General features: G+C 37.4%; 1 protein-coding gene across 2 annotated transcripts; it reads right to left on the reverse strand.

Annotated features, from left to right (window-relative positions):
- Positions 1-6,508: 6,508 nt before the first annotated feature.
- EMB (embigin) lies at positions 6,509-53,345 on the reverse strand. Of its 2 annotated transcripts, none has more exons than XM_068532677.1 (9): positions 53,275-53,345; positions 41,934-42,023; positions 29,131-29,317; positions 28,811-28,899; positions 14,078-14,205; positions 11,243-11,522; positions 10,417-10,450; positions 8,045-8,099; positions 6,509-7,458 (listed from the first exon to the last, which is right to left on the reverse strand). In XM_068532677.1, exons 1-9 carry the CDS (start codon positions 53,312-53,314, stop codon positions 7,441-7,443), a joined length of 921 nt encoding a protein of 306 aa, XP_068388778.1. In that variant the 5' UTR covers positions 53,315-53,345; the 3' UTR covers positions 6,509-7,440. The 2 variants fall into 2 exon arrangements, with proteins under 2 accessions (XP_068388778.1, XP_068388775.1); XM_068532674.1 differs by having other exon boundaries at positions 52,991-53,297.
- Positions 53,346-72,089: the final 18,744 nt, after the last annotated feature.

Genomic DNA, 72,089 nt, shown 5'->3' on the forward strand with positions numbered 1-72,089 from the left:
ACCTTGACTGACTGGCAGGATCATTAAAATGCTCTGTTTGGAATATTGATTCTCTTTTGTGGCAGTAGACATTTGTATAGAATACAAATTTTGAAATATTTTGTAACTTTTTGCTAAACCAATTGAAAATGACACTGCAATGCTGGGGAAAAAAAATCACCCAGGACAACAAGCAAATATGTTCTATACATTAATTTCATTTTAAATGTCCATTTTTGTCAAGGCCACAGTTGTCTTTTAAATTTTCTAAACATATCTTGGGATGTTTTGAAAATTCCTTTCTAACTTCCTATTTGATGTGTCAAAATACAGAATCCCAGCTGTAGGCAGTTTTTTTTGTTGGACCTGAGAAGCATGAATTGTTTTCAAAACTTGAATTTCCTGTGTGTATAATCAAAAATAAAAAATAAAAAAGTCAGTGTTTTCTATTATCTAGTGCCTTTAAATTCACATTTAAGTGATTATTAAAAATTAAAAATTTAAAATACATTTTATAATACTTAAATTTTTAATTCAGAGTACATTTTATTGAACTTAGATACATATTAGGCATATCCTTTGAGTTAATGCAACAAAAACATTTTTAAACATTCTAGTACAAACATTTTCTGTGCTGTTTACATAATACAGAAAGGCATTAATGAGAATTTAGACACACATGCTAAAAAAAAATTACAACTACTAGGAAATATGTCATAATAAATCCATGGTCCTTGACTTAAAAAAAAAAAAAAAAAGTAAAGTTTATGGTCAAATTTCTATCTTAAGAGACACAAAAGCAGTTCATGTCATCATATTTTGTGATATTTTTAAACAATTACATAGCATTATAGTTAATTATATATGCAATAAGTCTAATATTTTCATGTTTATCAAATAAACTTTAGAAAAATAAGAATTTGTGCTAATTATTTTCTGAAGTAAATTACAAATTAAATAGCAAAATCAATTTTTATAAGCAAAAGTTCTTAATAGATAACACACCAAAATAATATATAGACTTTAACCAATACCCTAAACAAGTTTCACTAGCATTCTCCCATTTGGGACATGAGAAATAATGAAATATAAATGTTACAGGTTAATCATGTGATTAAAAGTAATTTTGACAATGTTAGTCATGAGTGGTGTTCACTGATTTCATAAGTAAATTTTATTATAAGGGCATAATCAGGCATTCCTGACTTATTGAGAATTACATAGGTATTATCATTATGACACATTAATCATGAAGGTAATTAAGCAAGTCCAAAGAATTGTCTAGTTCATTTCACAGGCTATCAAAAACAGGACTTTCTTTCCCAGCTTCTCTTACACCTTGTGAATCACATTTTCAAATGCTGATACACTTTAATCATACTACTTTTGAAAAGTAATAAATCTTTAAGCTTACTAAATTGTCTCATTATAGGCACATCTCTATAGTGAGACTCACCTGGCATTTGCTAAAGATAGGTCATTCCTTGGAGGTAAATTTCAAAGTGTTTATTACTCAGAATTGCAGATATTACTGCTGTGCCTAGGCTAGATCATCCATAAAGTACTTAGCTCCTACCTACAGGCTAAAAATGTGACTTAACAGTCTGTTTTCTGTTTGTCCTGGTAAAATTACAAATAGCACTTTATTTCATTCTCAGTGTTTGGATGATAAATTTTATGGTCACACTAGTTATTGAGAAAACAATGAAGACTCTCAAAACAAACAGAAGTAAATTGATTCCCCAGGACCACTGCAGGGACACAAGTATGCCACAGAATAGGTTCTATAAGCCTTAAGAATAAAATTATGGAACTTATGATTTAACTGACCATCGAAAGGAGTGAAATTTTTTTTTAAAAAAGACAGTTAATAGATAATAGCCTCATTTTTCTAAGAAGCACCTAAGTAGCAGGCCAAAGCTATTCAACGTAGTTAAACCTAGACTCTTGAGGAGGACTCCTTGGATTTCAATCCCAGATCCAAATACCTAATCTCTCAAGCTTTAGTTTCCTCATCTATAAAAAAGTAGTTAATAGTTTCTATAGCATAAGATGATGTGTAAATTAAGTGAGATAACACATTTCAAAGTATTTAGCACAGTACCTGTCACATGCTAAGCACTCAACAAATGTGTTTATTACTATTTAATAATATGATATACCCTCAATAAAGAACTCAGCTGATAAACTGAGCATGTAACTGACCTTTCAGGTATACTGCAAATACATTCCTAAATATCACGTGAAAGAAATGCATATAGATAGTTCCAGTTTTCTTTTTATCTATGCTAGAGAAGATAAGTTCACAGTTAATTAATCAAAGTAGATATTACATAAATATGTATAATTTAAGATTCCAAAATAATTGAGTCGTTCATCTATTTTTCAGTCATTCAATAAATATAAATTCAGAGAAAGCTATAATAGGTCAGTGTGCCTTTTAATTAATACCGGAACACACACTTGAACTTGCTGCCACCTAAACATGCTAACATGAAGCAAGTCCCTAATTCACTGCATAACTTGTTCAGTTAGAGAAGATTCATTTTCTATAAAGAAGTAGATATTCAGTAAATAATTTGCATAAATCTATTTAAATGCCTCAAAGATGAAAACCCAGGGAATAAGTGAGCAGAACTGACATTTTTTCTTTTGATGAATTTAATTAATTACAAACTTTCAGTGACCAAAACTAACCAACGAAAGCTTTCTAAAAAATATATTTAATACAAATTTTGAATTGGATTCTGAGATATTATGAGGTACTCTTGAGGTATTGGCAGGGAGGAGGAAAGAGAAAGTTAGGGAAGTGGACACTAATATCTACAGTACCATGCAAAGAACTACAATTACTAAAATTCTTTATGTATATAAAGTCAATACACTATCTTATTAAAGGATAAAAATAAGGTTAACATTTGCACTGCCTATGAAAAATAAAGGACAATAGGAACATTGTTTTTAAAGTTTTTTTGATGTGGACCACTTTTAAAGTCTTTATTGAATTTGTTACAATATTGCTTCTGTTTTATGTTTTGGTTTTTTGGCTGGGAGGCATATGGGATCTTAGCTTCCTGACCAGGGATCAAACCCGCACCCCCTGCATTGGAAGGCGAAGTCTTAACCACTGGACCGCCAGGGAAGTCCCAATAGGAATTTAGATAAGTTGAAAGCAACATACCCTGTATAATAGTTTAGGAATCAGAACTCCCTTTGCTCATTAGATTATTACACATTATTAAAATCTGACAGGACTTTTTATTCTATTACTACTGTTTTTCAAAGAAGTAGAAGCAAACAGTGAAGTTTTAAAGGCTTGTTTATCTCTGTTAAAATATTTTGTTTCAATTCTTTTTTTTTTTTTAACATCTTTATTGGAGTGTAATTGCTTTACAATGGTGTGTTAGTTTCTGCTTTATAACAAAGTGATTCAGTTATACATATACATATGTTCCCATATCTCTTCCCTCTTGCATCTCCCTCCGTCCCACCCTCCCTATCCCACCCCTCTAGGTGGTCACAAAGCACAGAGCTGATCTCCCTGTGCTATGCGGTTGCTTCCCACTAGCTATCTATTTTACGTTTGGTAGTGTATATATGTCCATGCCACTCTCTCACTTTGTCACATCTTACCCTTCCCCCTCCCCGTATCCTCAGGTCCATTCTCTAGTAGGTCTGTGTCTTTATTCCCATCTTGCCACTAGGTTCTTCATGACCTTTTTTTTTTTCCCCCTTAGATTCCATATATGTGTGTTAGCATATGGTATTTGTTTTTCTCTTTCTGACTTACTTCAGTCTGTATGACAGACTCTAGGTCCATCCACCTCACTACAAATAACTCAATTTCGTTTCTTTTTATGGCTGAGTAATATTCCATTGTATATATGTGCCACATCATCTTTATCCATTCATCCGATGATGGACACTTAGGTTTCTTCCATGTCCTGGCTATTGTAAATAGAGCTGCAATGAACATTTTGGTACATGACTCTTTTTGAATTATGGTTTTCTCAGGGTATATGCCCAGTAGTGGGATTGCTGGGTCGTATGGTAGTTCTATTTTTAGTTTTTTAAGGAACCTCCATACTGTTCTCCATAGTGGCTGTATCAATTTACATTCCCACCAACAGTGCAAGAGGGTTCCCTTCTCTCCACACCCTCTCCAGCATTTATTGTTTCTAGATTTTTTGATGATGGCCATTCTGACCAGTGTGAGATGATATCTCATTGTAGTTTTGATTTGCATTTCTCTAATGATTAGTGATGCTGAGCATTCTTTCATGTGTTTGTTGGCAGGTCTTCTGCCCATTTTTGGATTGGGTTGTATGTTTTTTTTGTTATTGAGATGCATGAGCTGCTTGTAAATCTTGGAGATTAATCTGTTTCAATTCTGATGTCACAATTTAGATTGTTCTTCTAAAAATAAGTGTAAATTTATGAAATTTGAAGTTTACCTGTACAGTTATCCATGCACCACACACTTCATGGCATCTCCAATGTACCCTCTCTGTGGGAGGTACGGGATACAGAAATAAAAGCAGAATCCAGGAAGGAGGCATATAAGTGCATATTTATAATACAGGGTAGTAAGCACAAAGAAACGTGGAGTTATTTGAGCTCATAAGATGGCACATACTCAGCTGGGTGTGAGGGATCTGCCAGGAAGTAACATCAGATTAAAGTCTTGAAAGCTAAACTTGAGTTCATCAAAAGGGAGGAGCACAGGCGGCAGCATTCTGGACAGACTCTATGTCAAGGCTAAATCAAGACAGTGGGAAAGGATTTGCAATTTGGAAAACTGCAATATTAAGATATGGCAAAGGTGAGCCTGTAGAGCTTTGTCATGGAAGCTGCCACATTAAGCTACATAGTGAGATTTGTGTTTCAGAAATATGGCCCAGCAGCAATGCAAAAAATGATTAACCGAAGATGAGACTGAGGTAGGAAAATCAAGACCTTAGCTGTTGCAGCTGGCGAGCATGGGGTAGGGGAAGCAGTGGGAGGATTAATGAGCTATTAAAAAGGCCAAAGGAATAGAGATTCATGACTAATAAACATTAGTTAATAGAGAAGAAAACAGCACAGTGAGCTCTAGGTTTTGGCCTGGGTAACTAGAGGCTGAGAAAAAAGGGAAAGACTGCAAAGAGAAGATTTACATTAAAGCATAAACTGAATATGAGAATATCTGGGAATTTTAAGACATCATTAAATCTATTTATTATGCTGCAAAACTCTGTTAGCTAGAAAGATTGATAGAATTTCCCAAGGTGTCTAATATATAAACGTGGAGTAGTTTTCCTACTTCAGCTTTTCTGCTTGCTTAGTATTTTCAGTTGGTCATTTCAATTTACAGTTGGTCATTTTTAGTTAATCCATTCATCTCCGTGAGGTTAGTTAATGGAAGCATTCCATTTTCAACCTAACAGTGGTAGAATAATTTTCTGGAAGTTCTCCGGAGAGACTCTGAAAAGGCAAAATTCAACTTTAATTTTCTGAGTACCTTTTCTGCTTAAAGTTACTGAATTGAATTGTCTTTGCTAGGAAAAATAGCAAGCATTAACACTTAAAAATTCAATTTACTACATAAATATTTCAGATTATTTTACATTGGGGAAGCAATTTTTCTTGCTTGAGAACCATTTTGTGGTGGCAAAAGAGAAGAATGCATACTGCATATGAGCTACAAATTGGGGATTTGTATATGTCCAGTCACAAATACATTGTTTTGAATTGGACTTAGTCAAATAGCAGGTCTGAATAATTTTTCACTGAATTCAAACTGTTTAGATTAATTAAGTGAACTGCTTGGTTGTCTGCCATCATATAGATACCACCCAAGATCATTTTATCAAATTAATAATTAATTAAACCAAAACAAATGCCTGGCTTATTGCTCTAAAACAATGAGGTGAAACCTGCCATTACTTAAATGATGTAGTCTGTTCAGCAAAACTTGTGTCAATAGTTAACATGCTTTACACAAAACACTGCTGCAACAAAATGAGTAGCTTCCAAGTGACACTTTATGTGTATTATTTATACTAGTAATATTTTTAACATTAGTTAAAATGCCATATAAAGTATAATTTTTCACTACCTGAATTTTATTATAATTTTCTCAGCCAGAACATCATGTAAATGTCTAAAAAGTATTTTTTTCAAACAATTGAACTCCTCTTTTCAAGCTTTAATCCCCTAGTCACCAAGATCATGGGTTCTTTGCCCCCATCCCAAACCCTTCCCTCTTTGCCTGTGATTGTTCTGAACGCTGCTGCGCTGTGAGCAGGGGGACAGTGGACTCATCAGCACCAAGGACCCCCAGCAGGTTTCACATCACTGTCTTCAACCTCACCTAGTGTCCTGCCATATGATGTTAATGGTACATTCAAAACCATTAACAACTTTCCATGTCTGTTCAGATTTCATTGGACTTATAGTGATTTTTATAAAATAGTCCAGTTATATATGCAATAGAAACAAAGTATTCTATTTTTAAAGAAAAGTCTAAGTTACTGGCAGCAACGTAGAACTACTTTAGTACTTCTTGATTTCAGACAAAGGCATTAGTATTATAAACCACTAATAATGCATTTTTAGATATTTAGCCAGCCATGGATACCAGGAAACCATGAAGCACGGAAGCATGCCAGTAGCAGTGCTACATCCCGTCTGTGTGAACCTGTACCCTACAACGTCAACACCAGCTGTCACTTAAGAAATCCAAAACCCACAGCTTTAAAAAAATGTTCTCCAGAAAGACTAAAAATCACTTTAGCCTGGTGTGGGAAAACAGTGGCGATGAGTGGAATGAGATTGGGAAATCTGCTTTTGTGGTGATGGAGATTTGGGGCAAGTGTATAGTTTTATTTTCTTGCCTTAAACCAATATTTTTGTAGGAAAAGTATGTTTTTCTTATGGAGATTGTAGAGTAACCATCATTAACAAAGGTAGAAAGTACTAATTTCCCCTTGAGGACACTTTTTTTCAATATGACTGAAGGATGAACTTTACATGAAAATTATTACAAATACTTCTACACCTAGTAAACATGATTGGGGAAAAAACCTTTTCAAGACAAATGGCAAAGGGTTTGTCTTTAATGAATTCTTTGGTTATAAACAGGTCTTGAGTGACATTCGCTCTGTGTACTATTTGGTTTTGCTGGTGTCTGTTCTGTGTGTCCCTTGAGGACTAGAATGAAATTAATTGTCCTGGGTTACAGCTCATAGAACATACTTAATACAATTTACCTTGCTTTAATGTAAAATAATAATAGAATGAAAATATATCTTTAGATCTGAAATAGCATATATTATTTACAAAGCTACTGCTGAGCATCTTGCATAAACTTTTCATCCTTTTAAAAATAAAAATTCACGTGTTCTTAACAGGAAGCAGAAACAAAGCTGAGATCCAAACTCTTTGACATCTTCCTGTGACTCTTGACATGATGTTTCTCATTCACTGGCCCACAGATTCCTGAGTTACATAAAGCATAATGAAACATAATTAGCATAACCTGGTTATTCTATAATAACTTATTATCACTTTAGCAAAGCAAAAATGTCTGGGAAGAGGTGATCCAAACTACTGCCAAAACCAACAGTTCCTATTCTAAATACTCAAGGAAAAAAATGTTTATGAAATATGAAAATTTTGATTCTAATCAGTGAAGAAAATAAGCTAATATTGATTCATTCATAGCACCAAGTATATGGGAATATGTGAGAATAAAATAAGAGAATCCAGAAAAACTGAGAGAGAAAAAAAATAAGACCACATAAAAAGTTGTAAAAGAAACTAGCCTGTGGTGACAAAAGAAAAAATATATATCTGCAGTGTAATAGATTCACTTTTAGATTGGTTGTTACATGTTCTCTGGTGGAAAAAAGATGATTATTTTTGTGTAACTATGTATATTCTCCTATAATATTGTTTAAAAAAGCATATCCAAGCACATAGTGAATGACTAGGTCTTTTTAAAACTAAAAAATGTAGATGGATTAATAGCCTATACATATTGAATTTTAGCTTTTATTTGGAATATCATTTGGAAGCAACTTACATTTTTTCTGTGCCTGGGGGCATTATTTTCTATACCATTGCTATCATCTGATTTCCTGTAGAGAAAACAAGAAAGAAAATTGCTAGATGTTTACATTGCATAAAACTAAGTCAGTACACCATCTATATCATGGCCATCAGGTTAAAATTTAAAAGGTCAGTACAGACAGAATTTATTCTTCCTAAAAATGTTTTACTCATAGTGTTGATTTTATTTGTATGCCATTGCTTGGAGCGGAACTGTTGCCACAGATGACAGTGACAAAGGCCTGTTTCTTTCATGCAGAGGGAGAATTGCTTCTCCCCAGGCATGAGTGGAGGCTTGGGTATATAGCCTAACTTATATGTTGCTTTGACACGTGCAAGATAATAGCCAATCAGGAGCTCAGCCAGTATGTGCGATACAGGTGCTATAATTCAACATGTTTATTACATTGAATTAGAGGTTAAACATGTTTCTTTATCTACCCAGTGTGTATCAGAGTAAGACCACAATGTGGGCTCCAGATTCTTAAGGAAGACTAAACTAGGTTACAGGGGTGTATAATAAATACCCTTCTAGATGTTATTGGCAGGCTTGAGCTCATTAAACTAGTACCACCAGATAATAAATTCAACCACCTAATCAGCTTTCTCAAAATTTGGGGGATGGGGCAGGTAGGTTAAATACTGTGTGAAACTGTGTGGGTTAAATATCTGGGTGGATCAGATAAATGCTGTTTGAAATGACTAGCTTGTTTTGATGTTATATGCTTATTTAGTACTGTACTATTTTTAAAAGTCATTTTCACCAAGAAATTCTATGAATCACTGGTATCTAAACACATATATAAGCATCAAATATAAAATGTATTGATAAACAATATTCTCTGTAAAGAAAAATTTGTCTCCTAAACTAAAAATTCTAAAAACAGCATTGGTGAAAAGTTGCTCTAAATGAGTACAAGTGCCCTTGATACTTGATTTAAATCTAAAGATACTGAAATAACCTAAAGATGAGAAATGTGACTGCAAGGGACTGGATAGAAACACTGGGGAGGCTGAGCTGGGAGAACAAAAGAATCCAGGCAAGGGAGTAATTGTTTCAAATATCTGCATGACGGTCATGTTTTTTATATGACTCTGAGTATAAGAAAGGTAATCAATACATGGGAACCAGAAAGATAAAATGTTCAAATCAATACAAACAAGATGTCCAAGTTCTCCGGAAAGAGGTTCAAATTGCTTCCAACCATGAGAGTCTCTGATTCTAAGACAACACTTTTTTCCTATCTGGGGTTATGGAACTCCTGATATCATTATTTTATGCTCTTAATTTAGAAGTTCATATCCTGTTGATTTAAGTTACCTGCCATGTGTGAACTGAGTAAAAAATAACTATTTGAATAATGTCTACGAATATCTGCATGACAGCTGTCCGCCCCACTCCTGCTTTTTAACCGTGGCTATAGCACTCACACCTCAGAGCCCCTGTTGACTGAAAAAGATAAACTTCAGGTGTCATTTTGGGTTGGTAATAGCTGCTCAGCCCTCCCATTTCCTAGGTTTCTTTCGGCTCCTTTAATCTGGTCTCATTTTCTTGGTCCCCAGTCCTTGGCTGTGTTACTTGGACTTTAAGCACCTCTCTCACTGGGCTCCACTGTCAGTTCTCTGGCTTGGTGGATCCAGTAACTCCCACGTTCACCAAACCAAATGATATCCCTGGTAATTTTCTTCCTAGTTCTCCTCATGCTCAGCTCAACTCTAAACAAAGGAGACTGTAACAGAAATATGGCACAATTTGTGTTCCTTCAAAAATAATGAAATGACACACAATTCTAGCCCAGTGATTTTCAACACTGAATTCTGAGAATCAGAATCAGTGATAGGCACTTTAAAGAAATACAGATGCCCAGGCACCAATTCCAGAGGTTCTGATCCGAGATATCCAGTTAGGTCTGAGTAACTGTAATTTTAAGGAGCATCCTAAGTGATCAAAAATATAGCCATGGTTGAGAATCATTGCTTTACACAAATAATACCTCCTCATGGTTCTTGAGTGCCTCCTGTGCATCAAAGCCTATGCTAAGGATTTTTACACATAGAAAGTCATTTAATCCACAAACCTTATGTGGTAAGTAATATCATTAAACCCATTTTGTTGAAGAGAAAACTGAAGCACAGAGAGGTGAAAGTAAGTGGTGGAGGGGGATTCTGTTGCATGCAGGTAAATGCCAAATGCCATTTTTCACCACAACATGGACATGTGCAGAAAATCACACACACGTTATATACGCTTGTACTTTTTTCCTCTAACTGCAAACATCTTATTTAATTTCATATTTATCTGTATTTTACGCAAGTGAAAATTAATCTATAAAAAATAATACTTACAGCTGTTCAATTTGTTCAAATTCCTTCCCATCATCTGTGTAACAAAAGAAGAATTTAACTGTTAAGATTGGTTTATTATTCTTACAAAGCATATATGCTCAATTCTATTTTCCCCTGAATTCAACATCCCCTGACTGCCTGTGCTGTTTTCCCGCTGTGGAATGAGAGAGATGGGCCCCATCAGACAGCTGCCCCTCCATCATGTCCACTCCTTCCCTGCTCTCCCGACTTGCGAAATCGCCTGCAGTTTTGATCAGGCATAGTCTGGTGCCTGGGATCATCAAAAACAGAACTGACTGATTTGTAATTATTTAAGTTATGAAAAATTTAGTACAAAATCAGGAAAAAATACAGAATGTAAGATAAATTTTCTTAGAGGACCATTGGTTTCTCAGTCTGTTATCCATCAGGCACAGGCTATGAAAACAGAAAGCTGGCAGGCAATGTCTTTTATGAGAATTTCAGAATGTTTGATAAAACGTTTTTAAAAATGAGTTATCTAAATGAAAGAATAATTGTTTGTCTTTGAGATCTTTTATATTAAGCTAATGCAGAATTTTCTAATATTCCAGTACCAATGCACATATCACTTAATTGGTGTGCTGGTCCCAGTAACACTAAATAAAAGGGAAAAAAGGTATATTTTAACATTAAAATTTTTTAGGAAGTTGACACAGGAAGACCATCAGTATAAGCTCATAGCTCACTGTCACCGCTGTTATTAACATAAATACCACTACAAAAAACAAAAGTTAGATTTTTCTCTGAAGCCACCATAATGGATTAAGTCATAACATGAGAATTATCTAAAAAAAAGAAATCCTACCTGAGTGCTTCTTTTTCTTTTGGGTGTACATTTCACAAAGCAGAATAATAGCCACTAAAAGAACCACCTCAGCAGCTATTCCAAGAAATGCTTTGAGGGGCACCCAATAACTCAGCACGACAATTTCAATGTGTTCTTCACTCTCGCCTAATTGGAATATTGCATGGCACCAGTAAGATCCCTGATCTTCCTCTGAAAGTTGCATTATCTTGAGCCTTGTTTCATTAGCATTTTTTCCATTGATCACATACTTATTGTTCATTGGAACACCAACAGGAACCTAATAGAAGGAGACATTAAAATCCATTCCTATCATATTGCATAAAAGATACATGTCCTGAGTGATCTAGTTTCGAGTGAAAGCTACAAGATAGTACCAAGAAAACTGCTTACCAGAAAAAGGGCATATTAGGGACTTCCCTGGTGGCACAGTGGTTAAGAATTCGCCTGCCAATGCAGGGGACAGGGGTTCAAGCCCTGGGCCAGGGCAACTAAGCCTGTATGCCACAACTACTGAGCCTGTGTTCTAGGGCCCGCTAGCCACACCTACTGAGCCCGCGCGCCTAGAGCCCGTGCTCCACAACAAGAGGAGCCACCGCAATGCGAAGCCCGCGCACCGCAACGAAGAGTAGACCCCGCTTGCCGCAACTAGAGAAACCACACGCGCAGCAACAAAGATCCAATGCAGCCAAAAATAAATAAATAAATTTTTTAAAGAAGGGGGCACGTTAAAGTATGTGAGAAGTTATACATACAGAGCTCAAGTCTTACCATAGTTTGATCTTTCAAAGGTAGCAAACAAAGGAAAAGTACACTTTGCTTTAACTACTTAGCACTGAATGTTTGAAACTACAGTGTGCAAGTCATCGTGGGTAAATATTCTATGAGAATTAGAAATACAGAAAAATTCCAGCCATCCGGGTTTCATGCTATAATCCCTGACTAGTTCAAAATACTTCCTCCTTCACAAGTGCAGGCATACATTCATTAAATCAACTATTAAATTAATGAAGCTATTATATCTGATCATTCCTGTAAAGGAAGTTCACTGGCTCATGACATTGGGAGTTCCTCAAACTGGAACTGAAGACGAAATCTTCAGGCCTTTGAAGCTGATGTAGAAGAAATGGTAGAAATCCCTGTAAGCCTAGTATACATGGTGGTCTGCGCACCTTCTGTCTTCTCATAGCTGAATTTCTCTCACTTTCTGACACGTTGGCTTCTGAGATTCACTGGCTTTTCCTCAGCCTTTTAAGATCCATACTAAGCTATCTGGTGGCTGATTTATTTAATCCATTTAAATTGAATTTTATTCTCAGGCCATTTGATGCCTTTGTTGCTCTATCACTCAACTGCACTGCTCAGTAAATGCTAATTTGCCTACAAATATTCTTGGAGGTTATCTGATGAAGAACTGTCTGTGAGTTTATTATTTGCCAAAGAAATTATAGCAACCTGGCTCACTGTGCACAGCATTGCCTGTGATGCTTGTTACAAATGTACTCTCTCTAACTCAGAGCTGATAAATCAAAGTACTGCATGTTTAATAGGTGCCCCAGGTGAGTCTGATGCAGATGGTTCGCCTACTTTTTGAAAAAACACTTGACCTAAAGTTTTGACTTTGCACCCTCTTCCCTGCACTTTTCTTATATCCTAATATAACCCATGCTTAGGGCCAAATTGAGAGAAACTTAGCATAGCAAATGGAGAGAAGCACAGACTACATTCTAAAAGTTTAATATAATTAGACAAGCTTTTTTTTGTCTAGTATCACATATGCATAAATAAATTAGGCTATGTAATTCAAAAACTATGTCTGTTACTTGTTTTTACAAATTTACATGCTCTTTAAAAATATTTCCATACACAAAATGATTGCCTTTCCTAATCATCAATAACAAGATAAGTACAAATATTAATAGTTTAAGTGATTTGGAGCTATCTCTTTGAAAACTCAAACCAATCACAGAATCAGTAACTCACCCTTTTAAGTCCTTCCCTCTGTCATCGTCAACAGTCTACGATAGCATCAATATTGTCTAAGAAGGAATTTAATATTTCACTAAGATCTACACTGTCTCATACCGTTCCTTCTAGAATTGCCTTTACAAGACTTCATTCAATGCTCATTAGCACCAGGGCAATAAAAGGGTGTCCCCTAAAGGACAATGTCCTAAATTTCCCTGCTATTAGAGGCTATTTGGGAGGAAGAAAACCAGAAATGATTTCTTAAGTACTCATGTTTTTCTTAATATCAGCTCTTTGAAAAGCCATTAATTCTTTAACAGGAATTTAAAGTATTTGGCTTCCCTTAGGTCTCTGGAAGTCCAAAAGAGGTCAGTGACACTAAAAGAACCTAAAACCTGAGTTTAAGTTACCAAATTTTCATTCTTTTCTCAGATGCTGCCAGTGTATTGCATTCTATCACAAATGTTTCCAGAGACAGAAGCAGGAAAAGAAAACTCCCTTTCTTTTTTCTAGTTACTCTCATGAAATGATAAGAAAAAAAAGAATCTTTTTTGTTGGGGTTATATCTAAACTTGTCAACTAAAAATGAATTGTAACTTCCTTTCATAGAATTTTAATAAATTGCTAAATCTAAAAAACAAAGTACCACCTAATGAAACATTAAGAGTATCTTCAGATGTATAATGTAATATGCTAAAAACACCAAATGACAGCTCCATTCATCACTGTTCTTTCTTCATGAACACATATTAAGGAACAAGATAACAGAAGTATAAATATTCCTAAGAACTGTGAGTGTATTATAATCTTATTATTAAATAAAAGTTTTTATTTTGTTTTCTTCAAGTCAAAGAAATATGGTCTTACCTGTACACTCCCATTACTACTGTACCAGGTCCAATTTAAAGGAAAACAGTCTTGACATTTACACATCAAGACAACTGAATCCCCTACATAAGTGATCAACGGTTTCTTTTTTTCATGAAGTTCAGGGACTAAGAAAAATGGAGAGAAATGTATGTTACTGAAAGAGTTTGAATAGGGGGAATGTATTCAAGTTGAATATAATTTCTCTTTTCATTTTTTCACTAATATATGATTTTAATTTCTGTAGTTTTAGTTCTATATAAAATGAACTAATTTACAGTATAGTTAACTATAGTTAGGACGTATAGTTGTAGTAGGTAGATGGTGCAATATAATTGTCAGTAATATAGAAACAGAAGGAAGGTCTTCTATTATTGAGCCAATAACAATTACAAGTATTGTAATAGACTGTTACATGCTTTGGATAAGAAAGAAACTTCATGTTTTCAAGACTATTCTTTCTTCCCACCTACTAAGTTACGTTAGAGCAAATATTTTTTCAAAGTTTACCCTTAAATGGCACTCTAGTGAGGAGACAAAATTTTCAGGATTTAAAATTTTTATTTGACACAGATTTATGAAAAGAGTTGGAGAAGATGGGAAGATGAGAAAGGAGCAAAGGAAATTTAAGAGAAAGAGAACAGAATAGGAAAGAAAATGAGATAAAAAACACTTTCATGTGGTTTTGTAGGAAAAAAACAAAAACTAATATTCATCGTGATAAATTTCTTAAAGTTTGAAGCAGATGCCATTAGTAAAAATAAAAATGAGCACTGAATTTAGAAAAATTAAGTTTTAAGGCTATGAATAACTTGGTAAAGAAAATTAAAGCATAAGAACATAAGCAAAGCAATAAAAAGCCAACTAGCAGCTTCCATGATGAAATCAGTTCCTTCTGATTGACCTCAAAGGATGTATTATAAAATGTACACTTTTATGGGAGACAGACTTATCAACAAAGATGACTTTTGTTGATTTTTTTTTTTCCTTTACTAATTTTAGCAGGTTTTGTGTTTTGTTTTTCCTTTTTGTTTTTTTGGTTTGCCAGCAGAGAGACAATGTCTAAATTTTTAATACTGTGTTGACAAATTTTATAGGTACTGTTTGCTATTCACTTGTTATCCTATTTTTAGATTTTATTTTGGGGAGGGTCAGGGTGGAAAATGGAAAGATCAATTTTAATTGCTAAAATTAGGTTTCCAGATTAAATACATTTTCTAAACACTCTTGGCTTTCTACTACCAGAAGAATATTGGGCATTTGCTGGATGTATGAATTGTAAAGATGAGGAAGGGGGAAATAATTGGTAATAACTGGAAAAGAAATTCTGACTTCTATAATCACTTGTATAGGGGTAAAAATAGGGTTGGATTTCTTCACAGATTCTGTCTTTAGGTGATTAATGTTAGTGATGAGTGTCGGAAGTCTTCAGTTTTCCTTATGGTTTAATGTGGCCCTAAATACAATTGCACATATCACCCCCTCCTTCATCAGCAATGCTGACCAGCAGAGTGTTGAATGAGGCACTGCTAATAATAAAGAGATGCAAATAAGGAAGGTATATCACCACTGAAAGTATAAATCATAAGACAGAGCAATCTATAAGTCAACGGTTCTCATACTTTTCATAACCAAGGAAATATGTTTTGATAAAATTGAATGATCTACAATTTTACATTACCCAAAGATGTGAACTGCCCATCAGAATTTATAATCATCCCACTAATAGTTTATGAGCACCTAGTAAGGTACCACTAGGGTACTCCTGAGGTAGGAGAGAAGTGAACACATGTGACTGGCATGACTGAAGTCATCCCAGCCAGAAGAAATTGGTGAGCTGACCTTGCCAGAGGATATTCTGAACACTCCTTTTGAATGGCTACTAGTGTCCCACACTCCTTATTGGTCACCATTAGGCTGAGGGACACTAAGGGAAATGTGGTTAATATGTGTCCATTTCAAAGGTCAATGAGCATTTGAAGTAGTTAGCACAATGAGACAATGATGTGACAAACATATAAGATTTGGGTCCAGGAAATATTTGAATTAGAATTATAGCTTCAGTGTTACTAGTGTTGAGGACATAGGTTGGTCATACCCTTCTACAATGTTACTGTAAAGAATTAAGTACAGGAACACAATATATAAAGGGCTTGGTGTAGAGTAAACACCACAAAATTCAAACTTTTGTTGTCATCATGTACTGGTGTTGCTTTTCTTAATTGAGTTTTCGTACAATTTGTAATGCCCACGGCCTTCCTACATTAGCCAGCTTAATGGCATGGATTATTGTCATGTGCAAGAATGATTTCTAGGCCAGCTGGCCATGTGGAGCAGAGAAGAAATAAGACACAGAATAAAAGGAGAACTGGCAATTCACCTAAATTCATCTCAGAACCATAGGAATGTATAAAAACACCCCCAAATGTGGAAAAGGGTCCAAACTGAGCCATTTACAGAACACCCAGCCCATCTGAGAAAGGCAATTAAAAGAGATTAAAATGATGAAAAATAAAAGATGAATTCACAGGAGACAAGGCCCAGAAGAATGAAGAAACAGTAGCTTTGAGATGCTGGAGATGGCACCAATCCATCCTTTAATAACATATATTAAAAAACTTTTCAGTGAAGCTGTAAAACAAATTCTGCTGCTTGAAACACTTATGCAAGTCCTTGGCTAAATCAGATGAATAAGAGTTTGTGGAGAGGAACCAATATGGCAGAGTAGAAGGACATGCTCTCACTCCCTCTTGCGAGAACACCAGAATCACAACTAGCTGCTCGACAGTCATCGACAGGAAGACACTGGAACTCACCAAAAAAGATACCCCACATCCAAAGACAAAGGAGAAGCCACAATGAGACGGTAGGAGGGGCGCAATCACAGTAAAATCAAATCCCATAACTGGCGGGTGGGTGACTCACAGACTGGAGAACACTTATACCACAGACGTCCACCCACTGGAGTGAAGGTTCTGAGCCCCACATCAGGCAACCCAACCTGGGGGTCCAGCAACGGGAGGAGGAATTCCTAGAGAATCAGACTTCGAAGCCTAGTGGGAACTGATTGCATGACTTCGACAGGACTGGGGGAAACAGAGACTCCACTCTTGGAGGGCACACACAAAGTAGTGTGCGCATTGGGACCCAGGGGAAGGAGCAGTGACCCCAGGGGAGACTGAACCAGACCTACCTGCTAGTGTTGGAGGGTCTCCTGGGGGGGTGGTGGGCTGTGGCCCACCGTGGGGACAAGGACACTGGCAGCATAAGTTCTGGGAAGTACTTCTTGGCATGAGCCCTCCCAGAGTCTGTCATTAGCCCCACCAAAGAGCCCAGGTAGGCTCCAGTGTTGGGTTGCCTCAGGCCAAGCAACCAACAGGGAGGGAACCCAGCCCCCACCCATCAACAGTCAAGTGGATTAAAGTTTTACTGAGCTCTGCCCACCAGAGCAACAGTCAGCTCTACCCACCACCAGTCCCACCCATCAAGCCACTTAGATAGGCTCATCCACCAGAGGGCAGACAGCAGAAGCAAGAAGAACTACAATCCTGCAGCCTGTGGAACAAAAACCATATTCACAGAAAGATAGACAAGATGAAAAGGCAGAGAGCTATGTACCAGATGAAGGAACAAGATAAAACCCCGGAAAACAACTAAATGAAGTGGAGATAGGCAAGCTTCCAGAAAAAGAATTCAGAATAATGATAGTGAAGATGATCCAGGACCTCAGAAAAAGAATGGAGGCAAAGATCGAGAAGGTGCAAGAAATGTTTAACAAAGACCTAGAAGAATTAAAGAACAAAAAAACACAGGTGAACAATATAATAACTGAAATGAAAACTATACTAGAAGGAATCAATAGCAGAATAACTGAGGCAGAAGAATGGATAAGTGACCTGGAAGACAGAATGGTGGAATTCACTGCTGCGGAACAGACTAAAGAAAAAAGAATGAAAAGAAATGAAGACAGCCTAAGAGACCTCTGGGACAACATTAAATGCAACAACATTCACATTATAGGGGTCCCAGAAGGAGAAGAGAGAGAGAAAGGACCAGAGAAAATATTTGAAGAGAATATAGTCGAAAACTTCCCTAACATGGGAAAGGAAATAGCCACCCAAGTCCAGGAAGCACAAAGAGTCCCATACAGGATAAACCCAAGGAGAAACACGCCGAGACACATAGTAATCAAACTGGCAAAAATTAAAGACAAAGAAAAATTATTGAAAGCTGCAAGGGAAAAATGAAAAATAACATACAAGGAAACTCCCATAAGGTTAACAGCTGATTTTTCAGCAGAAACTCTACAAGCCAGAAGGGAGTGGCATGATATACTTAAAGTGATGAAAGGGAAGAACCTACAACTAAGATTACTCTACCCAGCAAGGATCTCATTCAAATTCAATGGAGAAATCAAAAGCTTTACAGGCAAGCAAAAGCTAAGAGAATTCAGCACCACCAAACCAGCTCTACAACAAATGCTAAAGGAACTTCTCTAAGTGGGAAACACGAGAAGAAAAGGACCTACAAAAACAAACCCAAAACAATTAAGAAAATGGTCATAGGAACATACATGTCAATAATTACCTTAAACATGAATGGATTAAATGCTCCAACCAAAAGATACAGGCTTGCTGAATGGATACAAAAACAAGACCCATATATATGCTGTCTACAAGAGACCCACTTCAGACCTAGGGACACAAACAGACTGAAAGTGAGGGGATGGAAAAAGATATTCCATGCAAATGGAAATCAAAAGAAAGCTGGAGTAGCTATACTCATATCAGATAAAATAGACTTTAAAGTAAAGAATGTTACAAGAGACAAAGAAGGACACTACATAATGATCAAGGGATCAGTCGAAGAAGAAGATATAACAATTATAAATATATATGCACCCAACATAGGAGCACCTCAATACATAAGGCAACTGCTAACAGCTATAAAAGAGGAAATCGACAGTAACACAATCATAGTGGGGGACTTTATCACCTCACTTACACCAATGGACAGATCATCCAAAATGAAAATAAATAAGGAAACAAAAGCTTTAAATGACACAATAGGCCACATAGATTTAATTGATATTTATAGGACATTCCATCCAAAAACAGCAGATTACACTTTCTTCTCAAGTGCACACGGAACATTCTCCAGGATAGATCACATCTTGGGTCACAAATCAAGCCTCAGTAAATTTAAGAAAATTGAAATCATATCAAGCATCTTTTCTGACCACAACACTATGAGATTAGAAATGAATTACAGGGAAAAAAACCTTAAAAAACACAAACACATGGAGGCTAAACAATACGTTACTAAATAACCAAGAGATCACTGAAGAAGTCAAAGAATACCTAGAGACAAATGACAATGAAAACACGACGATCCAAAACCTATGGGATGCAGCAAAAGCAGTTCTAAGAGGGAAGTTTATAGCTATACAAGCCTACCTCAAGAAACAAGAAAAATCTCAAGTAAACAATCTAACCTTACACCTAAAGGAACTAGAGAAAGAAGAACAAACAAAACCCAAAGTTTGCAGAAGGAAAGAAATCATAAAGACCAGAGCAGAAATAAATGAAAGAGAAACAAAGAAAACAATAGCAAAGATCAATAAAACTAAAAGCTGGTTCTTTGAGAAGATAAACAAAATTGATAAACCATTAGCCAGACTCATCAAGACAAAGAGGCAGAGGACTCAAATCAATAAAATTAGAAGTGAAAAAGGAGAAGTTACAACAGACACCACAGAAATACAAAGCATCCTAAGAGACTACTACAAGCAACTCTATGCCAATAAAATGGACAACCTGGAAGAAATGGACAAATTCTTAGAAAGGTATAACCTTCCAAGACTGAACCAGGAAGAAACAGAAAATATGAACAGACCAATCACAAGTAATGAAATTGAAACTGTGATTAAAAATCTTCCAAGAAACAAAAGTCCAGGACCAGATGGCTTCACAGGTGAATTCTATCAAACATTTAGAGAAGAGCTAACACCCATCCTTCTGAAACTCTTCCAGAAAATTGCAGAGGAAGGAACACTCCCAAACTCATTCTATGGGGCCACCATCACCCTGATAGCAAAACCAGACAAAGATACTGCAAAAAAAGACAATTACAGACCAATATCACTGGTGAATATAGATGCAAAAATTCTCAACAAAATACTAGCAAACAGAATCCAACAACACATTAAAAGGATCACACACCATGATCAAGTGGGATTTATCCCAGGGATGCAAGGATTCTTCAATATATGCAAATCAATCAATGTGATACACCATATTAACAAATTGAAGAAGAAAAACCATATGATCATCTCAATAGATACAGAAAAAGCTTTTGACAAAATTGAACACCCATTTATGATAAAAACTCTCCAGAAAGTGGGCATAGAGGGAACCTACCTCAACATAATAAAGGCCCTATATGACAAACCCACAGCAAACATCACTCTCAATGGTGAAAAACTGAAAGCATTTCCCCTAAGATCAGGAACGAGACAAGGATGTCCACTCTCACCACTGTTATTCAACATAGTTTTGGAAGCCCTAGCCACAGCAATCAGAGAAGAAAAAGAAATAAAAGGAATACAAATTGGAAAAGAAGAAGTGAAACTGTCACTGTTTGCAGATGACATGATACTATACATAGAGAATCCTAAAAATGCCACCAGAAAACTACTAGAGCTAATCAATGAATTTGGTAAAGTTGCAGGATACAAAATTAATGCACAGAAATCTCTTGCATTCCTATACACTAATGATGAAGAATGTGAAAGGGAAATTATCGAAACACTCCCATTTACCACTGCAACAAAAAGAATAAAATACCTAGGAATAGACCTACTGAGGGAGACAAAAGATCTGTATGCAGAAAACTATAAGACACTGATGAAAGAAATTAAAGATGACACCAACAGATGGAGAGATATACCATGTTCTTGGATTGGAAGAATCACTATTGTGAAAATGACTATACTACCCAAAGCAATCTACAGATTCAATGCAATCCCTATCAAATTACCAATGGCCTTTTTTACAGAACTAGAACAAATCATCTTAAAATTTGTATGGAGACACAAAAGACCCCGAATAGCCAAAGCAGTTTTGAAGGAAAAAACGGAGCTGGAGGAATCAGAATCCCTGACTTAAGACTATACTACAAAGCTACAGTAATCAAGACAATATGATGCTGGCACAAAAACAGAAACATAGTTCAATGGAACAAGACAGTAAGCCCACAGATAAACCCACGCACCTATGGTCAACTAATCTATGACAAAGGAGGCAAAGATATACAATGGAGAAAAGACAGTCTCTTCAATAAGTGGTGCTGGGAAAACTGGACAGCTACATGTAAAAGAATGAAATTAGAACACTCCCTAACACCATACACAAAAATAAACTCAAAATGGATTCAAGACCTAAATGTAAGACCAGACACTATAAAACTCTTAGAGGAAAACATAAGAAGAACACTCTTTGATATAAATCACAGCAAGATATTTTTTGATTCACCTCCTAGAGTAATGGAAATAAAAATGAAAATAAACAAATGGGACCTAACGAAACTTCAAAGCTTTTGCACAGCAAAGGAAACCGTAAACAAGACGAAAAGACAACCCTCAGAATGGGAGAAAATATTTGCAAAGGAATCAACAGACAAAGGGTTAATCTCCAAAATATATAAACAGCTCATGCAGCTCAATATTAAAGAAACAAACAACCCAATCCAAAAATGGGCAGAAGACCTAAATAGACATTTCTCCAAAGACATACAGATGGCCAAGAAGCACATGAAAAGATGCTCAACATCACTAATTATTAGAGAAATGCAAATCAAAACTACAATGAGGTATCACCTCACACCAGTTAGAATGGGCATCATCAGAAAATCTACAAACAACAAATGCTGGAGAGGGTGTGGAGAAAAGGGAACCCTCTTGCACTGTTGGTGGGAATGTAAATTGATACAGCCACTATGGAGAACAGTATGGAGGTTCCTTAAAAAACTAAAAATAGAATTACCATATGATCCAGGAATCCCACTACTGGGCATATACCCAGAGAAAACCATAATTCAAAAAGACACATGCACCCCAATGTTCATTGCAGCTCTATTTACAATAGCCAGGTCATGGAAGCAACCAAAATGCCCGTCGACAGACGAATGGATAAAGAAGATGTGGTACATATATACAATGGAATATTACTCAGCCATAAAAAGGAACGAAATTGAGTCATTTGTTGAGATGTGGATGGATCTAGAGACTGTCATACAGAGTGAAGTAAGTCAGAAAGAGAAAAACAAATATCGTATATTAACGCATATATATGGAACCTAGAAAAATGGTACAGATGAACCAGTTTGCCAGGCAGAAGTTGAGACACAGATATAGAGAACAGACGTATGGACACCAAGGGGGGAAAACCACGGTGGGGTGGGGATGGTGGTGTGTTGAATTGGGCGATTGGGATTGAGTGTATACACTGATGTGTATAAAATTGATGACTAGTAAGAGCCTGCAGTATAAAAAAACAAACAAAAAAACAACTAATATTAAACTTTCTTTGGGTTATTTGTATGGAAATATGTTAATATAAATGTTTCAGACATTACATGAAATTTCTAAAAATCTTGTATGTTCTGGTATAATGTTATGAGTCATAATTCTAGTTATTACTTTAAAATGTATATCTCAGAAATAACTAAATTTCCTTGTCAATTGCATTATTATGAACTTTCATCAAATCTTTAACCGTGGTCATTTTTAAGTCTTTTGTCATTTACAGACAGTTCTGGGTGTACTCTGATGCTTTTCAAAAATGTTCCTATAAAAGGGTTTCATATTCAAGGAATTCATGGAAAAGACTGACAAGTACAGGTTTCTGGTAACTGACTATACTGCTGAACTGAATGAATAAGCATTTTCAGAACTCTAATGGAAAACTGATGAATTCATAAAAGTGCTAACAAAAGATCAAGATGAAAAAAAAAATTAATTACATGGGACTGAGTGAACTGATGAGGATGATTATAATTTTTGTGACTTTCTGTTTGAATGAAAAAAACAAAGCAAAAATCCCACAAGGACTCAGAGGCAAAAAATATACAAATCAATTTTCACTGCAAAGTAAAGGAGCTGTTACAGTGGAGGATTGCTGGACTGAATGTCAATATTATGACATAGTATGAGTGTGTTTCATGTGTGGTAATTGAAATCATTGTTGCTTTTGTTGAGATCATCCATTTACAATGCTTGGTGTCAGTTTATTTATCTCTTGTAAAAATATAATACAGTGTGTGTGTGTGAGTTGTGAGCAAAAAAAAAAAAGAAAAAAAAAAGAGTTTGTATAAGGATTACAATTTAAGTATAAATTAGAACAATTTCAATCAGGGGACCTAATTACCGCTCCTTACCATAAAAAGAAATGAAATCGGTTAAAAGTTAAAAAGAAATTGTTTCCAGACCTATGTAGTATATGGAGCAGAAAGAACAAATGCAATAGTAACTTTACATATTATTATAAAACCTAAGAATAAAAAGGAAATAGCCCATTCACCACGTACTGGATTTAATAAGAAAAGGCAAGAATAAAGCAAGTAATACTTTGACACACCATGAGCTAAATTTTAAAATAATATACACATGTTTTTATAATAAGTTTTTTATAATAAAAATTAGTTCGGTTCAATTTCCTCAGTCTGCGGCTACCCCTTCAGGGCCATTTGTAGACCCAGACAGCACCCTAATGGAGGAACCAATATAAGAAAAGTGGAAGCAACTCTAGGATCTAAGAGAAAAGGTTGACCATACGTACTGAGATATTAACATAACAACTATATTTTAAGTTCCTGAAAAACAAGACAATAAGTTTAAATGTCAAAATGTTAAAGGCCTAAATTAGGCTGAGCCACAGAACATCATATTTTGTTTCATTTTTCTTATGGTAAAGCTAGTTTTCTCACTAGACACTGGAAGTGAAGGCAGCAGAAGTCTGGGCAGTGGTCTGGACAGAAGTCCTTGGTGATCTTGGTTTTAAATTCCCTCCTCTCATTCAACCCTCCAGTTTTCCAGTCCTAGAGAGGAAGTTAGTCCTGGATTGGTCATATTCCAGGGCACAGATTGGGTCTTGTTTTCTAGGGCTGGGAATTTGGAGATGTAAATAACTCAGCCTCATCCTCAGCATGTGTCTTCTGGTTCAGGAGGGTATATCCTCCTATCTAGAGTAGTAAGTACCAAATTGAGCTTGGACTGTGAAAGAATAGATGACTCTGCTTTGGTTTAAGGTTAGTAAGACCTAACTGAGAAAAAAGAAGCCATCTAAGGATTTCAGTGAGGTTTGTGGCCAAGGCTGGCCAATAATAAGATGTTACTTTTCTTTGGTGTCTCTGTTTTGTGTATATTTCCACATTTGAGATTTGTTGTGAAGAGGAATGATTGGACCAGGTGAGAATGGACTTGTTCTTGGGTTTGCTGACAAAACACTATTGGCTTAATAGCACTTTCTAATCATACTTCATTCCAATATTCCCAGCATCTGGTGTGGTTTTATTACTAAATGAAGTATGAGAACACACAAGCACTTGAGGGATAAAGTCCCACTTGGAAAGATCAACCCTACTTTAGGAGAGGCCTCAACTAAAGGCCTGCATATTAAGTAGAGATATGAGCTTGGCTAAAATAGGGATTCTTTTCTGAAGCCACAAGGTTCCTTCCAAACCTCCAATGGAGCAGAGCCACCCTTCTTGAGTTCCACATGGAGAGGTACAACATGTACATATTTGGCACTGCTTTTTGATAGTGTGGCTCTGGTGCAGTACTTCTAGAGCCAGGCTAGGCTCACCTTAAAACAAACACTGCTTTGAAGGCAGACCGCAAAACTGGTTTTGTTGAGCACTAGTTAAGGGCACAGTTTCTGCTTTCCCAGCTTACGATCTCCCAGATATCTATGCTGTTTCTCAATTTCAGCATGCTTCTTTCTGGAAATCATGCTTCAGCAGGGAAACGTGTGTTGAAATATGATCAAAATATTGAAATCCACCCACAAGCTAAGAATCAAAAGTAGAAGAAAGGTAACATTTGAGGGGGAAAACATGCCAGAAGATACATTGGTCTGCAGTAAGCCTCTAAGAGGCACAGGCTTGGGAAGCATAACAGGTAGCTGAAGGGTGCTTTTCAAGAAAATCTTGGGTATTTTGAGGTTTGGGTGAGGAACACATGGGTATGCTATTAAACCATCCCAGTTAACTGTTAAGATTTGGGTACAAACTGCAGATAACTGACAGTGACTGAGGGATGCCACAGGGAAACAAAACCCACATTCTATTTTCTTTTCATCTCTTCTGTTTCCTTGACTATGCCCTAAACTAATGGCCAAGATGACATTAAACACTGCTCTATTATGCTTTATATGGCTGATAACAGTGGAACATTAATTTGTTCAAACTTCTCCAGAGGTAACAGTTGGTTCTCGGCTTCTGCTTATGTTTAGAAATATTTATGAATAGGAGGACAGTGATAGAGCATTCTAATGTGTCCTTTTGACCTTTTGGAACTCTGGATAAAGTAGGACACACAGAATCTTGGGGTTGAAAGAATTCAAGTTTAAAGATGGTGAAATTGCTGATTCAGACTAGTGTCTAGGAAGATGCGTGTCTAGGAACTACTCAGTGAAAGTGAAAACCCTATGGAGTTGTAAATCTTAGAGATTTATATTTGCATATTTATGGACTAGAAAACATTAGCCTGTGTCATTTTTGGCTCAAGGATGTTTAGGTGTTATCAAATTAGGAAAAAGATTCTTCCATATAGTCAAAGACAGCTAACTAGGTTTTAGCACTGGGGTGTGAAGCTTAAGTTCAAACTGATTCTATTACTCTGCTCTTCCATTTGACTCCTTGGATGCTTCCCAGTGAGGACAGATGGCTGGGCCAAGGCAGGTTTCATAGCACTTGGTACTATCAGAATCTCACCATGTCTTCCAAGAAGTTCTATGTCCTATTACTTATGCTTTACCAACTAAGTTTCTGCATCTTTTTACTAAGAGATTTTAACATTGATGGTTATTATAGAAATTTTCAGCATCTACCTCAGAATATTTGACCTACTACTAAAAAACATTGCAGACCATCACCCATCTTTCTTGGTGAAAGGCCGTCAGTGACATTAGCAGTTGCAAGCTTCCAGTGTGACTTTTGCTTTCTCCCCTGTACTGTCATCAACAGCCAAACACACAAAGTCAGCAGGTTTTTCCACACTGTACTAATCAGTGATGTTGAGGCCCTTTTATAATCTTGTAGTAATAAATCAACCAGTTCCCATAAAGGCAGAAGGAGGGACTTTGCTGATAAATTGTTCTGAGGACTCACGCTCACGCACTTTAGTTGACTCATGTGATCAATAGCAGAATTTATTTTTTTGGCTCAATTTTAAAGGGAGGATAAAACAGGCTTTTCATCCACACTCAATTGAAAAGATAATCCTCTTCTTAGGAAAAGCCATAAGCAATCCATGTGGAGAAAGAGTAAAATAGGATATTTGTAAAAAAAAAAAAAAAAAATACACCATTCTAGAAGCCTTACAAGATCTAATTAAATAATAACTAAAATATGAATTGTTCTGCAGATGCCTTTAAATTGTACTCAAATGAAATGATTCCTCCAAGCAATATTCAACTTAGATAAATTAAAGAGAATTATTATTTTACCAAAGAAAATCTGGGAGGGCCCAACTTATTAATTGTATAAAAATCTTTAAGATATAGTACATACTTAAAAGTTACATTGTTAAGTGGGCATTTAAAACAAATAAACTGAACTAAACTGCTTTAAGAAAACTATAAAAAGCAAAAAAGTAAATATTCAGTGGCTCTTTGCATTCCTCAAGCACTTGATTTCAAACCTAGACCTTGTGTAGGTGCTTCTGACACCAGCCAGCGTCAACCTAGTTACTCAAAATAGATACAGATCAAGAGGCCTTCTTTAAGACTACTTGGCATTAAATTTATTAGTACACTGAAAACTAAAATGCTTCTGTTAATCTTCACATTAGAGACTAGACTAGAATGATCACTTCCAAGTAATAATTTAAGTAATTTATCATAACAGTGCTAATAAGAAAAAGTGTAATATATTCGATATTTAAACTTTGAACAGGCATGACTAGTACATATTTCTAGAAAACAGTGCTATTTAGAAGAGGGGAAAAAGCAATTTTTAAAGTTGAATCTCCTGGAGGCACTTTGAGCCTCAAGATTTGATGAGTATTTCCTCAAGACCTGTAGGCCTTCTTTACACATTTAAAGGAGACACATAAAATGTGTACTAGGATTGTGTGTTTGTGTGTGTGTATGTGTGTCCATGTGTTTAGTATCTGTTAGTTAGTTCATTAGGATGGCAAGGCAGGGGCAAGAGAAAAAGACTGAGGAAAGAAAAAGAAAAGGGAAGGTAAGAAAAGGAATAAGGGAAGGAAATGTATATGATATATCTATCCTTCACTAGGTTAAATTTGGCAAATGGAGGAAAGAAGGTTAAAAGAGAATGTACATGATCAAAATAATCAAAAGATGATAATAGTTTCTGCCTCTGCAGAGACCAAAGTGCATAAATACAAGGATTTATTATATTTACCCAGTAGGAATATTTATAAAACCACATGAAGGAAATGAGTCTGAGTGCAGAGGGACTATAGGGAGGGATTAAGGAGGGGACCATCTTAAACCATGGCAATGATGAATCAGGCCATTCTGCTATTGATGGGACTGTGGGGATAGAATTCGTATTTTGTCACAGCAGCTAGCTGGATTTCACAATTTTTAGGAAAAAGTAAACAATTTCTCATGTGTGCTGGGAAATTAATGTGAAGCAAAGCCCAAGATAGTTAATATGGCAACAGACTGCATTTCCCAAATACCAGCAGGGACAGTGACATTCACTTATCTATCAGAGAATATGGGTTTTTCATGAAGATAATTACCCAACTTGAACAACGTCTTTATTATGAGATTGAGACCTTTAAAGTTTTGGTTTAATGATGGTAAGAGTAAAATACTTTGAGTTTATTTTTTCCTATGGGGGAGAACTGTGGATTACATTCTGGGGTTTGTCCTTACTTGATGAAATCAAAAGCAGGCAACCTTTGTGCATCTCCAAATTATTTTTAAATTTTATGGGTTCCTAAAATCCCAAGTCCTGGAGCCACTGATACAGAACACCAAAGCATATTCTCACAGTCTAGGAGGGCAATAACTCAGACACCTAGAGGAGTATTATAAAAGGTCTGAGTTTGGAGGACTAAATAAATAAATTCAAGAAACTGCTACAAGAGAGGTACAAATAACCTGGCAGCCTGGTCTTTCAAACTAAAACCTGTGTTTTAAACTGGGGGAGGGAGCACTGGGAAGACACTGTGAAGCTCCATTTTCAAGGTCACCACTTATGATTCAATAGAAAGCACATGATGCCTTTTTTCAGCTGTATTTTTAGTATTGTAATAATAATTTTAAAATTTGAGGATTTATTTGTTTATTTTTTACCACAATTATTTTGTGAACACAACAGGATTTTAGACGATGGCATAAGATCCAAGACCTTTACATAATGGTAAAGATTTATTTCAGCACAAAAACTAGATATTTTCTTCCCAACAAATTTGAGGATTTAGAATTCTAAGAATATAATGCTAAAGTTATTACTCTACAAATTATTAGTACTGACCTTTGAAATTAAATGTGCCCCTTTGTTCCTTTTTCTCCTCAAAGAAACAAGAATAACTTCCCATTTGTTCGCTATTAACGATGGTGAACCTAAAGATAATTTAAGTTATTAATACAGGCTTAGTTCTCAAAAAACTCTCCTTAATGAAAATGAAAGACTCAGCCGTTAATCAAAATTTAAAGATGAAAAAATTTTGTAAATGTGCAAATTAGAATATTAGCATAACATTCAAGTGACAGCAAAGGAAAGAATGCTCAGTCAGGAAAATATTTAGAATTTAATTTCATCTAGCCATACAGGTTAAAATTTTGTTTACTCACATGTATTGGGTATACAGGATGCTTCCTGTTGCATTGATGAGATAATTGTTCTCAAGTAGTTCATCACCTTTTCTCCAAGTCACATTTACTGAATTCAAATCTCCAGATGTCGTGAATTGGCATGTGAGTTCTATATTAGAAGGTCTTTCTAAAGTGATATTTTTTTCGACTGGCATATTGGAATGTTCTATTAACCACAAAAGGAAACAAACAAAAAGATGTTGTAAAAGTTACGTTTAGGGGAAATCCAAGATATAAAAAATAATCAACAATAGGGCTATATCAGCAGTTTCCTAATGTAACAACAGTGCTATATCAACCGTTTCCTAATGTAATATTCCTTTGAAGAATTATTCCTCTGTAACATATATTTAGTTCCCTTTATTATTTTCTTTCATAGGCACAGCTGAAGAAAAGTTTTGTTACAACAGTAATGGAATCACAGAAGCCTAACGCTGTGATCTTAATCTGCTTAAACTCACTAGCTGACAAGGATATAGGGGGAAGAGTACTGTTTAAAGAAGTGCCATGTGCTCTGACAGTGTAGAAACAGTACAACCGTAGAAACTAACAGAAACTAGTAAGGAGAGAAAGGAGTGACTGTTTCAGCTCCTTTCAGTAATCATGTTATTGGTAGTTACTACAAGAAAGTTTTGTGTGTAATGTAGGTTTGTGTGATATACTAATTCTATCATTCCCAGTCTTCTTACTCCTTAAGAATTTGTAGGGATGGGATAAAGATACAGTCGTGAGACAGAAGAATTTAAATAAACATCTTGCAGTTCTGAATTTTCACTGCATTTTAAATATCAGTACAAAGCCATTAGGTGATATATCTATATATAAATATGTAGATATAGATATTGATATATATATCCAACTTAGAGCCAGCTTTTTAAAATTTTGAACAGTGGTAAATGAAGAAAAAAATAACAAGTAAGCACACTGCTCTTCCTATACTAAATGTACCACTGGTAACTAAATAATAAAGGAAGATAACTTTCTCTTTATAGAATTCCAGCAAATAAATGAAGAAATCATAGACATACAGTACAATGATGCAGGAAACCCTGGTGAATCATGAATCCAGTCATTTTGCATCAACTACTGCAATCAAAAACAGAATTGTGTGTCTCCTGAAGAGGAACACCCCACTACCTAAGAAGTAATCTTGTCCAAAAAAAAAAAAAAGTAAAGTGGAAGGGGGCAGAGCATGGGCTCTAGGCACTCAGGCTTCAGTAGTTGTGGCACGTGGGCTCTAGAGCACAGGCTCGGTAGTTGTGGCGCACGGGCTTAGTTGCTCCGCGGCATGTGAGATCTTCCCAGACCAGGGCTCGAACCCGTGTCCCCTGCATTGGCAGGCGGATTCTTAACCACTGCACCCCAGGAATATACACCTATGTAATAAAGCAATTTTAAAAAGCAAGGAAGTGACTATACAAAAATCAGAACAGTGATGGTTACTTTTAATGGGAAGGAAAGGGCTGTGTTTGGGAGAGGGCACTGCATTATATAAACACATTTCTCCAGCTCACGCTCAATAGTATAGTATCATTAAAAGTAGAATGCAGAGCCAAAATGTAGAAGGAAAAAAACCAGAACTTAAAATAGCATAACATCACTTTTAATTACATTTAAAACTTCACAAAAATGCTTCCTTAAGCAATGACTACGTGCAGAGTTTTGCCAACAGTGGAGTACAACTAGTGTGAAGTGCTTTGTGAGCACATGCTTGAAATAACTGCTCGTGTAATTCCAAAATTGCTGAATTGAATTTTATGCCCAAAAAGGAAAACAAAACAAAACAAAAACCCTAGCTATGGGAAGACCTTAACAAAATTCAATTATACAGGGAAAAAAAATTGAGTCAGTAAAACTGAAGGGATTTATACATTTCAGCATATGTACGTGCAGAAATTATACTAGGTACTAGTAATAGGAGAAAATGTTTCAAGATCTGCTGTATTTGGTTCTGAGCTTCTGTTTTCTATAAATTTTCCTCACTTCATCTTTAGCTCTATGATAGCCTTAAAACAGTCCTGTCTAATGTCTGTCAAATAAACTTACTTCGTTAGCCAATTTCTTAAGAGTTTTCTACACACAGTCTCTGTCCTCACCCACGTTCTCATTTCAGTACAGCATATTCTAGTATCTTACCACATTACAGAAAGTGCTTTCTCTTGGGTTAAAAATGGCCTATTTAACCTGATGACCTCTTTTCAGAGCTCACGTTTTGTTTGATGTCTCTGAAATATCAGATGTTGCCAGAGACTACCTACTCCTAGCAGTTCCCTTTACTTCGCTCCTATTTCATGATCCTAACATTCCGCTAGCCACACCAATTCTTCCAACTACCCCTAAATGTTGGTCTCCCTTGGGACTTTGCTCTCTGGTCTCTTTACTTTTCTGTTTGACACTCCCATGTTGGATTCAACTATTATTTCTAATATCCTTTATTTGTAAAACTCTTGGCTCCATTCAAGACTTCCTTCTTGATCCCCAGGCCCACAGCTCCAGTTGCCTACTGAGCATCTAAACCTAGATATCCCAAAGGTTCTTCAAACTCAAAATATCCGAGGGAGGTGCGTTAGCCTTCTCTTCTCCTGACCCCTAAGACTAAATCACATCCAGTAGAATTCAGTCGATTCTTACCTCTGAAATGTCAATCAGATTTGCTCAGTTGTCTCCAACTCTTCTTACTGTAGGGCTTTGATGGGGTTGAGAACACGCTACCCCCAAAATATGGCACCTTGGTATACTAAATGTCTTAAGCTGAAGGAGTTTGTGAAAATAGCAGAAGCAGAAAGGTCACTCTGACATTCCCCCTGCACTTCTCCCCTGAAACAGGTCATAAAACCTTCATGAGAGAGGTGCCTTCCCTATACCTGGGGGAAAGGAGCATCCTTATCTCCAAAGACAAAGGGACACATAGAAGAATTCTAACAAATATGACTTGCTACATTTCCCCCAGTTTATTACACTTATCTCATACTCTCTGATCTATCATATTCTCCCAAGACTCTCCACTCTTCATCAAGCCTAGCATAAAAATACTCAGATTTAACTGTTTCTTTGGGTCTTCCTCTCCTTATGAAGGATGCTGTGTCACATAAAACTTAAATTAATTTGTATGCTTTAATCCTGTTAAACTATGTTTGTCAGTTTAACTTTCAGACCCAGTTAGGGACTCTAAGAGGGTCAAGGAAAACTTTTTCCTCCCCTACACCTTCATTACCTTTCACCAGGATGAGAAAAATGACTTCCTAACTTCTCTTGGCTACAGTTTCTCCTCCTCTACATGTTTTTATTTAACACCACCAAAGTTGTCCTTCTAAAGTAAAACTCAGATTATTATTCTACTCTGATTAGATACCTTTCATTTGCCAAAAAAAAGTATACTTTTTTTTTTTTTAATTCGTGGTAGTAACACGAGACCTACCCTCTTATCTGTAGGCACAATGTTGTACAGTAGATCTCTAGAACTTATTCACCTTGCTTAACTGAAACTTAGACATTTGACTAATACCTCCCCATTTCCCACTCCTCCCCAACCCCTGGCAACCACCACTCTATTCTTTGCTTCTGTGAATTTGACTGTTGTAGATACTTCATGTCACAATAGCCAAGATGTGGAAACAACCCAAACGTCAATGGATGAACGGACAAAAACAATGTGGTATATACAAACAATGGAACATCCCTCATCCTTTAAAAAGGGGAAATTCATTTGTCAATATGCCACAACATGGATGAACCCCAAGGACACCAGGCCCAGTGAAATAAGGCAGCCAGAGAAGGACAAACACTGCACGACTCCACGCATGTGGAGGGGTCTGCATTTTTGCAGTCTCTGCTCATAGTAGTTACAGCCACTCTTGGTACTGCATGGCTCCTTTGAAGACTGAACTGGTTTGGTTTATCTCCCTGCCTCGTGTATGAAAGGAAAGCTTAGCTTATAAAGAAAGAAGAGGCCTCAGGAGGTCAAAATGCCTAGGACACGTGGTAGATGGACCATCACTCAACTCTACAAAAGACTCTTGCACATCTGGCAAAACTCTGCTTTAGGAATAAAATCTTTGTAGATGTCTGTGAGTCTCCTCCCTAGGTCTGAGCTGAGCTGATTCCTGCTGGATGCTGCTCAACCCAAGTCTAACTCGTGCAGGGTTCCCCTGCTCAGAACGAGGAGGGCCAGGCCTCGCTCCAGGGCATGGAGCTGTAAGAGGCTCTGGCGGTCGGAGCACCCAGAAAAGGCTATTTGACTCTTGCATTATTTCTTTGGCACCTGGTGAGGCTGATGACAAACTTTCCTGGGGAGAACTGGCAGGGAGATGTAGCTGCATTATCACCCCTAGCAGGAAACAGTATAGAGATATTTACATTCCAGAAGGTGATTCCAGGGCACCATGCTCTTCTTGGTGATGTGGTTCACTGGAGCCTCCTAAGTTAGAATATGAATTATTCCCCCATTTCACAAGAGAGCAGCCCAATGTCAGGGGCTCTGTGCCTCAGGTTACTTACAGGGCAAAACAAAGTATATTTATATTGGACACCTCAGTTTCCCCATTTATAAAATGGGACAATACATATTTCATAAGATAGTAGAAAGGATTAAATGAACTATCATAAGAAAAGTATTAGTAATATAGTAATTGCTGAATAATTACACACTTCCTCCCTCTCACCATTTATCTCACTGGGGAGTATAACAAAAGTTATCATGTTATGTTGCTAAAAGTTATACATTGATTATATCATTTAATCTTCACAGCAGTTCTACAGGGTAAGTACCATTATTCTCATCACTATTTCATAGATGAGAAAATTGAGGCAAAGAGAGGTCGACTATCTTGCCCAAAATCATGCATCAAGATAGTAACAGCAGAGAATCTCAAATTTAGGTGTGACTGAGTCCGGATTCTCACAACCAACTCTCAAAGATATGAAATGCTCATGACAGTGAAATTAACTTCTTCATCACTTTCAAACTACTGAACCAAGAATTTAAATGAAAGAAACCATTAAAAGAAGATGAAACAAATTTATAATTTATCAGTGTGATGATAGATGATGTGATCAACTTTTTTTAATTTAAAAAATTTTTTCTCTTCCAGTTTGAGATATAATTGACATACAGCACTATATAAGTTGAAGGTGTACAGAATAATGTTGTGATTTACATACCTTATGAAATGATTACCACAGTAAGTTTAGGGACCATTCATCACTTCATATAGATACAAAATAAATGAAAAATAAAAAATATTTTTTCCTTGATCAACATATTTTAAACATTCATACTTTCAACTAAATGCTTCTATTAGAACTGCAATGTAACCTTTCTTCTTGCCAAGCCATCCTCCAAGCCCTAATTGTTATCTCACTGTTTTTTATACTTTGCTGGTGCTTCTGCAGCCTGATTTCCTTCCTGTCAGGAAACCACAAGCATCAAAAATACGTAGAAAGTTTTATCCCTAACACTAAAATATTTTTTGGTTAGCCAGAAAACTAATGTGTCCATTTAACTCAATGGACAATGTTTCAACTTCCCCAAAACTCCACAACTGCAATGCATTTCTGCTGTTTTAGAGTGTTATAAAAACTTCCATGACATCTACATTTCCAATACCATACCCATTTGCTTGGTTTCTGAACTATACTTTTAAAAAGAATGTTCTTTAAATCATACAGTAATTTACCTCTGTCTAAATACTCTCTTAAAAATTGAAGGGTAAGCTGGGACAAAGTGAGAGAGTGGTATGGACATATATACACTACCAAATGTAAGATAGATAGCTAGTGGGAAGCAGCCGCATAGCACAGGGAGATCAGCTCGGTGCTTTGTGACCACCTAGAGGGGTGGGATAGGGAGGGTGGGAGGGAGGGAGATGCAAGAGGGAAGAGATATGGGGATATATGTATATGTATAACTGATTCACTTTGTTATAAAGCAGAAACTAACACACCATTGTAAAGCAATTATACTCCAATAAAGATGTTTAAAAAAAAAAAAAGTATATGGACCTTTCTTAACATCAAAAACACAAACAGGGCTTCCCTGGTGGCGCAGTAGTTGAGAATCTGCCTGCTAATGCAGGGGACAAGGGTTCGAGCCCTGGTCTGGGAAGATCCCACATGCCGCGGAGCAACTAGGCCTGTGAGCCACAACTACTGAGCCTGTGCGTCTGGAGCCTGTGCTCCGCAACAAGAGAGGCCGTGACAGTGAGAGGCCCGCGCACCGCGATGAAGAGTGGCCCCCGCTTGCCACAACTAGAGAAAGCCCTCGCACAGAAACGAAGACCCAACACAGCCAAAAATAAAATAAAATAAATAATAGAGATAATGTTACAAATCTCATTATAAAAATTTAAAAAAAACCACAAACAACCTGATTAAAAAATGGGCAGAGGACCTGACAAACATTTTTCCAAAGAGACATACAGATGGCCAACAAGCATGTGAAAAGATGCTCAACATCACTAATCATCAGGGAAATGCAAATCAAAGGCACAATGAGATATCACCTCACACCTGTCAGAATGGCTATTGCCAAAAAGACAACAAATAGCAAGTACTGGTGAGGATGTGGAGAAAAGGGAACCCTTGTGCACTATTGGTGGGAATGTGAATTGGTGCACCCCTTACAGAAAACACTATGGAAGTTTCTCAAAAAATTATATATAGAATTACCATACGATCCAGCAATTCCACTCCTGGGTATCTCTCCAAAGAAAACAAAAACACTAATTCAAAAAGATATATGCACCCCTATGTCCACTGCAGCATTATTTACAATTGCCAAGATATGGAAGTAACCTAAGTGCCCATTAATAGATGAATGGATAAAGAAGATGTGGTGTATACACACACACACACACACACACACACACACACACACACACACACACAATGGAATATTACTCAGCCATAAAAAAAAGAATGAAATCTTGCCATTTGCAACAACATGAATGACCTAGAGGGTATTATGCAAACTGAAATAAGTCAGACAGAGAAAGATAATTACTGTATGATTTCACTTATATGTGGAATCTAAAAAACAAATGAACAAACATAACCAAACAGAAACAGAGTCACAGGTACAGAGAACAAACAGGTGGCTGCCAGAGGGGAGGTGGGTATAGGGTTGAGAGAAATAGGTGAGGGAGATTAGGAGGTATAAACTTATAGTTATAAAATGAATAAGTCACAAATATGAAATGTACAGTGTTGGGAATATAGCCAATAATAATGTAACATATTTGTCTGGTGACAGATGGTATAGACTTAACTATACTTATAGTGATGATCATTTTGAAATATATAGCAATATCTAATCACTATAATGTGCTCCAGGAACTAACATAGTGTTGTGGAATCAATTATACTTCAAAAACAAACAAACAAACTCATAGAAAAAGAGATCAGATCTGTGGTTACCAGAGGCAGGGGTGGAGGGGAAGGGAAACTGGATGGTGGCCAAAGGGTACAAACTTCCAGTTATAAGATAAATAAGTACTAGGGAAGTAATGTACAATATGATAAATATGATTAACACCTGCTGTATGTTATGTTAATACTGTATTGAACACTGGAAATATGCTAAGACAGTAGATTTCAAGTGCATTCTTCACATACAAAAAATGATAACTGTGAGAAGATGATATGTTAATTAGTTTGCTTGACTGTAGTAATATATATATCCATATAGTTATGTTGTACATCTTAATTATATACAATGTTTATTAAAAATTATATATATATATGGAAAAATTTAACTATAATAGATACCCTAAGTCAAATGAGATCTAAATCATCACAGGTGACAATAGAGTATCATAAAAATACTAATTCTCCCCCAAATTAATCTACAGATTCAGTGAAAAATCAAACTCCAAAAAGTATTTTTTATGGAACTTGATTACAAACAAAAAACCCACATGAAAGAGTAAAAGTCCAGGAAGTAGGGAAAGTTATTTTTTAAAAAAAGAACAAAAGTATAATGTTTCAAAAATTAATATTAATTTGTTAGTGCTGCTAGAAAACACCTAGAAAATTAATGGAATAAATAAGAATTTTTCAGAAGCAAGTTGGAAACTATTAGTGCATCAGGAAATCAATTTAGTAGTTACCACCAGATTTGTTTTGTAATGGGTTGTAAGAAAAGAGAAATTATCAAAGTGTAACACATCTATTAGGTGTGGGTGTTGCTTGACGTGTGCGTGCATGCATGGTAGTGCATCAGTTTACAAAGTAAGTTGTTCCTTACTTTGTGTAGCACTATAAAAAGTTTGAAAAACATTGAAACAGTAGAGACAGAATAGCATATGGAAATTTGGAATATGATTAGTGTGCTATTTCACAGCAGTAGGAAAAAGAACTGTTCAGTAAAGGATGTTGGGACATTAGCTATCTATATAAAATAGTAATAAAGTTAGTGCTCTATCACACACAATACGTAAAACCATATTTTAAATGGTTTGAAAACTGAAGGTTAAAAACTCCTATTAAGAACTCCGATGAAAATATTAGGAGAAATGTGTAAATGAAATTTCTACACAATAAAAAACACCATGTAAAATTTTAAAGACAAGAAAGAACATTTGCAACTTTTATAAAAAGTACAGATTAGTACTCAAAATGTATAGCTGTCTCATTTACATAAACTGAAGAATTTATAAGCCCAATAGGAAAATGAATAAAGGGTATTAACAGATAAACATACACAGATATAAGTATGCCTAATTCCAGGATGCAAATTAAATAAAACAATAATAGTACAGTTTTTCACACTCAGAAAAGCGAAGAGTTTAATACTGTCAAGGTTGGTCAGGATCTAGAGAAAATTATACTCAAATATGCAGATAGGGGGAAGGGGTAAATTGTCAGGATACTTTGGAGGGCAGTTTGCAAGTATGTATTAAAATTAAAATGTGCATAGTTTCTAACTCAGCAATTCTACTTGTGGCAATTATCCTAGAGGAACACACACAACCATGCCCAGAAAGAGATATGTAGAAGTGTTCATGGCTCATGGTTTACAATAGAAAAAAATTTAAACAAACTCAGATCTAGTGGGTAGAGGCCAAGGATGCTGCTAAACATCCTACAATGCCCTGAACACGCTCCCCCCAACTCCAGCAACAAAGAGTTATCCAACCCAAAATGTCAATATTTATGCTAATAAGAAACCCTAGTGTAAAACAAAAGTTGCTAACAGCCACTACCAATTGTGTTACTATGGGCGATCCCTCTTCTACCTTCTCTTTCACTCTCTGTGTATATTAGGATTCACATTTTTTTTCCTCTGTACATCTACAGTCTACATAAGATTTGATAACTGGCGGTCTGCTTCTGAGAAACATCCTAAACGTGTGCACCTCATTGGAGTCATTCTGGGATCTTCCCGGCAACAAAGCGTCTGAGCAGCCAAATGTAAGGGACTCTCGCTTCTTTTCTTTTTTCGATCTGATTGACCAGGCACTTGAGCCAGGAATCTCAATGTTCCTAACACAACTTCTTGTCTAGCTGGTCTAAGCGACATGGCTGCCTTTCCTGACCTTGACTAATCTTCCCAAATTTTACTCCATGCCTTAATACACGTATCTGTAGCTCCAATGCCTGCTTTGTCAACCTCCCTGTCTCACGAGGTCCTTGCCAGGCCAGCTGCTCACATCTCAAAATGATAAATAAAATGTGCCAGTGGGGAGAGCCTATGCCAACATTACCAGGGTAGTCAAGAAAACTGCCAGCTGACGCTTCGATTTTAACCTCTTGGGTTAAACTATAACACACTAATGGAGGCACCAAACACTATAATATGCACAGAGAAAGAAAAAAAACAATAAAGAAATACTCTAATTGCTATAATACAATGACTTCTGAATATTGACATTGGGAAACCTAGCACAGTCATGTTAAAATAGTCCATTATTAAAAGATCAGTTTTTGAAACACAGTGACATCAGACAACTGGAAAAAAAACACTTAGTGAAGTCAATTATACTTTTACAAAGATATCCATTATCTCAGCAAATGCAATTTCCAAGACAAACCTATTTAGCAAAGGGCAATCAAAATACCTTTGTTTTTATTGTTTTTGAAACTTTTTTCCATAGTCTCATAGCGAATCTAAGTTTCCTTAAAATAGGTATAATTGTATTAATAACACTGCGGAAAGAAACGAGTAACTGGGCATTAAGAAAGACTGCATAGTATGATGGTTAATAGCGTGGCGCCTGGTGCCAGACAGTCTGGGTTCAAAATCAAACTCCCAACTTACCACCTGTGACCATGGTCAGTTCACTTGATCTCTTTGTGCCTCTTTTTCCTCATCTGAAAATTGCAAATAGTAATAGTACCCATTGCTTAGGGTTCTTATGCGGTTTAAACTAAGTTATATGTAGAAATACATACATGGTACATAGTCACTACCATATGTCTGTTAAGTAAATGATTAGCAGTATTTTAAAAACATAAAACAAGTAAACAATTAGGTTTTCATGAATCAAAGGTCATGTTTTTCACTCTCCAAGGCACAGGACCTGTTTCCCAGTCTCAAGCATCTTTGAGTAAATGTGCTATGAACTGGGCCAAAAGTTGTCATGCTGGTCCAAAATCTGCAACTAATGTACTACATTTGCATCTCTGTACAAAAAAATTTTTATCCCAACAGAGAGATCAACTTCTAAAATGGCCAGAGGGAAAGAGAAAATAAGTAACAACACAGAAATGTTAAGCACAATTCAAATAAACAATGATATGACAGAATATGAAAACATTCTATTTATGAAGTAGATTAAAAATCCTGGTGGTAACAATAAGAAGAAAGCCTATGGTTCCTAATAAGCATAAGTACGTCTTCAGATTTAAATTCTATATTTCAATAAAGGCAGTTCCTAAGACCAAACTTCTTGATGGGAAGGCAAACAGAACAACAAGGGTCACAGTTCAGAGATCCTGTGTTTTGAAATTAATGTCAAATCTTTTCTTTTGTCAAATAAAAACAAACCTGGACTTAAATAAGGAGAGACTTTATTCCAAAAGTCTATTGCAATAGGGAAAAATGCTCCAAGCTTTGGATCTTCAAGAATCTCACTGTCAAACAGAAAAAGACTTTTATAGGGAGGGGTAAGCAGGGTAGCAGAAACTTCTGAGAAGAAATGAGGCAACCAGTGGGTAGAAGCAGACAGCACGATTGGGCTGTGGTCATGCATTTGCTGCTTGCTCAGACTTGGGGCATGCCAAGTTCAGGGGTCTGGGAGGAAGAGAAAAGCCTGACTAAAGTTTGATCAGGCCAGAGCTGAAGGTGAGTGACGGACAGTTGTGAACACCTGCTCTCATGAATACTGTAGGAATACTGGTACCAGAAAAAAAAAGTGGTTAGGAGTGAAAGCCTCCAAATGGGTTAAGTAAATAACCAACCAGACATCAACTAAAAAGTCCAATTTTTGCTCTCCCTTTGGGCACCTGACCCTTTTTTTCCCGGGCTCCAGCTACCCAGGGTAAGTGAGGGGTGTGCTGCTGCCAGCACTACCAGGCCAATCAAAGGATTTGCAAACTTTTGTTTTCACATAAATCTCTCTTAAAGAAACATTCCATCCTAACAAAGGAAACCAACGACTAGAACGTGCAAAAAGTAAAAGAAGAAGTAGCAACACAGGAGTGTTGTAATTACTTTTTACAAGTAGGAATAAGCTCCAAATACTAGGATGGGGACATCTGGGAACAAACAGGGGTCATAAAAATGTTCTCCCCCCGGGCTTCCCTGGTGGCGCAGTGGTTCAGAGTCTGCCTGCCAATGCAGGGGACACGGGTTCGAGCCCTGGTCTGGGAGGATCCCACGTGCCGCGGAGCAACTAGGCCCGTGAGCCACAACTACTGAGCCTGTGCGTCTGGAGCCTGTGCTCTGCAACAAGAGGGGCCGCGACAGTGAGAGGCCCGCGCACCGCGATGAAGAGTGGCCCCCGCTCGCCCCAAGTAGAGAAAGCCCTCGCACAGAAATGAAGACCCAACACAGCCATAAATAAATAAATAATTAATTAATTAATTAATTAATTAATTAATTAATTAATTTTCTCCTACCAGAAAACTCACTGCAAATATTCCACTGGTATCAGATTGGGGGGAGGGGCACACCTTTAATTCATATTAAACAGAAATAGAGAAACCGTTCTTAAGACTAGAGGACAGTTAAAGCCTGGACATATAATTGGATGAAACTTATTAGTGACTTAATAAATAGGATTAAAATTCTAATTATACTTTTAATATTGTTGCTAAAACAGATAACTGCTCTTGCTCATTTAAAGAACCCTGAGATTACTTTTAAAATACTGGAATCCAAAACTGTGAAAAGAGAAAGCAGACTTGAGTTTTATGTCAGGATTCTTTGCTTGATTTTCCATAGCAGTCATAGATACCATATTTAATTTTTTTGCCTAAAGGCCTTCCAGCAGATACATGAATTCTCCTCTCAGTGAACAGTGATTTGAACAGATGTACCAGCACGGTGTGATGAAAACCGAAGAGCATCTGCACGTCAAAATGAGCCCTCCTCTCGTCCCAGGCGCCCTCCTTCTAGAGAGCATTTAACCCCCATGCCTGGAAAGGCTGCCTCCTCCCTCACACAGGGCATGCCGGCCTGGTCGCACGGGACCCCGTCACACTGTGTTATGACTGTATAAGGTACTGGTGTGTCTCTCCCGCCAGACTGGCAGCAGACTTTAGTACTTCATAATTCATACAGTAGCTTAATTAAAAATGAAAAATTATCTGGCATTATATTATTTGAAACACAATACACTTACCAGTCAGTGATATGTTATGACTCTCCAAGGAAAGGTTAGAGTATTTTGCCATCATTTCTTCCCGGACAGGTAGACTTGTGAAAGGTGCAGCTGTAAGAATAAGAACATGTGATTACATATTATTATCAAGGTTAAGTGACTGTCTGAAAGCTAGTTCACAACAGCTAAAATGGTATATTGTATACTATTAATGAAAAATAATGTTTTCAGGAAGCTCTGATTCACTAGGTCTTACATGCTCCACAGACATTCAGAAACACACTGAGCTATTAAATATAACAAAATTTCCAATTTTTCTATGTTCTTTTCTTACTGAAAAATCCCTATTGATTACATCAAATGGCTTTTAAAAAAAACCTTTCCTTATCCTAAAATTTGTAGTTTCTTTATAAAACATAAATGAAGATATGGAGAAATTAGATAAGAGTGCCAGGGAAAAAAAAGGACATAGAAAGGCAGAGAGAAGATGAGAGCACAAAAAGGGACAGAGAGACCAAAATAAATGGCGTAAAAAAGAAATAAGAGAGAGTGCGCCGGGCGCTAGAGGACAGAGAACATAAATGGATGGACAGGGAGAGTCTGTGCTGCTCTGTTTTCCAGCTACGGTGACGGTCCAGTGTGTCCTCTACCAAACCAACTTTCCTTTTTTCTCTGTCACTTATCTCTTCTTTCAAAAACCTTCATCGAAGAAACAAGGTTTCCATTTCCACCTGTCCCACTCTCCTCAAAGATTCTTTTTTTTTTTTTTTTTTTTTTTAACACTAGCTACTGTTTCTTTGACTTTAGGACACAGACCTTACCTCCCACGGAAACTACCCCAACTTTACCAAACAAGTCAGAGGAGAAAGGCTCATTATTGTAAACTTGGCTGCATTCTTAAGACCCTTCATTCACTTTAAATTAAACCTGGGCCTTTTTTACACCACATTTTTTAACACTCTGCTCAGAAAGTTATTCCTAGTGCAAGATTAGATTTCTAGTTCTTTACATTTCTTAAACGTATGAAAAATGTTATCAAAGCAGGTGATCATTTTTGTTGCTTCAGCTTACACACAGCTTTTCAATATTGCCTAATAAAAAAATCTACCTCGCAGAACCTAGCTCTCCAATTAGCCATGTTCCAGAGCTTTGATCACTTCTAATACAGTCTTGGAAGGTGGGATGCACTTTCCCATAAAATAATCCTTTCACAAATAACATACCTAAATCATACTACCCTCTGACGGTGATTATTTAGGAAAATATGCCCTGAGTTTCTCACTAGGCTGTCAGGAATACAAAACTTCTCCTCCACCCACACCTAATATTCATTCATTCCTATTCTCTCTCTCTGTCACTCTCTCTCAAGCACACACACACATTGCCAAAAAGTCACCTATCAATATGAAAATTCTTTTTTTCTATTACTGGGCATAGCTCACTTACAGGTTGCATTAAAGAGAAAATATCTCAGGAAGATCAAGGCAGATGCTGTTCCCTTCTGGACAGGAAGCCTGGAGGGAACAGCACCTGGGAACAGCAGGTGGGAAAGAAAGGACTGTTCTACTCTGTCATCTGTTCTGTGAAGCTTGCAAACAGAAGCTTTGATATCTTTGCTTCCTTTGCTCAGGACACCTTTCTTCTTGGCCTAGCCTACTGCAGAGCAGAATGCCATCATGAAGATCTTCACCACACTTTTTATCCCTGAAACAAGCTCATAACCCTTTTGAGATGGTCTGACATTTATTATTATTATTATCATTATTCTTTTTTTTTAATTTTATTTTTATTTATTTATTTATTTATTTTTGGCTGTGTTGGGTCTTCGTTTCTGTGCGAGGGCCTTCTCTAGCTGTGGCGAGCGGGGGCCACTCTTCATCGTGGTGCGCAGGCCTTTCACTGTCGCGGCCTCTCTTGTTGCAAGGCACAGGCTCGAGACGCGCAGGCTCAGTAGTTGTGGCTCACGGGCCCAGTTGCTCCGCGGCATGTGGGATCCTCCCAGACCAGGGCTCGAATCCGTGTCCCCTGCATTGGCAGGCAGATTCTCAACAACTGTGCCACCAGGGAAGCCCCATTATCATTATTCTTATTCACAGTATCAGCAACAGTAAGGATGACATAAGCTGAAAAAATGCTGTCATTCTCATTTCACTTAAATAAGTGAACATATACAGCATACATGCTTGATGCCAATAAGGAATATGAAGCTGAGTAAACTTGGTTCCTGGAGGGCTACATGGATCATAATAATGTTGGTTTAGGCCCACAATTTGTGACTGAGAGTCATTAAAATTTCAGAGTAGCACCCATTTATAGTATTGACTGTAACTAGCCTGTGTGGTGTATACAAGTTGGTATTTGAGCTACAGAGTATGAAGTGTGATCTACATCTTTGAAGGACTCTGGAGGTAGAATAGAGCTGGAGATAATGCCAAGGAGATGAGCTCTGAGGCTGGGGTTATCTTCCCATTTTGCATCAACAGGATGTAGATGGATGGGTCCCCCTAGGACCTACATTAGAATAAGGAGAAAAAAGGGGTCTAGGCTTGACTTGGGCAAAATTAAGCTTATGGAAGTTGAAGGAATAGGAGGAAAAGGAAAAATCAAGCTTCAAGAGTAGGAAAATCTGGATAGTTCCAGAATATACTAACTGTTGTGACCACTTCCAATTGCCAACTCATACATTAAAAATACAAACAGACATCTATAATCCAGCCACCACCTGTATCCTAACTTCCTATTGCCTTTAAAGCATTCATGATCAGGCTCCAGACTCCACTGAAGAAGCCCCAAGTGCAAAAGGGCATGTATAACTGTTGTGATTTTTGTCTTGGGAAAAGTTCCTTTAAGAGTCTTGAGTACAAGAGCAGGGCAGTCTGCAGAAGGTGTTAGAATATTAAAGTAAGAAGTTCATCGTTTAGCCAAGATATTTTTTAATCAAAAAAGTGAGAATGTAAACCTTATTGCTTTCAGTAGGAGGACAGCTGGCAGGAGGCTGACGCAGCTGATGTTTGTGTTTAAAGGACATTGGCAGGAGATTCAGGCAGATGTGGTTTGAACACTTCCCTGAAAGGATTAGGCTGAGTCACAAAAAGAAGTACAGAATGGAGAGTCAGGGATTTGTATCCTGGTCCAAGTTCTGCCACTGACTTGTTACTTGGGGTTTCATTTCATAGAGAAGGGAGGATCAGAAAAGCTGGATAATATTGAGTGATGGTGCCAAGATCATAACACACATTCCTTCAGTTATCATACTCACTCCTCTATTAATCATTGCTGGAAATTTTCCACTTGGCATTCTTTTACAGGTAGTGGCCAAAATGCCAACATAAAAGAGTAGCTTTTAGTAGTTGTCACAGAGATTAAAAGATTTTTCTCCCTCTACTTGGGCGATGGGGCATGAGGGTGTTGCATCAAAGAACTGTGTAACATTCTAATTTTCACCTGTATTGTTTCATGGGAAATTGCAAAATGATCTCCACTTAGATATCTTTAACATATTACATTTTAAAATAGACATTGCTAGAAGGGTTTATAATTTATGCTATTAACATTTTAAATGAAATAAACATGCTGTAATTTCTATTTAATATTAAGGTAACATTTTCACATGTTTAAATGGGGCCCTATTTAATTGAAGTAAATTGGGAAGAAAAAAAGATAAACACTAAAAAACTGCATTGGGTTTTAAGATTTGCTTTTACTTAAGTCAGAAAATCAGTTCAACTATACCTCTATTTAAGAATAAGCATTTTCTCTAACATCCCCCCCCCCAAATCTCTTATATTTTAAAATGTTGGAAGGGTCTGGACATCATTTAAAGAAAGGTATAAGAAACAGCTATTAGGATAAATACCATTCCCTGTCTTTCTCTCTCTCATCCACATAATGTATTGATTGCTATCAACATGTATAATTAAAATTATTTTAATAAGTCTTAGTTTTAGCGTTCTGATAAATAGCAATATAAATGTGCAACCCAATTACAGAAACACAACCTAGGAATGGATAACATATACTATTTATAAAACAGAGGTTTCACACTCGGAATATATTTCCCCATGGAAGCAACACTATCAATATACATAACCATGAGATCCCATACCAAATTGTAAAAGCCATTTAAGCCATGATATAGCCGAACTATAGCATTAAAATATCTAATTACCAATACTGCTTGTAAACAATACATTTAGAGTTCTACCGCTGGGCTCTAGGAATATAGGATACCTGTCCCCTGTCCCCAGCGGCAGTAGTAAAAGAAGAGAAGGGGAATACAGCTACCTTGATTGCTAGACGCTATACCCCAGAGACAGTTTGTCAGGAAAAGAAGAGGAAAGAAGCTTTGGCAAGAAAATAAATTCCTGATGGGAACATTTATAAGTCAGACTTTCTAAGTCAGGGACAGGTAACAGTCTAGATAGGGAACTCATATTTTTTTATATACATGGGAACTATTGGACAAGAAGGTCATTTTTAGATTAGTTTAAAAAAAATTAAAGAACAATTAAAAAGCCTAATGACGAAAGCAATGTGTACTTTTACACAGCCTTGTAAAACTATTTTTAAAACTTGGTCACATAGAAATGCAAATAAATTGACCTTTTCTTTAAAATATGATTTTTGCAATAAAATATATTTTGAAGGGCAGTGTGGAAACTAATGTTTCAAACTACCTCCACCTGGGTCATTAAGATATTTTAACAGTGAAACTTATGCCAAATAAAACTAGGATTTCTGCTCTTTCTAGAGACTGTGGGTTTTTTAAATGTTTCACCCACTAGGTTATTCTTTGACAGGACTTAGATTTTGTTTAATGGTTCTCAACTAGAGGTGATTCTCTTCTTCCCCGCACCCTGCCCAGGGGATATTTAACAATGTCTGGAGACATTCAGGTTATCACAACTTGGAGGTTACTACTTGTACCTGGTAGGTTATATTAGTTTCGTAGTGTTGCCATACCAAATTACCACAAATACGGTGACTTAAAACAACAGAAGTTTATTCTCTCAGAGTTCTAGAGGCTAGAAGCCTGAAATCAAGGTTCAGGGCCTTGCTCCCTCTAAAGGTGCTAAGTAAGAATTGTTCCTGCCTCTTCCTAGCTTCTGGTGGTTGCCAGCAATCCTTGGCATTCCCTGGTTTGTAGATGCATCACTCCAATCTCTGGCTCCAGTTTTACACATCCATCTTCCCTCTGTGCGTCTGTGTCTCTAGATCCAAATCTCCCTCTCACTTCTTTCATAAAGACACAGTCATTGGGTTAAGGGTCTATCCTAATGTAACATGACCTCATGTAACATGACCTCATTTTACCTTGATTACATCTGCAAAGACCCTACTCTCAAATAAGGTCACTTTCACAGATACCAAGGGTCAGGACTTGAACATCTTTTGGGGGGTGACACAACTCACCCACTACAAAGGTAGAGGCCAGTGAGGCTGCTAAGCATTCTACAGGACAGCCCCCCCATAGCAGAGAATTATCCAGCCCAAAATGTCAATAATGCCAAAGTTGAGAAATCCTGATTTCAAAACAGGTACATCTTCAACCCTCATTCCTCAAAGTGATGATTTTTTAAAATCTTCAAATAGCCCTGTAGCCCTGAGGTCCTGTTTTACATGGTTTAGGTGCAGATATTTTAAAGCATGAACATTTCTTGCAGCCCTTCCTATCTTGAGGACCTTTTCCAAAGAGGTACCAAGTGCCGGATGGAGTTTTAAAATGCAAACTAGGAAACCAGTTACAGCTGTTAGCTAGCTCCAGGCTCTTAGCTACATCACAAAAGCACTCTGGGCTTCAAGATCAATCAGATGAGACATCTAAATTCCCTTTCAGGATCTCAGAACTATATAATTATAAGGCAATAGTAAAAAAGATTCTATCTTGAGAGTAGGGATACACTAGTAATGATATGACCACAATAGCTTTAAAAATACCAGAAAAATATTATTTTCAATTAAAAGAGAAACAGCATTTTTAAAGATAACATCTATTATTTCTATACTAACAATATATTATTTGAGATATTTTGTTGTGCATGAATAGTGACTATGTTTTATTAGGAGTAGAGAGTTTATTTTTAGTAAACCATTGTGAGGTTTTTTCCTTCTATGTCAATGTGTGTGTCCTAAGTTGTTTATTTCCGAGGCTCACCTAATATTGTGAAATATGTGAGGCCAACTATACAAAAGTAACTTGAAAAGATTACAATCTAGGACAGACAGCCTCAACACTTATAATCTGTCTCTGTTTGAGGGCAAATACTCCTTTGGAAAATCGTACCTAATTACATAAACTGATGACTATTTCTCAGCTATCCTTGTGGTTTGTCTGTTAATTCAAGCTTTCTCAGAGTTGAAATTCTTTTTGCTTTTCAAGCAATCTCAAACTAACAGAAAAGTTTTACGTACAGAGTAAAGAATGTTTCCCCTGAAACACTGGGGAACAAGTTGGTCACCTGATGACCCATTCGACCTCAGAAACATTACAACATTTCCTACAAAGGACATAGCCCACTTCACCCCAATACTGCTGTTAAAATCAGGAAATTAGCATTTATGCACTATCATCTCATCCCACATCTTATCTAAGTTTCAACAAAAGTCTTTATAATGTACTTTTTTAGCCAAAGGTTTCAGCTCAGGATCACATGAGCTGCCATGAGCCATGTCCCTCTATTCTCTTCACTCTAAACAGCTTTAGTCTCTCCTGACTTTTATGACCTTGATGCTTATGAAAGTTCCAGGATAGTTAAGCTGTAATACGATTAGATTCAGAGTAGACATCTTTGGCAGGAAAGTCACAGAGGAGATGTTGTGTTCTTCTCACTGCACCCTGTCAGATGACACACAATTTTCTTTCTTTCTTTACTGATTTACACTCTGATCATTTGATTAAAGTGGTGTCTGCCAGGCTTCTCCACTTAAAAGTTATTCTTTCTCCCTTTTCATTAATGCCAATTTTGTGGGAAGTTACTTTGAAACTATATAATATTTTGTGCCTCACCAAACTTTCAATTGACTCATTTAATTAAGTTCAGTATGTACTCATGAATACCTATATAATTCAATGGACATTATTCAGTGCATATGGATACTAGTCCATTAGTATTATTATTTACTTTCATGCTCTGTTTGTCCAGTCGTACCCCCTTCACTTTGGCTTCTGTATCCTTTTGACATCACCCATCATTCTTTGAGCACTTCATTGCTTTCTGGCATAAGATGTTCCAGGCTTATCCTATCCTTTCCCCACTCCAGTCCTGATATCAGCCATTTCTACAAAAAGTCCAAGTTATTATTAGTAAAAAAAAAAAAAAAAAAAAAAATGTATTTAGAATCAAGATTTGGGTGCTAAGTATGTTCATCACTGCTGGGAAATCACTGCTCCATCGCAGTGGGCAGACCTAAGAATACATGTGTACATATTCATACACACACACACACAACATATATATAATGGGTATAATATACATACATATATACAGTTGGCCCTTGAACAATGAGGGTTTGAACTTCAAGGGTCCACTTATACGCATATTTTTTTCAAGAGTAAATACTACGTGACTACTTGGTCCATGGTTGGTTCAATCCTCAGATGCACTGATGCAGAAGGCTGACTATAAATTATACATAGATTAACCTTTGTGTTCAGGGATCACCTGTAAATATATATGACACATATATGCATTATACATATATTTACACATACACGTTTATATTTATGCATCTATTTATATAGATATATATAGACATAAGACATGGATAGAGATAGATAGATATTTAAAGTCATTAATTCACACTAATGCTGCCAACTGCAGTCCAACACCACAAGGTTCATTTTAGTTTTCCCCGTTTATTTCCTTCTTCTCTAGAGAAAGACGTAGATTCTGTTATCCTCACCAGCTTTACTTATTTGATCAATCCCCCCATATATAACTAATCTCCCATTGGCTCCAAAGAGGTGTCTTCCTCACGCACTTAGGCTCCAGCATCCTGCACTGTCTGCTCCTGCGTGCTTTACCTCCATCCTGTGATCAGGATCACATGCAGACCTGCATGCCATAGCTGCAGAGAAAGCCTTGTCAGTGCTCAGCTCTGAGGGCTCTCGCCAGACCACCCTTCTGCAGGAACGCCCACCTCATGTGCTTCGGCTCTAACACTCTGCACGGGGCTGCTCTCCTACCTGGATGCCATCCTGACTGAGCTCAGCTTCTAATTCCCTGATCTGAAACCGTTTGGGTCCCTTCAACAGGGGAGACGCTTCCGCATTTCCCCACCTAATGGCTACAGGACTCATTCCCAGAAGGGAGGGAAGGAGATGGGGATGAGAGGTGGGGATAAAAGACCAGGACGAGGAAGAGCCAGTTGAACTAATTCTTAACAAATGTGTATATAATGTAATTTCAAATGTGATGGTAATTTAGGGTCAAAATTTTGATGCCTCAGATACAACCCTATTAAAGACAGGCTTATATCCAATCCGTTCCTTTAAAGTTTAAATGCCATGAAAGGTAAAAACTGCTAAAGTTTTCTGCTTAGATATAGACTAACAATGTAAGGCATGTGTAGGTGCTCGAATATTTGTTCCAACAAATATTTACTACCGGGCAGTTGCTCTGTGTGTCTCTAGAAAGGAAGGGGGCATTGATCAAGGAAGCATATAAGCAACATCCTCTAGAAGTTAAAAATGATCATTTCAAATGACTCCCCTGCAAACATTTTTCAAAAGATAAGCATGACCCTTTCCTTCGATTTGTTGTTCCCCCATAAGAGTAATAATAATGATTTTAAAATATTCCCCTTTATGTAATATTTCTCCTTCATAAAGATATTTTACATTTCTTATTTAATTAAAACAGCCCAAAAGAGCTAAGGTGAGTCCTTGTGCCAACTTTATTCCAGGACTCAAACTGAGTCAGCAAGCCCTACAGCCCAAACCTAGCATTTGTATCCACACACTCTGCTGTCAATGATTCCAAACTTTCATAGACATACCCACTCATCTCAGAGAGACAACTGAGTTTAAGAACACAGTATTTGGAATCGGACTGAACAGTGCTAAATTTCCTGCTCTACTGCTCAATTATGTGTACTTAGGCAACTATTTAGCCTCTCTGAATTCCAACTTCCTCATCTGAAAGTCAGGGATAATAAAAACTAACCCATAGAGCTATAAACTATATGGTGCAATGCCTGGCACACAGTTGTTACATAGTAAATATGATACATTTATGATAAAAAATGATAAACATTTTTATTTTTAAAATTTGGCCCCAAATCTTAGGTTTATAGAACACCTACTTCCAAGTAGTTCAAAAGCACCTAGGTAAAAAATAACCAGTAAACTTCACAATGGTCTTTAGCAAGGAGGAAACTGAACCTCACTGAGATCGATACAGTATCTATAAAGTGAGATGAGGCTGCCTCACAATTTTTAATTCTGCCTTGAAATGAAATGTTAACTTCATGCCTTTTATATGTCACATTCTTCCATAATTTTAGCTTAAGTGGAGCTTAAAGGACAGGACTTGTGCTACATACACACACACACATCTGCCGTACATATATACATCATTCTATTTATTTAAAACTTTATTTGTTAATTTACTCCACCTTCATTTGTTTCCTACTTTTCTCTTTGGAAGTCTGCTCTAAGTGTCAATTTAAACCTGACTCCCTCATACCAATGGAATACCTATCCAACAGTGCACTCTCTAGGCCCTATCATTTCAAAGCAGTGGTTTTCAACCTGCTTAGGATCATATGATTAAAATCACACGGGAGCTTTTTTTTTTTTTTTTTTTTCACACGGGAGCTTTTAAAACTCCTCACGTGTAGGCTGAATCCCAGGCCAACTGAATCAGAATTTTTGAGGGCAGGATCCACGTATCAGCATTTTTAGTGCTCGCTGGTTATTCCAACATACAGCCAAGTCGAGAACCAAAGTTCTAGGACACATCTAGAATGCGTTGGTCCTCAGAAGTGCAGTACTCTCAAGTGAATGATAGGTGAATCAGGGATACGCAGGGTGTAGAAAACGTCCTTGACCATTCTTTATAAGTGGTGTGAATGAAAAAGAGAAAGGTGGCTGCAAAGAGGGGTGAGGAAATTTAGAAACTGAGGCAACCCAAAATGTTTTGTCCAAGTTGTTAACAGCTAGGCCTATTAAAGGACATTTATTAAAAAATGAGTAATCTTATTATTTGATTATCTTTCCATCTTCAAAGTATGTTACAAAAAAACTACATGCTATAAGCGCATAAAAAATGAATTCCTATTAAAGGTTCGAAACCTTGTGTAGAATAATATCCTGATTTTAGTTACTGATGGGCAATATTTGCAAATTTGGAGGTGGTCTGTTATCCTAATTAGCCGCTAATACTTTGAAATTTATAACACAGGAACTTGCATTAGAAAGTACGTTAGATGGAATACTTTCACCATAAAAAGTGATTATAAACAGGTGAAGCTAAAATGGCAAATCTGGTGTTGGTTTCCGTGATGCTTTGCACCAAAATCCTTCTTTCAGTGTCTTAATAATACAACCACAAATACAAAGAAAAACCCATGGTCTTTGTTTTCAAAGACCAAGGTAGAAAAGAAGATACACACATTATCCTTAAGTCGTGGGGCTTTGTTTGTTTTGTTGTTGTTGTTATTTCAGCTCAGCTCTAAAAAACATCATCAAAGCCAACCCACCTGCCAGGAAGGGAGGAGGGGATATTTAAGCCTCACTATCGATTTAAGTGAAGGGCCTTGGGAAATGTGGCTTTCAGAGATCCTGCCACTTTAGCAGAGGCCAAGTCGCTGCCTTGTTCCTGCCCGCACCCTTACGCCCTTTTCCTAGGAACACCCAGACACTGCCCTACTACCCACGACCCCGTCTCGTAGGGCGCTGTTCGTTCCAGCGGAGGAGCCCGAACCGCACCGGCCTCTCGGCCAGTTTAGATAACCCTAGCGTGGCAAGCGGGCGGAGGCGGACGCCGTTCCCCACCCGCGGTCGCCAGTATCCCCGAGCCTCTGCCCCAGGATCCCCGCGCGCTCTCCGCCCCTCCTTGGCCCTGCAACCATCACACCTGGGGTACGGCCGTCCTCCGAGCTCCGGCGCACAGGGGCGAGGAGGCACAGGAGGAGCAGCGGCAGGGGCGGCGCCCGGGGCCCCCGCAGACTGGGGAGGGAGCGCATGGCGCCAGCAGGTCCACCGCGGTCCTCGCGCACCCACCGCCGTCGGTGCCCGGAGTCGCTGCGCACACTCGCCGGCGGCCCGGCGCCCGCTGCCAGGCCCGGGGGCAGGACACTCGAGAAAAAGCGGAGTGGGAGGGGCCGGCCGCCCTGCCCTCCTCCCCTGAGACACTCTCACCGTGCCAGCAGGACACCCAGAACCGCGCCCGGCCCTCCATCAATTATGCAGCCCGCGGCCGGCGCAGGAGCGCCCGGATGTGCGGTGGCCACCCCCGCGCCGCATCCTCCCCCGCCTCCTCTCCGCCCCAGCAGGTCAGGGAGGGAGATTGCTAAAGACGCTGGCAGGTGGCGCCTAGCCCATCTCCTGCGGGAGAGGTCGAAACTCCTAATATCTATATATCTATAGATATATCTGCAGACTATCCTTTGCAGTTTCATCTGAAGCAAGGTTCACTTATTTACTTTAGTGGGACAGAGGCTGGGAACGCGTTTCAGCTCCCCCGGCCATTCTGGGTTAAGAAGGCTTATGTGTGCGCTGGTGGAAGGCGCTCTCCAGCTGCCCTGCATCCTGGACTAATCTGTCTTTGCTCTGCCTACCAATCGCACACAGCCTCCTCTCCAGTCTCTGAAGGCTTAACCGGTTCGCTCTAGATTAAGGTTTCAGAGTCTCAAGAGTCCCGCAGTCTGTTTTCCTTTTTCTTTTGGTTGCTTAACCTAGCAGTTTCCGAGAAGCCACGTAGAGCTCAAGAAACAAAACTATGGGAAGTAGATAACTGTGTAAAATGCACAAGCCTCTAGACCTTAGTCAAACTCCAACACCGTTTAAGATAATGTTATCCCTTACTTACTGTAGCTTGGAATTTTTCAGTGCTCCCGACCGACCAAATAAAATAAAACAGCTAAAAGCTACTGCTTTATCGGAGAGGATAGGAGGAATCTAATTACCACATAAAGGAGTAGTAAGATGTGATAATTCTCCAGGCTGTTACAACACGTTAAAAGATATATTTTAAAAGTATTTCTCATGAGTTTGTTCCCTCTGCCTTTGTCTTTGCAATGTCAGGTTTGATAGTCATAAATTCAAAATATATGTGTCAAAAAAAGGATTGAAAGAAAATGTTAGATACGAATTTTGAAAATTGAAGTGCAAGACAAGAGCTATGCTCACCTCATACAGGAATGATTAATTTTTAATTGGTGTGTATTTTAAAAATAGTCCTCTGTTTCCAGTTTAATATTACATAGGCAAAACTTTGAGGGAAAATGTAGATTATTTAAATTTGTATCGAGAGAACATGAATAATACAGTTCGTTAAGCAATATTAAATTTCCACCAAGTGCCAGGCACTGTGTTCATTTCTTGTACTGCAAGGAGCACGCGCGTGCACACACACACACACACACACATCTAGAGAGCTATTTATCTATGAACTACAAATCTAAGGAAAGCCTCGTCTCAGTCAGAAAATTATGGCTATAATGATTAAACCTTTCTGAACAAAGCCTTATGAGAGACCCTGAAGGACTAAACATTTCACATCATGACACTCTTAGGACCTTGAGCGGACTTGCTAAACCCAAACTGCCTGATCACTGGTCGCTAAGACACACCCCTGTCTTGCTGCCCTGCATCCTGTCTCAAGACTAACTACAAGCATTTCCCTATGCCTTTGGAGAGTTTTAACAGTTAAGCACTTCTCAAAACAAACTGAACTCTGACTGACCTTCCCCAATTACTCCAATAAAATCCTTAAGCTCAAATTCACCTTTCTTCAAATAAGCTGACCTCATTTTAGGAAAAATTATCTTCCCAGTCAGCTCAACGTGTTTATAAACAGGAAACAGTGACTTGCCAGGTTGAGGCTAGTTTCCACTTCTCTTTTGCTGTTAGAGCGAAATAAATTGAGGAAGAAATGTAATTCTTGTTTTGCTAAGCATTTTGAAAGTTTTCCCCATTAGTACTGGTTTATATTTATATATTTAATATTTTTTAGCCTTATCCCCAGTCCATTTTTTTCAAATGATCCATATCCTTTAAAACCAATTTATATACTACCTTCCATGTATGGCATTTTCTGATCTTTCTGGTCCAGATTGACCTTTCCCTCCGTGGTGAATTAAATATGGCCACATCTGCTTTGACACTGTCCTCATCATGAGGTATGTTGAAGAAGAAAGAGGGTCCTGTATGTCCTCCCCTTGAGCTGGGTGACTCCTGTTGACATATTGAATATCGCTGAAGTAACACTGCGTGAATTTCCAGATCCAGACCACAAGAGCGTCCATTTCCTTCCTTCTTGTTCTTACAAGACAGCTGCCAGGAAAGAAGTATGACTACCTTGAGATCACCGTGCTGTGAGAAGCCCAGACTACATGGGGGGCCTAGAAGGATGAGGTGCCATGTAGAAAGAGGGGCTGAGGGGCAGTAAGGTGTGCTAGTTTTGTGAGGGACCCTTCTTGGAGCCTCAGACAAGGCCCGTTGAGTGCCACGTGATGCTCCTTGAAGCAGAAGAATTGCCCAGCTGAGCCCTGCCTGTACTCCTGGCCCACACAATTGTGAGATATAAGAACACTATTGTTTTAAGACATTAAAGTTAAGGGTAGCTGTGTCACCACAATAAATTATCCAACCACTCTCCTCTGAATCTCCCTAGGATTAATTTGACAATTAACAATTTACAGCCTTGTGACTTGACCTTCATTGTTGGTTTCAACCCCCATTTAAATATTTTATTGGTATTCAATTTACGTGATTATATCTTCTTGCCCGACTACATTACAACTCTTTTCAGTATAGGCAAAACATCTCTTTTCTTCTTCTGTTTTTCCTAAAACTCTGTTTTCCCTTTTTCTATAGTAAAATAATGCTATAAAATCTTTCTTTTTTTTTTTTTCCTTAAGCTGTTGTTGAGTGAAAAGTGTATGACAAGATCCTGGGAAACTGTGAAAATGAGAATGGGAATGTGGAGTGGGTTAGTTCCTACTGAAAATAATACTTAATTTTAAAATTTTATTAGAAAAAAGCATTATATCAGACAGTAATATGTAAAGTACTAAAAATAAAGGTGGGAATTTGCTACTGCCCATTAGTAGAATACAAATCCAAGTCATGAGATAATGGTAGGCAAAATTCTGCAGTGGCCCCCAAGATTCTTGACACCTGGTCACATGGGGTGATCCTGGAATGTGGGCAGGTTTGTGAATATTTTGGGGTAGTCACTATTTTGATTAGGTTACATTTGATAAGACTCTATTTCAGCAGGCTGGAGGAAGACATTCCTAGTGAGGCAGATACCCTCATGCTTGTCTGGAAAAAGCAAACAGCCACATTAAGAACTAACTGCCCATGGAGAGGGGCATCCTCCAGGAGCTGAGCATGTCAGTCCTACAACCCCAGGGAACTGAGTTCTGCCAACAACCAGTGAGCTTGGAAGAAGCCCCAAGCCTCAGATGACATCACAGCCCCAGTCAAGACTTTGCAGCCTGGTGAGACCCTGAGCAGAGGATGCAATTAACTGTGCCTGTCTCTTCTGACCCATGGAAATTATGAGATCATAAATTTGTGTTAAATCACTAAGTTGGTGGTAATAAACTAATACAGGGCAGCCCATCAGACGTGATTCTAGTTACATTGTAAAAAAATGATCCTATACTTGAACAAGGTCAGGAATGGATATGGAAGGAAAAAGAAACCACTTTAGTTGTCTCTGGATATTAAGAATTAGATGAAAAAGTTCCAAAGCTACTCAGAAGTTTATACCATTTCTAAATTGGGACCTATGACCATCTGACGGTCATTTGCTCTCCTCCTCTGGAAGGAAGAAAAAGAATATGTAGATATATTTTTATATATATATATATATACACACACACACATACATGTGTGTATATATACATGGGTATTACATGTATAGATATGCATGTATATATACACATATGTATATATATTTAATAATTGCTAAATTATTTAAGCAATGTATGGAGATCCTTTGATCTCAGGGGTGGAAGTCCTCTACTACATGCTAGGAGATAAATCATAATTGGTCTAAAACCATGAGTAAAATCTCATTCCCCTTAAAAATGGTGTGTCTAAGGGGAGCATAGCTGATGAAATACAAGAGCAAGTCTGCTGTGAATGGCTTCCCTCATCAAAGAGAGAAAAGCTTTAAGTAGAGAAGGCTTTTTGCCCCATCCCTTTGCCTCTTTCTTCCTGCCTTGAATATAACCATGATTCCAGTATCAGCAGTGGCAACTTTGCAGTGATGTGGTGACCAGGCAACTTTTCCAAGAATAGCAGAGAAGAAAGAAGAAAGAAACCTGGGTCCTTGGTACACCTCTGAGTTACTGCACCAGCCCTGAGATGCCTCCCTCCAGACCTGTATCAAATAATAACTACTGGTTACAGCACTCTTTTTGGTTCATAGCAGTTGAATACATTCCTATCTGTTCCAGTACTTCCTTAGTTTAAATTAAAAGCCTTGCACTTTGCCTTGGAACTCCCATTCTGTCTCCACACAGGATACTCCTTCCACCTCCTAGCTTTAGTTACTCACCTTTTCTGTGAGGATAATATCCAATATCTAAGGACCTTAAATAATTCTTTAATCTACTTTTCGACATCTTCCCCCACCCAAACTATACTCATCCTGAAATACTTAGAATTCCCCCAAAGTTGACTGTTTTGTGTGCCTCACTGATTTTACCTCTGATTATTTTCTTTTCTTTTTTTTTTTTTTTTTAATGCTTGGAATAGCTTTGCCTATAGCTCCACTGGCAATTCTCACTTCAATTTCTGCGTGCCCTTTTCTCCAGAAAGTTCTCTTTGTGCCACTTCAAGAGCTTCTTCTCTGGCTTCCACAGCATCTTGTGTACACACCTATCCCAACTCTTAATGCATTATGCTATAATCATCTGTGTAGTTATATCATTTAGCTCCCTAAATGCTGAAACAGTGTCTGGTTTACCTTCATGTCCCGTGTGCCAGAGTAAGCAGCACACAGTTGTCACAGAGATGAATTAAAGAATGAAACTCAAAATCTACAGATATTCTCTGAAAAGTAACCATCTCTTGGCATGTCCCTCACCCAGACTCCCTCCCCAGAGATGATAGTTATCTGTGCTGCCTTCTTCAGGGATATTCTAAATCTATGCAAAACGTTTCTGTATGCCTATGCCTTTTCACATGGATGGCGGCATTCCGTGCCTAACTTTTCTACTTTGACGATATATCTATTTCCTCTGTATAGAGCTTTCCCCTTTCAACAGCTAAATATCATTCCTTTCTGTGAATGTCCAACTATGTATTTACCAGGTCTCACTTGACTGCATTTATATTGTTTTAAATACTTCCATTTACAAGTAGCTTAAAAATTAATATCATTAGGGCTTCCCTGGTGGCGCAGTGGTTGAGAGTCTGCCTGCCAATGCAGGGCACACGGGTTCGAGCCCTGGTCTGGGAAGATCCCACATGCCACGGAGCGGCTAGGCCCGTGAGCCACAATTGCTGAGCCTGCGCGTCTGGAGCCTGTGTTCCGCAACAATGGAGGCCGCGATGGTGAGAGGCCCGCGCACCGCGATGAGGAGTGGCCCCCGCTTGCCACAACTGGAGGAAGCCCTCGCACAGAGACGAAGACCCAACACAGCCAAAAAAATAAATAAATAAACAAAGTAAACAATGCGTTAAAAAAAAAAAATTAATATCATTGTACATTTCTTTAGTGGTTCATACAAGGGTATACATGTAGAATATAATCATGGAAATAATATTTCCTCATCAAAAGATATTTGTGTTTTAAACTTTGATAGGTACTGTACCATTGTTTTTCTTCAAAATTATTAGTTTACATTCTCACCAACAATGAAAGGGCCTGTTTCCCTATATTAATGCCAAGAAATCAAATCCTTGATCTTTGCCAATCTGACAGTTGAAAAACGGCATGTATTTACAATTTAATTTGTACTTCTTTATAAGAAGTTGTAAGTCGGGATGAGTATTTTTTATATGTTAAAATATGATGTACAAACATTGCAAACAACAAAATCCAGTCTGGCTAGTTTAACCAGAAAAATAACCTCTTAAAGTTTATTAGGTCCTACTTGGGATTGTTGAAGAAACAAACTCAAGGATAAACTTCCAGGAACACCAAGAACCATGCAGTATACTGGTCTGATATGGATACCACTGATGCCTCCTCCATCAAACATGAAATGCCAGGGACTCAGCACCTCACATCCACTACTGCCTCCATCACTGATGCTGCCTGTGTGTCAGGAACTTGCTCTTGCAATTCCTGCTGCCACCTACACCAGCCAAATGGGAGAGCTACCCTGCATAAACAAGAGTGCCGCCAGGCTCATCCCTGAATTGGTCTCACTCACCTGGGTGTGTGAAGGGCTAGGGCACATGCCTGAGTGCTAGCTGCAAGAGAGGCTAGTATTTGAGTTCTGATCTCAGTGGGCGGAGGAAGGATTCATAATGTGAAAATTTCCCCAAATACAGAAGCGTTTTCAAAATATAAGAAGTCCTGAATATGTCAAATATTCTCTCCAGTCCTATTCACTGTTGACAGGCAACGCTTCTTCATACTTATTCTCTGAAACAAAAGCAAATACTCCTTCAACTTAATATACCTTCTACTCATATCAAATGCAGACACTCCATCCAACCCCAGAAATAGGCAAGTCTTGTTAGAAGGGGAAGTCAGATCCATGACTTATACAGATGCATTCTAAGGCTCTGGGACAGGAACTAGTAATATGTTCATTTTCCATATGAATTTTTGTAAAATTTGCTAAAGTAAGCTATTTTAACTGGAACCACTTAATATGACCATTTATTTCTACTCCAACTTCTCTTGCGTCATACTTTCCCACATTTCAGATGGCATGCTGTGACTGTTTTGGGGGTCCTGCTGAAAGGAAGTTGAATTAAGGATATACTTGGTAGAGACTTATTCTAATATAATTTTGTGTTTCGCAGTCCCTTTGGTATAGAGACAAGTTATTGCTAGCCACCTAGTCTAGAAATGACTTAAAGGTATACAGACCTTTTGCTGTGGGACTCACTCAGCACTGTGACTGAGGAGATTCTGGGCATCCCAACATAAAGGTGAAGAGTGGAAGACCAAAGCCTGATACCCTATGATCACATGGCACAAAGTGTTATGGTCTGAATTGTGTTCCCCCAAAATTCATCTGTTGAAGCGCTAACCCCCCAGTACCCTAGAATGTGAGTGTACTTGGAGATAGGCCTTTAAAGGGGTGATTAAGGTTAAATGAGGTCATATGGGTGGGCTCAGAATCTAATATGACTAATCTTGGACATAATCCAAGATTATAGAAGAGACACCAAGGATGTGCATACAGAGAAAAGGTCATGTGAGGACACAGAGAGAAGGTGGCCATCTACAGGTCAAGGTAAGAGGCATCAGGAGAGACCAAGCCTCCTTGGGTCACTTGTCACTGTCTATTTCACTTTTGGTGGTAACTCTTCCCAGTATGCCTTTTGTCTTCTGACATTATCACCAAAAATTATGTATTATGCAGTCAGATTAGCCAGTCTTTAGAAAAAAAGAAAAATGACTTCTGCTTTTGTCATAGCTAGAAAAAGCCTTCATTATTTTAAGAAAAATACAAAAGTATCTATGATTTCTTCTAGTATTTTTTGCTTTCTCTTTTTATGTTTGATTTTTTGATGCATTTAAAAACAACAGTTATGACTCATCTTCCTGTCATATCCAGTCATCTTTTATTTTAGAATTTCATTTTGCTTCTGCGTTTGGGCCAATAAAGTAATGCACTCATTTAAATGAATTATTCATTTATTATTTGTTTAATATTCCTAACTGTTTCTCGTATTTCATGCTAGCTCAAGGAAGTGACAATGTCTAATTAAAACTATGGGGAAGAGGGCTAACCGACCATATGAATGAGAAAGGAAAATTAAATAACCTGAATATACCCAGTTATCTGATTATTTAGACTGAGGGAAGTGAAGATTTCATAGCTGGACTGATTCTCAAGAGATCCCATTCATGTTCACATTTTAGAGATAAAGCAGTTTACAGAAAGCAAAATCAAAGATGTCAAGCCTGATCCATAAAATTTTATTTCAACCTTTACAATAGGAGTGAGGGGTGAAGGAGGGGATGGCGAGGAAGGACATTTTCCACTATAACTGCTTTCAAATTCTCAATTTTTATCCAAATGTTTGACTTTATGCAGAGAGTTTTATCTCAAAATAGAGCCAATATATTATTTCCCATGACATTTAAACTGTTTTGTTAAAATTTTTTTAAAATAAGATTGGCAAGTTAAATAAAATTGATTGATCTCAACAACTAGATATTTGGCCATTTGTAGTGATGTCCTCTTTTTTTTCATTAAACTGTTGCCAAGAAAACATATTCTTAGTTTTTACAACCTGTTAGGTGCTCTATAAATGTCTTTTTGAAGATGTGGCATAAGAAATCAATCAATCGATCTATCATTCGTAACCCTGATTTGCGTTCTGATACAAAGCAGCTTTGTAGTCATTCTGGAAGATTAATGGTTGCTAAGGAAAGTGTTTAGTTAATAAACTTAGGTATTATTTAAGGAGCTCTTGACTAAGAGGGAAAGACAGGAAGATTAGCTTTCCTCAATGAAAAAATTAGCAAAAATGGAGATGCCATATAAAAAAAGAGAAAACTCAGCCTGTGGATGAGACAGCCTTGCATGTTCACACTGATTAAGAAAATATTTGGAGGCAGCAGTTTTGAGACTGAGCAATACCACTTAATCTTTTTGTAAATTTGGGAATATCACTTAACCACTCCAAGCCTCAGTTTCTTTTCCCATAACATAGGAAAATAATACGTTATCTGCCAGTGTCGTAAAGGTGAAAATAACAGTTTTGGCAGTATTGCAAATGATAAAACAAAATATGTGAATGTTTGTTGTTGTTACTATTATTATTGTAGATTTCACAAAAGTTATATTTTTTTCTAGTTTTGTGGTGTCAGGGAGGAAAAAAACATTTTTCTCTACCTCTCTAGGTTTTTCTGGCTGGTCTAAGAATGAAATTGACATGAGATAGATAGATTAACAGGAGAAAATCAAACAAAATTTTAAGAACATCTATATGTGGGAGAGACCCAGGAAAACTAGGTCTCTCCTAGTTTAGTTTGGCTAAACTAACTTAGCCAAAATGGCCAAAACCCTCATCTTTAACACCATCCTTAGCTAAAGACAAAAGAGGTTGTTGGGGGTACTGGTTTGGGACTTCAAAGGGGAGGAAGGCAACTGACATGGAGATGAAAAAGCAAATGTTTGGTAAATAAATGGTTTCTGAGCCAAACAGACACAATGGGAAACAGAGCGGACTCTGATCTGCAGGCCTTGCTGAGTCTGCCCACCACACCTAGCCGATATTCTTTGCAGATATCTCTAGCGATAGCGCTATTCTGGGAACAGGCCCTTTATATACATTCTGCAGTTAAGGGGGAGGTAAAAAGAAAGACTTCTGAGTCCTCTGTTTCTTAAAAATAAGCAGCCTAAATTAATCCTTATTCCAAAGAGACACATTTTGGGGTGGCAAATTTTGCTCCCCCACAGTGTCGAATGCATCCGTTTGGAGCTGTGTTTTGTTGAAGCCGCTACCAAGTCACTCTAATGGGTTAAGAAACAGATTTTATTGGCAAAGCATGAAGTGCGTGATCACCAGAAAGAAATGCACAGGTCCTCCAATATGTCCCCTTATCACACAGAGAAGTATTCTAGGGCCAGGGTGCTCTACTGGACACAGAGGGAGGGTTAGCATTCACGGGAAGGACCCTACCCCACTGTTAATAAAGAGCAACCTTTTTGGTGGAGGAATAAAAGATTGCTTATCAGCAGGCATTCTGGATTTGGGTAGCTAGCCACATATAGGAGTGGCAGAGAAAAATCAGCTACTAGCAGTCTGTGACCTTGGTGCCCGGAAAGCTAGATTTAGGCACAGCTACTTTTTGAGGGAGGGGGAAGGAGGGTGAAAGGCAGTGCTAGAGAATTCTGTGAAGTCCAATTTAGAAACAGTTAGATCCCTAGATGCCCACTTGAATTATACGTTGCTGGGCAAATGCCCTTCTTCCACCCTTAAAGAGAACTGGAGAAGATAAAGCCGACGGTCTTTGGCCTTAGATCTGCAGACTTGAGGGTGTGGATACCCAGGACTGGATACATAACTTGCTGGGTTCATTATTCAAAAATTACTAATTTCAAGATAATTACAATAGACAAATCAAGTGTGGGGCTCTTCTCAGGGCTCAGTGTGACTGTACAATTTGGTTCTGCCCCCATATAATTGGCTACATAGTACTTTACTGAAGATAGGAGGGTCAGTGTCCACACACGTAGTGTATGCTGAACACTGAGAAGCCTTTACTAATGGGCCATTACCTTTACTTTCCAGATAGGAGAATGAAAGAATATTTTCAAGTGTATATGACCAGCCCAAGGATCCCTCAAAACATATTATTTAAGATAATCTTCAAGTGAAGTTTAAAGTCAAAAAAGTCCAATACACTCAAAATGATTAAAATAAAATTTTAATCCCACAGTCTTAAACAAAATAAACAACTAAAGATTTCCAAACACCCAAGGAAAAGATTTAATATGGAAAGAGAAACCAAAACAGAAGAAACATCATTTGTAAGTAAAAAATATACACAGAGAAAAAATTTCAATAGAAAACTATCATAAAAGCCCTCATATTAAGAGACAATTTTACATTTATGAAAAAAAGAACAAGTTATTATGTAAATGAACATTTAAGAAAGAAAAAGGAGGTCATATTTTAAAACATGACAGACTAAATGAAAGAAGTTTTGGAAAATAAAGTTAAGAAAAATCCCACAGGAAGTGGAGCAGAAGGACAAAGAGAGCTGTAAGAGGAGAAGAAAGATAATATTAAATGATTAGTCCAGGAGGCTCAACATCCAAATAACAGAAAGATAGAACAGAGCAAACAGAAGGGAGGAAGTCAACAATGAAACAATTCAAAAATTAAAACTGAAGGAAATGCAGGCTGAAGGATTCCACCACGTTCCTTGTCAAATGAATGAAAATAGACCCACACCAAGGCACATCATGGTAAAATTTCAAAACACTGTGGAAAAGGAGAAAATTCTATAGGTTCCATAGAAGGGGGAAGGGATATGGAACTGGTCAGAAAATAGAATGGTTTTGATGGTCTTAACAGAAGAGAAATACCTCCAAAATTCTGAAGGAAGACATTTACAACCTAGAATTCTGTACCCCGTTGAAAAGTCAATTAAAGATGAGAATGAAATACACACGTTAAAGTATGAACTGTCTCAAAAAATTTATCTCCCATGCATACCTTTTCTCAGCAAGCTACTGAAGAAGGTACTCCTCAAAATCAAGAGAGTAGATCAAATTAAAGGGGGAGATACAGGAACAGAAATCATCAGGATGACATTGAAGGGAGAGCCCAGGATGATAAATGAGCACCGGCACAGAGCGCCATCAGCTCAGATTAGAGTAGATGAGGGCTCTCATCCCCCTGCCTCTGCAACACATCAAGTAAGAGGAAGATGGGAGCCATGAACAATAGATCCAAGCCAGAAAAAGACAAAGAATTCAAAGTATGAGGGAAAAGGGGAGTCCTACTATGACCGTTGTGCTTCAAACCCAGAGTACAACCAGCTCAGACAAGAAAAAGAGGGTCTCCAGGAGGGTTGTTTCCAGGAAAATAATTGAAATGTCTGAGTTTACCTGATGTGATTGACCTTGTTGGAAATTGTATTTAGAGGCTACTACTGATAAGTGGTGGAGGGAAATAGCAACAGATACACACACACACACACTCACACACACACACACACACACACACGAGAAAAACAAAAGGAGGGGGAAAAACAAAAATATTCCTAATATGCTAAAATTATCAGCTGTGAAATATATTATATAGGCCTAATAATGTAAACACTGAATATTTATCAATACCACCAATAATACCATAATAGCAATTTAGCAATAACACCACAAGGTCAAATGGGGTATATTTTGAAAGAATAATTCAACCTTAGGGAACTACTCATGTAATTTATTATTTTATATTAATGGAGAAAATTATACAGTTATCTCTATACATGCTCAAAAGGTATTTGATAAGAAGTCAACATCCATTTTTCTATTAAAGTAATAACAACCCAAAAACTTTCAGTAAGCAAGGAATAGAAGGAAACTTTCTTTGTGTAATTATGGGTATCTAGCAACAACAAAAATATATATTTAACAGCAGAATACTATAGGAATTCCAAAGTATTCAATAAGATCAAAATAAGTCACAAATTTTTAACTATATGAAATTTAAAAGAAAACTTTTACATGATGAAAAGTGAAATACAGATTGGGAGAAAATATGTACAGTGTATCATCTACAAAGCGTTAATACCCTTAATATTAAAAGAATACTAATAAATCAGTACAAAAGATAAAGCCTCCACTTGAAAAAAAGTGGGATGGGATGCATTTAAGACAATATATAGATGGATTAGGCTTAGTCTTAAAAGTCTGTGTAAGAAAGTAGAGTCTACTGCAATTTCTCAGCTTTCTTTTCTAGACTCCAAACACCACAGATCTAAGTTCATGGCTTCTATAATGAGCTTCTGCATGGATTAGAAATAAAAAGGACAGATAGAGCCATCAGCAAAGTCAATGGCACAGAGACAGCCGGAAAAGTAACCAGCAGGTTCATTCAGATCACGGGGTCCAATGGAGGAGCCAGGTGCCGAGCAAGTACTGCAGGTTCTTTGTATCTTTCAGACCTTTGAGGGGATGAATTACATTCTCCATCTGTTTGTGGCTCAGCCAGGCTCCTTAGGCAAAGGAAAAGAGCTCTATTGTCTTGGCAATGCTGTGAAAAAAACATTTTAGAAATGCTGGCCCCATGGTTGGCAAAGCAAGTTAACAGGGCAGGCCAGGGCAATGGTGTGAGTCTGAGTGAGTTGGCCCCAGCAAGCTTGCAAAGAGAATCTGGAGAGGTTTGCCACAATAGTGGAGCCAGGAAGGATGGTCAAAGTATCTGCTGCAGCACCTGCGAGACGGAATCACTGACCTCTGTGCCACTGTGATATCCTCTCCAGGGCCTCGTTAAACTGGACAATGATAGCTCCATAATTTGCAGAACCCAATGCAAAATGCAAATGTGGGCCTCTTGTTCAAAAAGCAGGAAGAAGTTCCATTACCAGTACTAAACTATAAAGTTTTTAACTTTCTTCAGTGGTCTCTCCCTTGACTAATCATGTCTTTTTTATTTCCTTATGTGATGGTGTTCTAAGTAAAGAAAAAAAATTTTTTTTAATTATTAGAAAGAATTTTACCGTTCGTCGTTAGATTATGCAATACCAGATTAGATGTAAATATAAGAGCATTTAACTCATTTGCAGGACCTCTGAAATTACACAATTCATATTTCATAGCTTATATATAAGTATATATTTGGTTCTTACCAAGTGAATGAAAATGCTGCTCAGAAGTAACTCAACTGTTTTTATTTTGCTTTTTGACACATGCACGTTATACCTACTCTCTACCTTCAACTTACTGATGAGTAAGGAAGGACTGACACGTGAAGGAACTAAGGTTTGCCCTATGTTTCCTTCTATGTCATTTTCAGTGTATGATGAGGGCTCATAGTTTACATGTATTGATTTCAAAGGTGATCCATTCTTCCACACATCAGCATTTATTAATGAAGATTACTTGGTAGATTAGTCTTAAAAGGATTATAATGTACCAATAATAAATGCACCTTACATTTCAATATTTAATTATTTTCCTGAATAGATGAGTCTGTTATACATCAACTATACCTCAGTAAAAACTATTATATCAATATAATACAATTAAACTTCAGAAACCATGAAGAAAGTGTTTTATATTTAAAGTTAAATAATCATTTTTACTTTAAAATATTATCAGAAATAACTATAAATACATAGCAAAGTTCTTTTTTTTTTTAAATTTTCCCCTATCTCATCTTAAAAGCTACAGTATTTTGCAATTTCCAGAGTATTTTCAAACAACTGATCGTACCCATCAGTGGCCTTATACTACCTATGTTTCCTATTTTAACAAAGCCATTTATCTTTGAAGTGGAGTAGTTTGAGATCAGATATCATTGCTCCTCAAGGAACTGAAATTCTAGACATCTGTCTTTCAGTTTCACTTCTCTAATCAACTCAAGTTTATAGATCGGGAGACAGGTAAGTAACATTAAGAGAACGGCAGAAGAGAAGATGGACTCTTGCCAATCTGTTACTAAAGAAACTCCTTGGGTGAATTTGCTTTCTTCCACAACTTCAGCCATTCCACCAACTTTACATACATTTCCGTTAAGAGTTAGTACTTGACTGGGTTAGCATCTCTACATTCGGAGTTATTGTTTATTTGACAGCAATAGCCAAATTTTTCTCTAAAATTTATATTTCCCGAAGTTCCAAATAGAGACTGGTCCTAAATATGTATTGTTGTGTGTGTGTGTGTGTGTGTGCGTGCGTGCATGCGTGTATGTAGTATATGGAGGTACTGATTACTGTCTGTTAAGTAGGATCTGTACCTTATATATCTACTACCAATTTCAAGGAGAGTAAATGCAAAAATATTTTATGAAAATTATAATATTTACCTTTCAATATTACATATATTCATCAGATAGCTCTACTGCTACATTCTGCATTGCATATAAATGGACTTGGACTATAAAATGGTATTTTTCTCTATATTCTCATCTAATGAGGAATTTCATCAACATTATACATATATTATAAAAATTTTATACCATTAGACATACCATTAGACTTTTAGCGTGACTAGAAATAGTTATCTATTTAATATCCTTTATTGCCCTGAATTATTATAATTAATCATCTAAAACACTTGTTAAATATTTTGTCTCGATTATTTTCCTTAATTCTATTTTATCTGCAGAAAAGAATATTCAGAAACTCTCAAATAACAAAAGTAGTGCTCTCAGGGAATGGAAGCAAACAAGATGGCCTTAAAATACATAAATTCAGTTCAAATCACACACACCCCACTATATAGATATAGATAGATAGATAGATAGATAGATAGATAGATAGATAGATATACATTCATATATATTATATCAAATTCATTATATAACAAAAAATTTTCAGTTTAATAAATCTGTATCCCCAGAATATGTGATTAAAGTCAGAATATTTGACTGAAGTCTAAATATTCCATGAAAAAGCAAAATTTAATGTTTATTACCCTTTGAAATATGAAACTATATATACAACTTATAAATAATCAGAAATTTTTTGTATATGAACTTATTAGTGGTATTAAAATAGCAACATAATCCTGTCAAATAGCAGTGGCTGTTCCATATAAACTCCAACTTTCTCAGTCTAGGATCAAACCTAAGCTTACTTCAATCCCTATCTTTCTCAAATTAAACTATGTAGTAAAAAAAAGACAAACCAGAAATGCACTGTAGTTTGGAAACTACACATCACTGAAGCTCTGATACTGGTTGATTTTTAAAGATATTTTACTAGAAAATAACTTTAAACCTCTGAAAATCAAGGTGTCTCAAAATATAACTACTGCAGCAAAGTCCAGTTTTAACATTGTAATCAATTGTAGTTAATTTGGTTTAAAAATCTGTACTCTGAATAGATAATGTTCTCCCTTAATACTTCTATATTATATTCATGACAGCTTGACTTTGAAATTTATTATGGCTTCTGATTCTGTGTAGTTGTTTTTCTTGGGCTTTTCCTATCTCCCAAAATTTGTTATGGAATAATTTGGAATAATATTCCAGGTAATTCTTGATGTGAGAATGAGCTTGATGGAGATGAGCTTCCAATTTTGAGCCATCTTTTTTCCTTTGGAGAGATCCTTCCTGCTGTAAACGCTCCATACCCACCCAGTCTCTATAATTTGTATTTTCTTACACGCAATCCTTGTTGCTATATTTCTCTCATATGTATTATCGAATTTATAAGCCTATAATCTAATTAATACGGAAGAGAAATAGATCAATAGAAATATAATTGAAAAACTCTTGATGCCTAAAAATTATCCTAATTGCAGATGAAGTATTGAGAAATTCTGAAAATAAGATATCAACATCTTTTTAAGGAAACGGACAGTTTTTTGCATGTGGATCAAGTCAGAAAATTTACTGGTGTTTGATTTACAGGTGATCCAGGGAGAGAGCAGTAGAATGTGACCTAGAACCAGGGCAGCTATTTGTTGATGCAATCCTGACTATAGGTGTCACTAATATTCTAATGGTGGATCAGTATCTTTCACTAGACTCATATTATAGATGATTTTTTTGTGGTTGTGCTCATTTTTCTATGAGTTCATTGTCATACCCCTTAGATGATGGTTCTCAACCTGAGTTGCACATCACCATCAATTCTGGAAATGTCTGAAACTACAGTTTCACAGTACAACCCAATTCAGATCTACTGAATTAGAATCTTTGGGAAGAAAAACCTATAACCCTTTTCCTACCCTCCTTCCCTCTCTCCCTTCCTTCCTCCAGCTTTCTCTTTCCTCCCCTCCCTCTTTCTCCCTTCAACCATACTACAAGGACAAAAATCCCTGATGTAAGATGGAAGAGAGAAACAAAGAAATAACGAAGAAGTCAGTATCAAGAAATCCTTGCTTAAGAAAACAAAAGCAAGGGCTTCCCTGGTGGCGCAGTGGTTGAGAGTCTGCCTGCCAATGCAGGGGATACGGGTTCTGAGCCCTGGTCTGGGAAGATCCCACACGCCGCGGAGCAGCTGGGCCCGTGAGCCACAATTACTGAGCTTGCTCGTCTGGAGCCTGTGCTCCGCAACAAGAGAGGCCGCGATAGTGAGAGGCCCGCGCACCGCGATGAAGAGCGGCCCCCGCTTGCCACAACTAGAGACAGCCCTCGCACAGAAACGAAGACCCAACACAGCCATAAATAAATAAATAAAGTTAACTGTTTAAAAAAAAGAAAACAAAAGCAAATATTCAAATATCCAAGCTCTGAGTTTCTTTTTTAAGTGAAAAATATGATGGTTTATCCAGCCCATTAAAAATCACACCAAACTGTTCAAAAACAGATGTAAGACCAGAAAGACAGCCCCCATTTTATGCCTTTTAAAATATGAACATTTCTTTCAAAAGTCAGTGGTCCCTACTATCATTTTCCTGTAGTATTTTTTGAAATTTCTGGCGATGCTTCAGCTGCAGGCCTAATCTGATGGTTGGTTCATTTGCCTACCTATGTTTCTATAATATTAATTCCTTAAAGGAAATTTAATAGTACTGAGCTTGTCCTCAATTTTGCCCAATGTGCCCTGCCTGTTCATTGCTTCCACTGCCTAAAACACCCTTTCCCACCTTATTCATCTCTTGAATTCCTATTTATCCTTCTAAATGAAGCTTGTACATTCAGTAAATAATTACTGAATGCCTCTTTAATGCAAGAATTGTGATTGCACAGAAAATATAAATTGAATTAGTCTTCATCCCTTCACCAAGGATATTACTGTATGGCTGTTGAGAGTGATAAGTAAATAAACAATTACAGCAATGTGTGATAAGGATGATGCCTGAGAACACTTTGGTAATGCAGCAAAGCAACATATAAATTGAATTAGAAGCCCAAACGAAGGTGAAGCTAATAGTAGCACATGTCTGTACAATGTCCTTCAACCTCTCCTCTTAATATTTTTATCATTTGAATGAAAACATAGAAAATATTCCTAGCAAGACTTGAGGGAAAGCAAAGCTTCAGGTGGGAAATCTGATATGCTAGAGAGTTGAACCAAGATCCAAGCTAATGTCAACAGTCTAGGCTGAGGGTCCTAAATCAATGTTATCACATTTAATAAGGGAAAAATATAGTATGGGGTGGAAGACACCTATACAGAAAATATTTTTTAACAAAAGATGTACAGATTTAAGTAAATAATTTTTAAGTCCTCACCGTTATATGGCTGCCTAAAATTAAGCCATTTATGTAAAGTTCAAAAAATATTCAAAATTAAATATTATATACATGAAAACTTTAAGAAAAGCAAGGAATGATAAGCATAAAATTCAGATCAGTGGTTACTCAGAGAGAAGAGGCATCCGTGAGGCCATGCAAGTATAATAGTAATGGAAGCATGAGGGCACCAGCATCAGATGGATCAGTAATGTTTCGCTTCATACATGGGATATATCTGTGTGTGTGAATTATTTCAAAATTAAATTAGAAAATAATAAAAACTTAGTAATTGTATTTGTTCAGCTAGAGAAGCAGAACTACTAGGAGATAAATATATACAACTTGTTACAGGGAGGTGGGCAAATGTGGGAGCTGGTTAAGCAGTCTTAGGTGGTTGTCGCTGATTCTAATGCTGGAGCATAAAGTCCACTAGGCTGGTAGGCAGGAAGGGAAGATGGACGTAAAGTGGAGGAGATCAAGGGAAAGTGGGAACCCATAAGCACGAATGGAACCACAAGAGGGCAGACTGAAAGTCACGTCAGTTTTTGTTGCCTGGGACCTTGGTGACAAGGGTGTCCTGCCGAATTTCCCGGGTCCTTTGTCACAGAGCTAACACACACACCTGACCCAGGTGTAAATGAAGCTGACCTCCGATTCAGGGCAAGCTAGAGCAGTTGCAGACCCACCCAGCTGCTACTTCACCCCAAGGAGGTGAGTCAGCAGATCAAAAACATGTGTGAGCTACAAAAGAGCTGTTGCTTCCCCTTTCGCCTCCAGTCTCCCAAGTATCTCCCTTGTGGTTCACCCTAGCACACAAGAAAGAGAATTATGGAAAATGTAGTTCTGCATAGCCAAATTGACACATTACAAAACCTGAACAATAATGACGTGCTGTTGACATACCAACTGCTTTAAAATACTGCATACCATCTGTTTTCTCATACTTAATAATTTAACTGTTTGGGTAGACAGTATCTACATTCAATTCTGGGTATTGC

This window comes from Eschrichtius robustus, chromosome 2 (genome assembly GCF_028021215.1).
Source record: "Eschrichtius robustus isolate mEscRob2 chromosome 2, mEscRob2.pri, whole genome shotgun sequence".
NCBI classification, from domain to species: domain Eukaryota; kingdom Metazoa; phylum Chordata; class Mammalia; order Artiodactyla; family Eschrichtiidae; genus Eschrichtius; species Eschrichtius robustus.

Coding starts and splice junctions, on each gene's coding strand:
- EMB (XM_068532674.1), bottom strand. CDS start 53,099: ATGCGCTCCCTCCCCAGTCTGCGGGGGCCCCGGGCGCCGCCCCTGCCG. Junction 28,900..29,130: donor ATCCTGTATACCCAATACAT/GTGAGTAAACAA, acceptor AATTATCTTTAG/GTTCACCATCGTTAATAGCG. Junction 10,451..11,242: donor AAAGAAAAAGAAGCACTCAG/GTAGGATTTCTT, acceptor TTTGTTACACAG/ATGATGGGAAGGAATTTGAA.